Consider the following 71,854-nt stretch of genomic DNA (forward strand, 5'->3'; position numbering starts at 1 on the left):
TATCTTTATATTTTCTTATCACAAGATTTTTTATTTTTTATTTTTTTTTCAGGAAAAAAAAAACAGGCTGTTTGTTCGCTTTGGCTTCTCTTGGTCCATTAATCTCTGAAACAGTAGTTTTCCCTGTGTTTTATTTCACAGTCTTGCATAGCCTTGGAATTTCTGGTGATAAAACCTGCGATACTTGTTCTTCTGGTGCTAAACCCACACTTCCTGACTTGTAACTAACGGCTGTAAAACCTGTAGCAGGGGAGTTTAAGAACAGAAATTATCAAGCAAATTCCCACTGAAGTTCTCATTAAATTAGAGATGGGTTTTGCCCAGACTGAAATTGGATCTCAAGGACCATGGCCAATCCTGGGATTATAACCCATGGTTATACCTGCTTGAAAAGAGTTGTGATATTGAATTAATAACACAGCCTACAAACTGCTTTTCCACATCACCTTTGTCGAGCAGAGAAGAGGGGGCATCAGAGCATATGGCATCACATCCACTGAAATGCTGTTTGGACTAGCTGGCAAAGCACCCCTCAAAATCACCCTGAGTCAGCAGGTTTGATAGTCACAAAGGCAGAGAAAGAAAGGGGAATTTAGAACAGATCACAAAGCACACCACAATCCTACTCATCGCGCAACTTTTGGAGTGTTCTCAAGGAAGATGAGGATTAGATGGGCAAAGGCTTTTAAATATTCTCTCATGCAAAGGAATGGAATTAGGCCCACAAAAGTAATTTGCTTGGAATATTAACCTGGGAAATGGGAGATATGTTTGAACTCCCTTGTGGCAGAAGAGAACTGAACTTGGGTCATTTACAACCTGATTACCCTCACCATGAGTAATTTTAAATAAAAAGAGGGAACTGGGATTTCTTCTCCAGCTGGGCTCGTCACAGGGCTTGGTCTTATAATTGTGCTCTTAGGATATCTGCAGGATGAGACAAGTAGGAATTAGGCCTATGAATAAAAAAGACAGGTGAACAACTTCAGTTTTAAATATAGAATTTAATTTCTAATGTATATAAAGTAAGAAATTAACATGTATTTATCTAAAGCTAAGAATGGCTTATGTAATGTAGAAAAACATGTAAATATATATCAAAATAACCTTACCTAAGGACTAGCTTATGTGGCCTAGGTACTCAGGTGCTCAACTCTGTATCTGGTCAGACGCAGTGTTAATTAACCCACCACAGCCAGGTTGGTCTTTGCAGCCAGGTATCTCCTTTATTGCTTTCTCAGGCACCAGCACATTGTGTTGCAAGATACATACTGGATATACTTTTGGACGGCCCTGCTCATTCCTCACTGGCTTTACCAGCAATATCCTCCCTGCCTAAAGACCTTGGCAAGCTACAGGCGTGTGCAAGCAACAGGTGAGTCCTCCAAACCCAGTGGTAAATAGAATGTAGTGTTCAAGGCCAGGCTGGACAGAGCCTTGGGCGATAGGGTCTTGTGTAAGGTGTCCCTGCCCGTGGTAGGGAGGGTTGAACTAGATGATCTTAAGGTCCTTTCCAACCCTAACTATTCTATGATTCTGTGATAATCAAGGAAATTGGTAGAAAGGCTGTAACATTTATAAATACAGATTTTCATTAAAGGCTGTTTGGAGTTTCTAAAGCTGCCCAAACCTGAACTGATGGAAAACATTAGGAAGGAGGAAAGATAAAACAAGAATGTGAGCAATGTCCTCTCCTGCTTTATCAAAGCAACAGGCTTTTTGTGCCTGCCCCTTCTATAGGTTTGGGTATTTTTTTGGTGGGGACTTTTTCATTAGAAGATTGTGCCACATGACAGTGGCCGTCAGTGACACGAAGGGAACGCACATCTGGGTTGTTGTGAATGTTGAGCTGTAACAGATGCCCACCATAGCCAACATCTGGCTGGCTCCCCCCTCCCTCCACTCAGCCTGTGATAAGTGTCACCCGAAGTTCAGTTAGAATCACAGAATCAACTCTGTTGGAAAAGACCATTAAGATCATCAAGTCCAACCGTTATCAGGACTGCCAGGTCCAGCACTAAACTATGTCACTGAGGGCCTCATCTACATGGTTTCTGAACTCTTCCAGGGACGGTGATACCACCACTGCCCTGGGCAGCCTGTTCCAATACCTGAGCACCCTCTTGGTGAAGAATTTTTTCCTAATATCTAATCTAAACCTCCCCTGGTGCAGCTTGAGGCCATTACCTCTTGCCCTATCACTTGTTACCTGGGAGAAGAGACTAACCCCCACCTCACTACAATCTCCTTTCAGGTAGTTACAGACAGCGATAAAATCCCCCCCGAGCCTGCTCTTCTCCAGACTAAACAACCCCAGTTCCCTCGGCCATTCCCCATCACACTTGTGCTCCAGACCCTTCACCAGCTCCACTGTCCTTCTCTGGACCCACGCCAGCACCTCAATGTCTCTCTTGCAGTGAGGGGCCCAGAACAGAACACAGGATTTGAGGTGCAGCCTCATCAGTGCCAAGCACAGGGGGATGATCACTGCCCCGAACATGAAAACCGTGGGAGTTCTTCACAGCAAAAAACCTTGAGAATAAAAAAAAAAAAAATTAAAAAAAAGCAAAATGCTTTTTTTTTTCAAAAATGTATTTTTAATAAGAGCAAGGACCGCTGCATAACCGGGAAGGCAGCGTGGCCTGACCAGGCCCAGCCGGAGGAGTCCCACACGGCGGGTGGACGCCCGTGGACAGGTCCCCGCCGCTCCTGAGTGGCCGGGGCGGCCCCTCGCCCTCCTTGGGAGTGCCGGGGCTGGTGGGGAAGGGACAGAGAAGAGAGGAGGGAAGGGGAAGGCCGGGGCAGCGGCTGTGGCTCCCGCACCGCCGCCCAGCCGCTCCCAGCGGAGGGCGCCGCGCTGCCATGGCAACGGGGACAGGCGGGTGGCTGCCCCGGAAGCGAAGGGGCTGGGCTGGGCTGGGCTGGGCTGGGCTGGTGCGCCGGCCCCGCCCCGTCTCGCGTGTCGTCAGGCGGTCCGCGCGGGGTGACGTGTCGCGCGCGCGAGAAGCCGGAAGTGGTGGCCGTCGAGGGCGGGGGGAGAGACGAAACCGCGATTGCTGCCGCCGCGGGCGCCCAGGGACCCTCCCCCCGCCTCGGCTCCCCTCCCTCCCTCCTTCCCTCCCTCCCTCCCGCAGGCCGCCGCCGCCGTTCCGCCGCCCCGACATGGCTCTGCGGAGACTCCTCTGCATCGCCGCGGCGCTGGCGGCGGCCGCGCCCCCCGTCACTGTCGCCTTCTACCTGCCGGGCCTGGCGCCCGTCAACTTCTGCGAGGCTGGCAAGGAGAAGCCGGAGTGCAAGGTGAGGAGGGCCCGCACCGCTGAGGGGAGGGGAGGTGCCCGGGCTGCGGTGCCGTCCGGCTTTGCGGTGAGCAGGGCTCGTGTTTGGGCCTGCGGGTGTTTGTTTCCCTGGAGGGTTTCTAGCTGTCTGGCTGTAGCGTCCCCCGCGGCCCAGGGGCTCTGTGGCTGCAGGGACTCGGAGCGTGTCCCCACTGTCATCGGGAAAGGTAGAGAGCCCGCGGCCCCTCGCAAGCTGTCAGCTTATCTCGTGAGTATTGGTCACCCTGGGGAAATAGGAAGCCCTGGCCGCTTATCTCTCGTGCCCTTTTAAATACTTGTTGGAAACGTGAAGAAGTAATAATCGCAGGGACAGGTTGTGTTGGGGGTGTCTGTGGTTCTTGGCAGGAGCGAGCAGCCGAGGGCTGCAAGCAGATACAAATCGAGGCAAGCAGGCAGTGACTCTTCCGTTGCTGTGGTGTCCTGGTTCTTAGAACCTTGAAGTGTAGGGATTTCTGGGGCCCAGAGTCTCGAGTGAAACTGAAACTTATTTTCATGCCTAGATAAGTGACAAGCGAAGTTTGCATAACCAGATTGCTTATTTGTAAGGATGTTCCCCAGAGAAGCTGTGGCTGCCCCATCCCTGGCGATGTTCAAAGCCAGGTTGGATGGGGCTTTGAACAGCCTGGTCTAGTGGAAGGTGTCTCTGCCTGTGGCATGGGGGTTGGAACTTAAAGGTCCCTTCCAGCTCAAACCATGCTGTAATTCTATGTTAGCATGCTGAGGGTACATGCTTAAAATAGTCTTTGCTCCTTTGGGTGAGCCTTAGAAGTTTGCTGCTGCTGTAATGGCAGTTACACCAGACCATGCTTTAAGACTTGAATGAGGAAGTTCAAGACCAATTACGCTTATGATCCATTATCTTACTGCTGTTGGAAATGGCTATCTCACACTCTCTGAGCTCTCTTCTTCTGTACTACATGGAACTGGTCCATGATTCTTCTTCAGAAGAGTCTGTTTAAACCATATGTTTTTCATAAATACATTGCACTGAGTTTATTAATTTCCTGTCATGAATCAGTAAAGCAAGTAATAAGCCAAATGAGTAGTGAAAATGCAGTTGCTATAAATGTAATTTCCTTTCAAGTGTATTGTTCTATTCAAATTGGCCAAATCTTGCACCTAACACATCACTGTGGATTTTTTCACTCTTGTTTCTGTGCTGCTTCTGTTGTAGTAGTAAAACATTCTGTGGATGTTCTTTTATAAGGTCGTAGAAACTGAAATGACCTCAGGAGATCACATAGTCCAGCCTCATGATTAAAACACAACTGTTGTTACTAGATCAGCTCAGTTCTACCTCACTACCCTCATAAAGGAGGTTTTTTTTCCTTCAAATACAGGATAGGACTTTCAATCTGCAGTCTGTAATTTTCACAACATCCCTGAAAAACATAGCTGTGTTTGAATTATTCCTGGTTTTAAACTAGGGTTGTGGAAGAAAGTTTTTTGATGTTTTGTTTTTTGTAAGTCAAGTAAACTAGGTTGCCTGCTCTCTTTTGTAACCAGCCACGTTTGTGGGCTGATAAAGAGACATTTATGGGGTGATCTTTCCTCCTATAATGTGTACAATATATTTGTCTCCTCATCCATGGGGATTTATAATGTTTTAAATGTGAAATGAGGTACTTAGGTAATGGAAATCTTCTACCAGTGGCCAGCTGAACATTTTAGGATACCATTAACAAGTGTATTATTGCAAAAAATTGCTGAAATTAACCTCCTTTTCTATTACTCTACCTCATGCCAGCCACTTTACATACTAAGTGAAGCATATAGAGAAGTCTAAATCACTCTCCAGATCTAATTCCCTCCACATAACCTGTAATTGAATGTAGTCTGGTCCCTGGTGAGGAGGACCAATATGTGATCAGATCATTTCTTTATCTATCATAAGATTTACCTCAGTGGGTAAAACTAAGCTTCCCCGAAGAACCTTAATTTTTTACATGTTCTTAAGGAGGTCTTACAACTGTCACTGTTGATTATGATGTTGGTAATAATATTGAATTCTCGTCTGCACTGCGGATTTAGATGCACAGAGCAGATCTCTGAATTCTGTGTGTTACAAATATTTGTCTCTAAATATTTCTGTGTTATAATCTCTGTGGATCTCCTGTCTTATGTTGGCGAGATGGGGTGGAATGTTGGTGGTGGGGCACATAGCTAGCAGCACAAGAATGATGAGACTCATAAATTTCCCCCTTCCTCCAAGTGAGCAAACTCAGTTTGGCTGGTTTTCCCATTTCTGGTTGAAATATCATCAGAAATTTAAATGCGATCTGTGCAGACATGGTAACTCTTGGCCAAACATTAAGAGTCCTTACTCAGTCTAAAACAATACTGATGGCTCCAAGAAGACTTGCTGTTGAATGGAAATTGTTTATCAGAGATGCTGATCTGCAGTAACACATATACTTACAGAAAATTGGGGCATTCAGGTAAATCTCCTCCAATGAAAAATAGGTAATCTAATAGGCTGTGGTTCTGTGACCAGCTGAGGCAGTCTAACCCATTGCTGCTGGAAGCAAGAGATTTCACGCCTGTCTTTCTCCGGGCAGTGTGGCCCTGTCCTCTGTATTGTCCCAGCTGTGTTACCTGTTAATCCTTTTCAAAGCTTATTGACATGAGAAGAAACTACCCAACTTTTTGCCAGGCTAGTTTTTTGCTGTGCCGGTGAATTGAAGTGGCTTTAAGAATTATGGCAAGCGTACACTACCCAGAGGTAAGCAGCAGGTCTGCATGGCTTAGGGCAGAGGAAAGAGGAACAGTAAGGTGTGTCCTCACTTGGTGAGTCAGCCTTGCAGCTCACAGCTCCCGCCTCTCACGGAACTATGCCTAACTTGCCCATGGACAACTATAGTGTATCAATAAAATATGATACTGAGGTACCTGAGCTACACATGCATATGAACAATTCATTTTATTTTCTTTTTTTCCCTCCAGAATTTCTTTGTTTGGTTAAACTTGAGTCAGTTTGCATGGGGAGGCAAAGCTCTGCTGTTGGTGAGAAAAGAGATGGCTTGCTCTTGAGAGAGGTCTTGTTCCTGAAAACGCTAGCCTTCCTTTGGCTGTCTCCAGCTCTTGCCTGATTGCCCAGTAAGACAGTTCAACTTGCTGAGTTGCTAAGACTGCTCTTTAAATTTTTTGAGGGGTAACTCTTCTGCTATTTCAGCCAATTGAATTGGTTTACTATGCAAGCAGATAACTGCCAAAACCAGTGTAAGGCAGACAGTTGAAATGGATTGGGACTGTGGGACTAGAATAAGAGAAGGGATTTTGAGACTAAGAGGGAAGAGTGAGAGACCTCTTCCTTTCTGTAGCAGCAGGCCACCCCATCTGTAATTAACATGTACAGACCAAACTAATGTGAAACCACAGCAGACTGAACTTGGGAGTTTTTACAAGAAGGTAAATGTGAATATCCTTGCCTTCTCTTTGGCAAGAGCTGCTGTTCAAACTAAAAATAATGTATCAGTCTGAATACATTGTTTATATTCTCATAGTTGAATTTTCAGTTGTTACACAGGTAAAATTGTTGAGCAGTTTAATTACAGGGATACGTACTGATTTCATCTGTACTTTTATTCGTGTTCTTTTAAGACTTTTATTACAGATAAGTTGCAGTGATGACTAATATAGCTCTAACTTGGTACATTAAACCACTGGCAACTGTGGTAACTATTATTATTGTGCATGATTTCTTGCTATCTCATAGTTTAAATATTATGTTAGCCTGAAAGTGTTTTTTGCTTATTTGGTTTATTTTGTTGGTTTTTGGGACTTGGCGCTTTTTTTTCGTATTGTCACTGTTTCTGTGATGGTTAAATAGTGTTTTACTTATGCTATTTGCCGGTAAAGCTCATTGCACGTAATTCTGCATTTGAAGACATATAATTGCACAAATCTTACGTTTTTAGCTTTTCTTTACCTTATTCAAACAAATTATATATATATCTGTCAGAATTGAAGAAGTGCTTTCATGTAATTGCTGATTATCTCTATTCTTTCAGTCTGGAATCGAACTGTTTGTGAACAGGCTTGACTCTGTAGAGTCTGTCCTTCCCTATGAATATACAGCGTAAGTATATTAAAGTGTGTGTGTCATTTTAGTTGTTACTTCTTCCAAAAATACGAATTCAATTTATCTTTTAAATATTATCTACTTTCGCTACAGAAGTTTACCATTGAGGAATGTCTATTTATTTTGCTAATATAAGTTTACAAATACATAATTTTCAACTGAGCAGATGGATGCAGACATACACTGCTTCCTTCTCCTTAGTTGTCTTTGTTCATACATTAGACGTAGTGCATGGATTCATAGGCCCTCATGTAGGTCTGATCATTGCTTTGGAATAACTTAAGGTTAAAATGTGTGTATATGTATATATACACATATATATATATAATATTTACTCTTCTGCATTAGTTGTCATTTTATAGACCAAAGTATTACTGCAGTCTTCAGTAGCCTGTAGCCAGATGAGTGGAAGTGGTAATGAGATGTGAATTCCTGATCAGTTATCTTAATGAGGTGTTAATTTTTTTTCCCTGGTACACATCATAGGAGTGTACAAAATGTGTCAGTGTCAGGTGCAACTATGGAAAGTTGTTGCTTCAAAGAATGTTTTTATTGTTACTGTTGAAGAGGTTAAGCACTAGTTATGTCTACACTTTATTGAACGCAACTGTAATACACTTGAAATTAGACTGGAAAACTTGGAGGATGTGCTATTAAATGTGTTGGGGAATAAAACTGCAATATCCTCTTTATTTAATAGCACTTGTAAAGGAGCTGTATGTGTGTGTGTGTGTGTGTGTATGTACATATTTTGTTTTTTATTATTACCCTCCCTCCTTTATCCCCTGCCCAAGAATCTGGCTTGTATGCTTTTTTCTCGGATCTGCAATGAAACTCTATGTGAAGGTTAATTCATGGCTAAAATCCCCATTAAAATAGGAAACTTCTAATTACTTAAGGACACTTAATATAAACTGAGTTCCAAAATAGCTGACTAAGAGATTTGGTAGTTGGTTTTGTTTCTTCTTTTGTTGTTGGTTGGTTGGTTATTGTTTTCAAAATGGGACTGTGATTTTTCACACTTTGCCTTGTAGGCTCAAAGAAAAAACTTTTTTGGAAGTAAAGCTGTATAGTTCCTTCACTTGTGATGAGGTGTTGATTTGAAAGCACTATTTGAGGTCTAATATTTTCAGCTAAGAATAATTTGGTAACTTTTGTATCTTTAATGACAGGTTTGATTTTTGTCAAGCAGAAGGAAAGAAGCGTCCATCTGAAAACCTTGGCCAAGTATTGTTTGGAGAGAGGATAGAACCATCTCCTTACAGGGTTCGTTCTCTGACAAGGGGTGTTTGGTAATATATATGTTCAAATGTAGCCAAAGGAGATCAAAATCTTAAAGATCCTCTTCACAAGGGCTTTATCTCAAAGAGCTGCAGAATCTGATGTTCTACATAAGAGAAATCTGTCAATTTAACATAATGTAACTATGCAGTTCGCACCGTGAAGTGCTGTGGAGGTTGTCTTCTCTTTGGAACCTGTCAAAACCTGATTCTTGCTCCTCAGTTGTCCCCTTGTTAGGGTGAATTGAGTACTCTTATTTCTTGGAACCAGATCTAAGAATACCAACAGCTGTAAGTTTGAAGTATTAGAAGTGGTGTTAGCTGGCTTTTCTGATGATTAGAGCTCCTGCCCTTCTCTATTACATGTAGTAGGAGAGAAAGTTATCAGTTGAATCTGCCTGGGACAGCATTGCTGCTGTGAGGTCAAATGATTTGTCTGGTAAATCATTGCAGAAAACAGGTTTTAATCAGTAACAAGGAGCTCTTAGTGTAGAGCTCCTACACTGAACACAGGAGGGTTTTATAGCACACACCAATATAAAAGCATCCTCTGGTGGGGTTAATATACATAGCCTTGGTAATTTGTTAGGTGCTTTTATTATAATAATACAGGCAATTATAAATGCGTAGGGGAAACTTGTTAAATACTGAAATGACAGAAAGGTCGTGACAACCTTTTTGCTTATGTGTCTTTCATTCTTCTTAGTTCACGTTCAACAAGAAGGAGACATGTAAATCTGTTTGTACAAAAACGTATGATACCACAAAGCCAGAAGATAAACAGAAATTAGACTTTTTGAAAAAAAGTATGCTGCTGAATTATCAACATCACTGGTAAGTTGGAATCAGAATTCACAGGTGAGTTAGTCTATTATGTTGGTGATAATTTAATTTAGTTTATCGTTTTGTTATTGCAACAATACAGATTGAGCAGTAGGTATTGGCACTTCTGCAAATGCCCCTTCTGTTCCCTTCTGTTCTGCAAAAGATGTTACATTGTTGTTGTCATGAAAAATTTCCTTCCCTGAAGGATAAGCACCAGGTATAATGGAGACAAGTCTGTTTCCAGATGCAGAGCTTTGTGTGTTTTTTGTGCTGCCTCTGTGTTTACTGTAAAACACTGCTATTTCTTTGCATCTGTAAATGTAGGAGTTAATCCTGCCCTATCTTGAGAAAAGGCTTAAGGGACCTTCATTCTGTTGTCTGTGTTGTTTTTGTTTTTCTTGAGAGCCTTTGCACTTCCCTTCAGATGTGTGGCCAGGAGATAGGATCTATGGTTCTGAAAGTGTTTTATGCAGTTTGTTTCTCTTATAGGATATGGAAGTGAAAGGTGGCCAGTGAAAATGAAATAATTTAGAAAAACTCATAAACACTTGGTCCTTTTCTGTTCTCTGAGTCCCTCTGTAACTGTCTGAGTCATCTTGAAGCACACTGGGGCTCTGGTCCTGCTTGGCCATTGAGGTCCTCTTCCATTGGGCAATAAGAGTGGGGCAAGGCTGAATGCCTAGGCTGAATTCTGTGCTGATGTTCAGTTAGGATGTAGCCCTGCTCTCACCCACATCCAAGAGCTGGGAAATGTCTGTCAGCAGGCTCCATCTTGATACTGGAAATACCCAGCCTTGCTCTCAGTGTTTATATAGTGCTTGTTGGTACATTGTGCTAACAGCAGCCTTTGGGTGCAAGGGTAGAAGGAGTGACTTGGGCATGCAGTTGTCAGAATTCCTGTAGCATGTCTTTGCAAGTAATACATGAGCAAAATTAACTAATGTGGCACATATGGTTCCAAATATGTGTTCCCCACTTCACAGAAAGAAACATTTTGGTCTTCATCTAGTTATATTCAGACTTTCTGGATATATTAGTAAAAATGCAGGTGAAGTGTTGAATGTTGCCAATATTATCAAATGCTTTTCTGTAATGCCACATTACATTTCTTCATTTTTGAAACAGCCACCCATGCTGGAAAGGCAATGAGTGTGTTTTCTACTGCTCTTTTGAGCTGATCAGAATATCCCTTTTCAGGGATAAGCTATGGCTGACTGATGTAAATATTCCAGGAACATCTTGAACATTAGTGTAGTTGGAAGTTGATAGATGAGGTCAGAAGGGTTCACAGGCAGTAGCCATATGTTCATGTAGGTGAACAAGGAAGCAGTAAAGAAATCCTGAAAGGTACAGCTACTTTTGCAGGGATTTGAAGTGCATATGCCTAATGCTGGAATAAGTACAGCTTCAAACAAAATGCTGGATTGGGTTATATTCCTATTAAATACTGCATATATTTATGAGATTTACACCACTTTGAATTTACATGGTGCATGTTGGTTTGGTGTAAAGCTTCAGCTTTAAAAGTTAGCGTGTGTTTTGGTGTATAAATGAAAATTAGTTCCCTAAGGCTGTGATCCTGTCCCTCTCTGAAATACAGACACTTAATCTGACAGAAACTAAAACAGATCTGTGTAAAACTAATCACACAAAAAAGTACTTTAGACTGTTTTTCCCCTTAGATTAAATTGTTTTACAAATATACTTATTTTTTAGCCTGTACAGGTAGCTTGATAGGACTGATGAGATTTTAGTAAGATTTAGTTCTGTTTTTCAGGGTGAAAACTACCTTTTAAATGTAGAGTACTTTTTATATTCTTAGTTCTTTTAATAGCTCTTCTACTGTTTGGTTGTTTTTTTTTTTTTTGCTAGGCCCACTGCCCTAAAACTGTAGAACCAGTGACATGAAGAATCCCTGTTTGTATCTGTTTGGTAATAAATAGTCCTTCTCAGCCAAGGCTTCACAGAGTGGAAGCGGCTGGATTTTGTGATGAATGATGCATGCTGGAGGAGTATGGTACAGGGGTGTATTTGTACAGGGATCAGCCAAGGTAGTGTAAGTCAGGATTTAATAGAGGTTTATTATCCAGCTTCAATTTATCATAAAATTCCTGGGGAACACAGATGGTGCAAAGTACTTTTAAGGTTTTAAAAGCCACTTAATAAGATTAGGAATTGACATACTGAATTGGACTCAGCAGCTATACTGATATCTTGGCTGACAATGTTCGTCACCAGATGTTCTTGAGAGACATGTAAGAACACTGTTGTATAGCCCATTTACCCCATATGTATAATCTCTTCAAGTCATTTTAAATTTGAAGATTAACTGTGAAACATGATTTGCTTCTTAAACTATCAATTTGTTCGAGCATTGCTGCCTGAAGTCGGCTCCATATTCTTTGCTGCAGAAGATGCAAGGGAAAGCCTTTACCCCATCCAAAATCATTTGTAATAGGTTAATGCTTCACCTGGTTTTGATTATGAAATTAAAATACTAACAAAAGCAAGAGGTATCTCTAACGTATATTATGGCTGCAGGGGGACAGTCTGCCTCACCTATGTCGACACCACAGGCGTGCAGGGGAACCTCTGCTCCAGCACCTGGGGCACTTCCTGCCCTCCTTCTGCACTAACCTTGTTGATTGCAGGGCTGTTTCTCTCACATCTTCTGGTGCAACTTGAGGCCATTTCCTCTTGTCCTATCACTTGTTACTTGGGAGAAGAGGCCAACACCCACCTCACTACAACCTCCTTTCAGGTAGTTGTAGAGGGTGATGAGGTCCCCCATGAGCCTCCTTTTCTCCAGACTAAACAGCCCCAGCTCCTATAGCCGTTCCTCATTAGACTTGTGTTCCAGGCCCTTCAGCAGCTTTGTTGCCCTTCTCTGGACTGACTCCAGCAACTCAATGCCTCTCTTGTAGTGAGGGGCCCAGAACTGAACACAGTATTCAAGGTGCATGAATATAAATCCTGTGAGGCAGTAATTCAGAAGCAGCAGGTAGACAGTGGAGGGAAGTTTGAACGTGATTACTTTCCCAAGTGTGTGGTGGCTTACAATTTTTTGCTTGTGTGAACAATCTAGTTACAATATTCCATACTCTGAGGGAACTACAACTGAGGTCACAGTTGCACGAAAATATAGCAAATAAATAGCAAAAAAACCCAAACAAATAAGCAAAAACTTGCTCTTCAAAATAAAAGATTACAGAGTGCTGTGAAAAATGTATCATGCAACAGAAGAGCCAAGAGGAAGCTGAAGAATTAATACTATGTGTGTGTAGGCAAAATTCTTATTGCTTTGTATTTTGTCTGAAGCTTGAAATTATCCAGCTCAATTTAGCTGTTTTAGTGGATGGTTTTAAAAGACAAAATAATGAAATGTTAAATTGTTACCACTTCAGAGTGGGAGAGTTTTGTGTGTTGGGCTGTGTTTATAAGAGGACTTCAGAAACCAGTCCAGTGAATAGAATGTTTTGGTGGACACAGAGTAAGCCTCCTGCTTCCAAGCCACCTTCTGAAGAAATAGTATTTTTAATTTATTTTTTTCTAAAAAAAGATGAAGTTTCAGTTGAATAGCTACGTGCTTAGATTTCATTTGGAAATTGGATTGGCAGTCGGTGCAGTTCCATGGGTTAAGACCTGAAAGAGGTATTATTCTTGTAGTTAATCTTCCAGTAAAGAGTGCAGCCAAGTTAGGTTAGTATCAATGTGGTTTTGTTTCCACTGCACTCTGTATTTTGCAATGTTGTGAAATGTCACTGTGCCATTTACAGGATTGTGGACAACATGCCTGTGACCTGGTGTTACGATGTTGAAGATGGCCAGAGGTTCTGCAATCCTGGTTTTCCCATTGGCTGTTACATTACAGAAGATGGCCGTCCTAAAGATGCCTGTGTTATTAATGTATGTTTATGCAATTAGTTTTTTTTCTGATATCCCCTTTTCACTAATGTAAAGACTTACTTCTTCAATGTCATATTTCTATGGTGAGTCCTCACTATCTTAAGAACCTTGTTGCCTAAAACTAGGTGTTCTGATATCTCTGCAGGTACCACAATTTGTAAGCCTCTTCTAATACAGAAGGGCTCTAAAAGATAGAAAGAAGAGGTTTAGTACATGTAAAAAAAGGATAAGAACATGTCATCCTTCATTGCCTAAGAAGTCTAAACATGTTAAAGCTTGGACTTTACATTTTTGTGGGATAGAAGTGTTTTCATGGAGCAGGTTTTTATAGATGTTTTTGTACCTCTGCGTGTAAATTAATGCTTCTTGAAGGATTGCTTTCCCCGGGACTGTGTGGGCTACTGGAAGAAGGCAGAATGTAACATTTCTGAGTGAACAAAGCTTCTCCTGTGAGAGACCAATCTGTTGGATTAACTGGTGGAGGTCCAGATAAATGCACTGTAAGCATTATGGAGATAAGAATGCAATAAAAATTTGTGGATGTCTTCAGACTTCTTCCATGGAGAGGTCTCTGAGAACCTCAAATAAGCTTTTGGTTTTATCAAAATAGGTGGTTTTATTTAAGAGATCTTACCAAAGATAACAGTTTCTGCAGTTTCTAATTTTGTTTCCTTGCCTCTGTAATGGATTGGTTTCAGAGGCTCCGTGTGAATGCATGTATTTGGGATCAGATCTGTAATCTGGCAACATTATTTTTGTCTTGTTTAAATATTTGTTTTTAATATAACATTTGAGGGCCTAACTGAAGGACTGTAGAACACTTTGTTTGTCACTGTTCTTATCATTAGGATACTTTGTAAAATGGATGGGGGTAGAACTCTGAAGAATTACTAATTGACATAATGCTTGTGATTTAACAACCTCTTTAACTGACTAAATTCCAAGTTGAAGTTTCCCTTCACCCAAGATTTGTATTCAGCATTCCTGGCTGCTGCTTGCAGCTCATACCTGTGCATCTTTGGTTCTGAATGTCATGGTGATTCTGTCACAGGAAGCAATTATTTGCATTGTTTGCCTTGGAAGGTTCTGTTGAATCTATGAAAAAAATACGCATTGTTTTGAAATAGCTGATATTTACAAAATACTACTGTTAGGAAAGTTGTCACATACTTACCTGTTCAGTTTGCTACTTCAGTTAAATAGGACGTCTTCAGTTACTGATACATTTTAATATCTTTATAAATACATTTTATATTTATTTTTTCTACTATTTTTTTATTTTTAAATTGTAGTAGACAGGTCTTAGCATTAACTTTCCTGATTTGTCTTCTTAATGCAAGGAAACACTTTACTGTGTTTGTATTCCCAGAATCCTGAATTAATCTTGTAGGAGAACTTTTTGACAGAAAAACTGTATGCAGTCTAAAATTCTGTTACGTAAGCTTCTGCCTAAGGCTTTTAGATGCTTTTATCTTTTTGATGTTGTGGTTTAACGCCAGCTGGCAAAAGTGCCATGCTGCCACTCTCACCCCCCTGCCCCAGTGGGATAGGGAGTAGAACCGGAAAAAGTTAAAGCCTGCCAGTTGAAGTAAGAACAGTTTAATAATTGAAATAAGTATACATAATAATATATAATAACATAACATGTCATATTATAATATCATAGAATCACAGAACAGTTAGGGTTGGAAAGGCCCTTAAGATCATCTAGTTCCAACCCCTCTGCCATGGCCTCACCCTAGACCATGTTGGCCAAGGCCCTGACAAACCTGGCCTTGAGCACTGCCAGGGATGGATTATTTACCACTTTGGGCAACCTGTTCCAGTGCCTCACTACCCTCACAGTAAAGACCTTCTTCCTTATACCCAACCTGAATTCTCCTGTTTAAGTTTGAACCCATTACCCATTGGCTACTTTCCTCTATATATGATACTATATTAATAAGTATCATCATAATAATAATAATAATAATAGGGAATGAGAGAGACAAATAAAACCCAAGAGAGACAAGTGATGCACACTGCAATTGCTCACCACCTGCTGACTGATGCCCAGCCCATCCCTGAGCAGTGGGGTGGTTCCTAGCCAGCTTCCCCCCAGTTTATATACTGGGCATGATGTGCTGTGGTATGGAATGCCCCTTTGGCTAGTTTGGGTCAGGTGTCCTGACTCTGCTTCCTCCGAGCTTCTTGTGCCCCTCCTCACTGGCAGAGAATGAGAGACTGAAAAGTCTTTGATCAGAGTAAGCATTACTTGGTAACAACTAAAACATTGGTGTGTTATCATCATTATTCTCAGACTAAAGCCAAAACACAGCATTGCACCAGCTACTAAGAAAAACATTCACTATCCCAGCTGACAAGGACAATTGTTTAACAACATCTTTTATCGTTGCAGTCAGAATTTCATGAAAAAGATACTTTTTATATCTTCAACCACGTTGACATAAAAATATATTACCATGTTGTGGAAAATGAAGCTCTGGGGGCAAGACTAGTTGCTGCTAAACTTGAACCAAAAAGGTCAGTACTCAAAAGTAACTTGTCATCAAACAGTGGCCCATTCCAAGATACCTGCTTTGGTCCAGGGATCTGTTGCTAGTCAGAAATGTTTTCAGATACGTGACCCGTAGATTAGCTTTCCTATTGATTGATGTAGTGCAATGTAGAACAGTAACATAATTTTGTTTGAATTCATTAGATCTTTGTTCGCTATTTCCTATTCGGGGAAAAAAAAAAAAGATAAAATCTGGAAGTGGTGTGTGTTCAGTGAAGCAGCCCTCACTTCCTCCTTAGGAAGCATTTTGTGTTGTGATGGAACAGGCTGCCAGTGCCTGATGCAGGAATAATCAAAGTGCAAGATCTGATGTCTTCAGCAGTCAGGATTTGAATGGAATGAGTTCACAAATAAACTCGGCAATTTTTCTGGTATCTGTGTGGCTTTTGCACAACTGATGTCTCTGTTATTATTTCTTAGCATCTTGTCTTTCCTCCTATTGTACTCTTGGTATAACTGCGCTTGTTAAATGTTGGTCCAGCATTATGATGAAGCTAGTTAGTTAGTAATTCTGTTGTAACGTTTTGAATGTTTTGGAGGTTTTTCGCAATACTCAGACTTCTAAACTTTAGTGCTCTGCTTTAGAGACTGTGCTCTAAAAAGTTTTTTTTTTTTAGAAGAGACAACTTAAGTTCAGGTATCAAAAAGTCCTGTGCTTATTATATGTTCCTTATGAGCTCTGAAATTTGAGGCATTAAGAACAATTGTTATATGTAAGGGAAGAATCTTGGATGAAATGGATGCTTTCGTAAGATAAATTAATTATTTTTTTAGAGTGTTGTCAGTGATCGGCTTTCATTCTATGTTTTTTCTTCCCACAGTTACAAGCATACTCATCCAGACAACCCTGATTGCTCAGGAGTACCTATGGATATAAGTAACAAGGCTAACGGAGAAGTCAAAATTGCTTATACATACTCAGTTTCTTTTCAAGTGAGTACTAAGCTTTCTGTGGTAGTTATGTCTTAAAATCATACCTTAATACTTTGAATTATAAAGGTGACATCTAAAATTATTTCAGAATAGTAAATTTGTGGGTTTAAAACTGTATTTAAACTGGTATATCAGAGATGGCTTGGGATTTACCCCACGCTTTACAGTTTTGTGTATCACACACACTGAATGTGAAATGCGTATGTGCTTTTAAAAGAGCTCCACTTCCCGTGTTTACCTTGGTTGTCTGGTAGATTGTTCTTAAATCTAAGGAATTGTGTATCTTGACAAATCGCTGCTGTATGTAGGTTGAAGCTGATAATTTTCTGTTCTGCTCCAAAAGCTTTCTTATGTCCAGTGTCTTTCTCCCATGAAATCCTCTGTCCTCTTTAAAAGCAGAGGAGCAGTATAGTGGCCAACTGCATGCAGCAGTGATACTTGAAAGTATCTTATTCTGGTCACAAGCAAGAGAGTTTTTCTAGTTTTGGTTGGGGTTTTTTGTTGTGGGTGTTTCTTTGTTTGGTTGGTTTTGTTTGTTTGTTTGTTTTTAAATGGAGTTTGCTGGACGAACTGTTTCCCAGAGTTTCTAACCTGTTGTGGTTTTTGTACTTTCAAAACTAGCTTTACTTTCTGGAAAGCACTCTTGTTATAAATTACTGAAATAGCATCCTGTCAGAAAGTTACCTTGCCATTTTTATTAATTGATCCTGATGTTTATGGTTTGTTTAATAGCAGTCTTCAGATTGATCAGCACTGTTTATTCATTTTTTTCATGTGTACTCTGCAAAGTAAGACAAAGAAATGCTCTTTTTGAAATGTTTCTGATGAAGTCATGGTCTGTGTAAGTTCTGCAATATTGTCTCCCCATCTGTCTTGCAGTCTAAGCTGAATGTAACTGTATTTGGTACTGAAAGCAGGTTGTATGAAAGCAAAGGATAATTTGGACAGGGCACTATCTAGAAAGCTGAATATTATCCTGGAGACTGTATAGCAGAGCTTAAGTTTCTCAGTGTCTGTAGTGTTGAGTTACATGTTTTTTTTTATTATTCTGCAAGTCACTTGAATTCCAGATGAATTAATGTAATTTCTGAAGTCAGGAAGCTCAAATAATTAAATTTGATAGGCCTTTATGTCTTGAGAAGACATGAGTGGTCAGTGCTATTCAGAAAATATTTTGGGTTAGATTCTGTGTTCAAATCTTAGATTTTTATGTTGAACTATTTCTTTAAGGCATGCAACATGAAATTTCAATTTGTCCTGAGATTTCAGGTTGCTTTGCATGAATGTCAACTTATAAATTTACAAGCTGGATACTGACTGTATGTATTTATTTTTTCAGGAGGAAAAAAGTATAAGGTGGGCATCAAGATGGGATTATATTTTGGAATCCATGCCTCACACTCACATTCAGTGGTTTAGGTGAGAAGAAAGTTTCTCTTCAAATGTACTGTACTGAAATGTTTACACTGCAGTTTGAATGATCATTTGTTTGGTTTTCTTTTTTAATTCAGTATTATGAATTCGTTGGTGATTGTCCTCTTTCTGTCTGGAATGGTAGCCATGATTATGTTGAGGACGCTGCATAAAGACATTGCAAGATACAATCAGATGGATTCCACTGTAAGTCTAAAATGTACTTCTTGAAGTTTATTTGGAATGTATTTTTTCAAGCTTAATGTATTTCTGTAGCAGGCGATTTAAATGGCAATTGGCTGTATTAAAGCAGGTTTATGTCCTTCACAGGAAGATGCTCAAGAGGAATTTGGCTGGAAACTGGTTCATGGCGATATTTTCAGGCCTCCAAGAAAAGGAATGCTGTTGTCTGTGTTTCTAGGCTCTGGCACACAGATCTTAATAATGACTTTTGTTACCCTGTGTAAGTAATGAAATGGGGAGGAGTTAGTTGAGTACATGATGTTTCACTGCTAATTGAATAGTACTAGTAAAAATAGCAGTATATATTTTTGTCTAGAAATTTCTTAGAGTCTTAAGGCTGAGTGAGCTGATATAGTAGACAGGCAGCTTAGTATACACAGAGATTAAGATAGCTGGTATACTGGCTTTAAGTCAAATGTGTAGTTATTTCTAAAATTGTGCATCTCTGCTTCACAGTTTTTGCTTGCCTGGGATTTTTGTCACCTGCTAACCGGGGAGCTCTAATGACCTGTGCTGTAGTTTTGTGGGTACTGCTTGGAACTCCAGCCGGTTATGTTGCTGCCAGATTCTACAAATGTGAGTAAAAGTTATTTAAACTGACAAGGCTTAAGTTCATTAAGGTAAATTATCATCACAGAACTGATTTGTATTTTGAAGTACAGTTTGTAGTTTCCCTCAGGGCAAGCTGGTGAAATGTACTTAACAGCAGAAAACACATATAGAACACTGACATGGTTACATTGATTGTGATGTGATCATGCCTACAGACCCTGAATTGCTCTTGCTACTACATATTTATGGAATAGGGAAGCAAATTCGATTTTACCACTACTAAGCTCATTACATCAGACAGTTTTGTACTTCTGTTTCCTACAGTTGGAGGCAGGAGCGGTGTTAACTTGAATTTGGTTTTAGCCATCAATGTTGCTTGGTAGCATTTTTAATTCTCCCCACTTCCCCAGTCATGAACTTCTGTTCTTGCATGCCTGAGACTTGTCACCTCTTTTCAGCTAGTTCCTTGGTCTTCGGGAGAACGGTTCTTATCGGCCTATGACAGGGGTGCAGGGACAAGGATTATTAGGCGTGGTCTAGTGTGAGGTGTCCCTGCCCATGGTGGGAGGGTTAGAACTAGATGATCTTAAGGTCCTTTCCAGCCCAAACCATTCTGTGATTGATTCTGTGACTGATTCTGTGATTCTGTGTTCTGTAGTTGCAGAAATCAACCCAGTGATGTTTGTGCACCTCTCAGTAGCTAGTTGGTACTGTTTTCCTTCACTGATCCCAGCTACAGCCTGCTTACCAAGCTCAAATGGTTTGCCCTGTACCCTCTAGTTTGTTTTAAGGTGAAGCATGCCATTCCACATACAGCTTGTTTTAATTCCCTTAATCAAGGGAAAAGGCTCTTTATGACTGAGCAAGCTGGATCATTTGGACTAGTTTATTTCTGAACATACAGTGCTAGAGAAGGAGTTTATTTCTCAACTTCAGCTTTGCAGTAGATGTTGGAGTTCTTCTAACTGTTTTGTAATTTTCACGTGGGGAGAACCACTGTGGAAAGAGGGTTTGTATTTTGTAAGTTTTTCTGCAGTTGTAGTGATACGATAGTGAACTATACATTTTTCTAATCTTCAAGCCAATTAAGATTAAATGGAAGGAGACTTTAGAGCTAAGAGCATAATTGAGGACAGACTTATTTTTTATATCATGCTGTACGGTATGTGTTTTGAAGGATATTTTGAAGTGTACTGGTGGTAAATTGAATCCTGTACCTTTGGTGCAAACGCAGCTAATAATAGTTACATTTCATATTACACCTAATAAGAATCATTTAGTTGATACTTGAATATTGTGTTTAAATATTAAGATAGTGACAGAACAGTGATATTATAACATGAGGTGGTCCATACACTGTACACAGCATGTAAACGTAAATATTTCTCTTTATAGTGTGCAGATAGTATGAGACATAAACCAAAATGCAGCTGAAATGGATATCTAGATTTAAAAGTGGGGTTTTTTTAACATTGCATTTAAAAAGTGAAATCTGAGTTGAAATAAAATGGTTAATTTTAATAACTGGTGCCATGTTCTGCCAAGATATTATGAAGAAATAGAAACTTAATTAAAATCACTCTAACCATAATCACTTCTGACTCTTGAAGTAAAGAAGCATGTCATTATGGAGTGCTCAGATGAAATTGTCAGCTTCATTGAATTCCAGCAGGATATTTCCATTTGAAAATATGTGCCTAGAATTTTTATCAGCATAGTGCAAATTCATAAAGCTTTTCTTAATAAAGCAATCTTTGGTCTTTTGGTATCACTACTTATTAATGCTGTTAAGACTCAAGAGAACATCACTGCTTCCTGTAAGTGTGTTAGTTCTGACTTGTAAGATTTGTAGACAAGAATTATTTCAAGGAAACTATTAAGCTTGCTTTTCTCATACTTACATATTCCTAGTGAAACCTGCAGTCAAATGCTAGAAAGCTAAAACTTCTTAATGACTCCAGCTTTAAACTGTTGGGTTCTTTTCTTTTTGAAGACTTCAAAGTACTGCAAGTCTGCTTCCACCTTCTAGCAGATAAAGTGGTCAGAGACCCAGTTTATTTAGTTGGATACTTTTTCTAGCCTGGGTCCAATGTTCTTTGCTTTGAAGCTCTATGATTAAGCAATATGAGAAGGGAATTCAGTTTTATTACTGAAGATTTATTTTACTCTTTTAAACTTGAGCGTGATATTTGAGCGTTTGCAAGCTAACTATAACAGGTAGATGGACTGGAAAATTAATAGTTGTGAGGAGCTTAATGCATGTTTTGATAACTGTCAAATGTTTTAATACAGCATTTGGAGGCGAGAAATGGAAAACAAATGTCCTGCTGACATCATTCCTTTGTCCTGGGTAAGCTGAGAATATTGTCATGATTAAAAAAATTAAACTCCTTCTCTGACATGCAAATCTAATTTTGAAGTTTCAGTTATATGAGTAAATCCTGTTTCATCACCCCTTTATTCCAGAAGCTATAAGAATATCATGTCACTTTTGACTAAGATGAATATGTTAATGGCATAGCATCCTTGGATATTTTTTTTTAGTCAGCATTTGTTTACTCTCACCACTTGAAAAGGTTGATTAAGAAAGAGCATTATGATAGTAGGAAGTTTTGGACAGGCGCACTTTTTCATTGCTTTCTTTTACTGTCTCGGCTGTTTCCCTGACCACACTGTAGTTGGTCTTACATAGTGTCATATATTGTAGAAGCATTGTGATAAATCTTTCTTACATAATCACAGCAAGCAGTCTTACCCTGAAGTGTAGTTAAGACAAGCATATATTTGAAATTGCTTAGTTGGAACGTCAGCTCCTGCTGGAGTACAGTCCCACTAGATTAACAAAGAATTGCTTGTTTGACCTCTTGATTTTGATATTCTGTGTCTCATCTGATTGTAACAGATTTACCCCAAAATCTTAATACAGTGCTATTGTTTTGTTAAATATTAAGGAATATTTCTGTGCTTTAAGTGTGTTCTGTATTTTTCAGAATCGTGTTTGCAGATTTTTTCATCATGAACCTCATTCTGTGGGGAGAAGGCTCTTCAGCAGCTATTCCGTTTGGTACTTTGGTTGCCATTTTGGCACTCTGGTTTTGCATATCTGTACCGCTGACATTTATTGGTGCCTATTTTGGTTTTAAGAAAAACGTAAGTGATTTTGAGGAATTGATTTGTAGGTGTATGTCTACACACACACACACACACACATACATATATGTATATATAAAAAATGCATGTATATTTTTTCACTGTATAGACTATGACTGAGGTAGCACCTAAGCTACTTGCATTGTCCAGTCCAGTTCTGTTCAGTTGCTTTAGAGCTGCGTTCAATACTTGATGTGGGGGTTCCAAGATTTTGATACTCGGTTGGTGGTGGCAATATTTCTCTGCAATGATTAGGGTTGTTACTGTATTTAATTGAGGGACTGCTCCAGATAAAGAAATGATTTGGGCATTTTTATTTTCATCAGCGTCCTTTTCATTACTAAAAAATCAGTTAACTCAGCCAAGCATAACAAAGCAGCTTAAGCATTTCTGGTTTTCCCCCATGGTTTTAATTCTTGTCCACCTTCTACACTGAGGATATTTTCTGGTCAAATTGCTAGAGCTCTTGTAAAATTTCTTTGCATAAGTGTTCTGCAAATGATTATCACTGCTTGGCAGACATTAATTGGGATTTACTCCCAAACTAATAATTTTACTTATATATGAGGCTCTTTGTGACACTGATGACCAAACCATCTTAAATAATGAGATTGATTTCTCTTTTTGCTTAAAAAGTGGTTGTCTCTGCCCCACGAACATAAAGATTTATAAGTTCAGATATTTTTTTTTTTTCCTGTATAGGAAGCCAGAGTTGTAGCTCTCTCTAGCTCTCTTGGAATACCTTCAGAGAATATTTAAGTATCTGACAAGTTAGTAGTTATCCTATTTTTCTTAACCTGAGTTCAGGGTGTTTTCTGATAACAGTATTGAAATTTCAGCGCGCACACACACAGCCCCCCCGCACTGTACAGAGGCAGTTCCTTTAAGAAAGGAGGATTTGATAACCTGTAAGGCAACTTGACAGATGTCACAAATTCATTAAAATCCAATCAGAAAGCAGGTACCTTGCAAGTGTCTGTTGATGCTCTTAATGTAATCTTTACGAAAGTGAAAAGATATCAAAAGTGTGCATTTACCTGCCTTATTTTTTTCTCCCACCATGCTGATTTATGCATGCATCTTAAATTAGGACTTAATTGCCACGTTGAATCTTCTCAGTTTGTAAGTTTATCCTAATGTGATTCTTGGAGTATGTCCTGAAAAACAAGATAGAGGGATATTTAGAAGGGGAAAGGAACAGTCTGCACCACCAATACCCCCCAGCTGACAAGCGGGAAATTGGGCTCTGTAACAGATCATGGATAGGTAATCATAAAAAGGGAAGTCCAAAATCTCTGTTCCTGTTTTCAGTAAGAGCTCCCTTCTAGCTTGTTTGACTAGCAGATGTTTGTACCCAGGCTGGTAGCAAAAGCAGCTCTAGTGGTAGCTAGAGAAAGCAAAATGAGAGTGCTGATGTTTGACATGTTATTTATTTAGCAGTTTATTTTAACAGTTAATTACTGTAACAATTTCTTTATTTTAAAGGCTATTGAACACCCTGTTCGCACAAACCAAATCCCTCGTCAGATTCCTGAGCAATCCTTCTATACAAAGCCGTTACCTGGCATTATCATGGGAGGGATTCTACCTTTTGGATGTATCTTTATACAGTTGTTCTTCATTCTCAATAGTATTTGGTAAGTTAACCACCATCTGTTTGAATTTTTCTCTGTCATAAAAGGCAGTAAGTCCTTTGTGTAAGTTTTTATTCAGGATGCTTTGATTCTTGGTGATTCAGGGTTACCAGAATACTGGTTCAATAAAAATTTAAATGTTAACGTCTTTTTAGTATTTCATGGTTTGGATGATACCCAGTGCCTGTATGGCTTGTTGAGTGTGTAGAGCAGTGGCACTGCTATGCTTAGCACTTTACAGCTCTCCTATGATACTGAAATAGCAAGTTTTCTCATGCTACTCCTCTGACTTCATGTAGAAGTGGCTCTGAAGCTGAAAGTAGTAAGTATATTAAAATTGACTTGAGTGGGTTTTTGTAGTTGTTGTTGGGCTAGAAAAGTGTCACTACTCTTGGGAGAGAAAAGAATCAAGAACAGATTTTGTGAAATCTTTATAAAGGCACCAGAGAGTAATTATTTTCAAAACTAAAGCACCAAAGACTAGTCCAGCATACGTGAACTCTGATGCGAGCTCACAGCACACTGACAAACTAATCTACTGTGAGGGATTTGTCTTCCTTCTGGCACAGTTTAGTTATTGGATCTTGTTAAACTGTTTCTGAACCTTGAATAGGTGCCTTTACCCAGCGCAGACGGCTACAGCATTTGACATTTCATGTTATTTTGCAGCTCTGCCCCTTTGATTGAAATGTGAGGTAAAATCCAAGTTCTGCTGAAGTCAGTGGAAGAGGTCACACTGACTTCACTGGAGCTGTAATTACTCTCATTATGTCTAGTCAGTTCTTTCCCCGAATCCCCACAGGGGCTTGCTTTGGGCTTTGCTTTCTCACTGTTTCCAGACTGAGCTGCCGAGGCTCCTGTTCAGTTAGAAAATAAATCAGTCATTCGTATGGCCACGCAACTGACAGTGTTTCAGTAGGAAGGGGATACTTAAGGTGAAGGTGATATTACTGCATGTGAAGGAATAATATTAGCACAGTGTCCATTTTATTTATTTTTTTTTTTTTCAACTCCCTTTTACAGGTCTCACCAGATGTATTACATGTTTGGCTTTCTGTTTCTGGTATTCATTATTTTGGTTATTACATGTTCTGAGGCTACAATATTGCTCTGCTACTTCCATCTATGTGCAGAGGTGAGACATTCTTTAGTATTCATACTTGATGTTGTTTTAAGAATGCTTCCAAAATTTTTAAGGCTTTTGTAATTGAAAATAATAACATAAACACCATTAGTAGATGTACTTAAACCATGTCCTTAGAAAGTGAAGCAGACTGGTTTTGGCAGGACTTGTAACAAACAAGAGAACAACTGCATGGGGCTTTGAAGCAACCTGGTCTACTGGGAGGTGTCCTTGCCCATGGCAGGGGGTTGGAACTAAAAGATACTTATTCTTCTAACCCAAACCATTCTATGATTTTATATACTGCTAAGTCAGATATCACATCTTTAGATTGTAAATCCCTGTTTTCTGAAGATGCTAAACTTCATGATCAACACTGTGGGGGGGGGGGAGAAGGTCTCTGTGGCTGGCAGTAGTAGGTCTGGCTTACTTGGGTTTTTAGGTTTTGATCTTCAGGTGTCTCATTTCTAATTGTGAATGGTATAGCTAAAGCAATTATTATATATAGTTCTTTTTCCTGTAGATAAAAACTAAAAAAACCTCACTTTTAGATAAAGTGATAGTAGAAAAAGTAGCTCTGCAGTCAGGAATAGGGTCAGAGTGCTAGAGGTACATGGAATATTACTCATATATATTTTTTTTCTCCACCCCTTCTAGGACTATCACTGGCAGTGGCGTTCTTTCCTCACTAGTGGCTTCACTGCAGTTTATTTCCTAATATATGCAATACATTATTTTTTTTCTAAGCTGCAAATCACAGGAACAGCTAGCACCATTTTATATTTCGGTTATACCATGATTATGGTTTTGATCTTCTTCCTTTTCACGGGTAAGCATGCTCAACCTGAGCTTTAAGTTTTGACTTTACCATTAGTACCTTTTCACCACAGGCAATATTCGTGGGAAAACTTATCTTGACACAGGTTTATAGATTCACGTGTCTTTGATTTTTTTCCATATGTATTTGATTTTTGCGTATCATTTTGCACCTCTGTAACCACAAATTTTAGTGAAGGAGATTAAGTGGGGATGAGGGAAAAGTCTGCTAATCTGGGGAGTGGCCTATGATGAGGTCTTCAAATACGACACCTTTAAACATGATAAATGCTTCTCCAGATTTCATTCCTAGATTAATCATGTGACAGACTTACCTTTTTTAATTAGTTGTTGTCATGGTTTAAGCCCAGTCAGCGATTCAGCTATGCATCCTGTTTGCTCACTTCCCCCCCCCCCCCTTCCTCCCTCAGCTCCCAGAGGGATGGGGAGGAGAATCAAAAGAATGTAACTCCCACGGGTTGAGATAAGGACAGCCCAGTAACTAAGGTATAACACAAACCACTGCTGCTACTATCACCAATAATAATAATGATAAGGGAAATAACAAGGGAAGAGAATGCAACTGTTCACCAGCCGCTGACCGATACCCAGCCTGACCCGAGCAGTGATCTAGCCCTTCCGGGTAACTGCCCCCAGTTTGTATACTGGGCATGACGTGCTGTGGTATGGAATACCTCTTTGGCTAGTTTGGGTCAGGTGTCCTGTCTTTGCTTCCTCCTGGCTTCCCCTCCTCTCTGGCAGAACATGAGACTCAGTCCTTGGTCAAAGTAAACATCCTGACCAGCAACTAAAACCATTGGTGTTATCAGCACTGTTCCCAGGCCGAAAGTCAAAACACAACGCTGCACCAGCTACTAAGAAGGAGAAGAATGACTGCTACTGCTGAACCCAGGACAGTTGTCTTTGGAAAAAGACACTTCAAATCACACACAATCAAGTGTAAAATTACTGTGTCAATTAAGGGAAAAATGCAGCTTTTGTGGAATAGGAGGAAGGGAGAGAGGAGGACATGTTGACATGTTCCTTCCCCCCCGCCATTTGCTGTCTTCCAAGATTTCTTTACCTTCTTTCCCAGTTGCATTGAAGTGGCACAGGAAGCAGATAGAATTTCATAATCATTTTTTTAATGTAGTCCTATCAGAATCTCTTCATCTTTACTATGAGCTTTTGGAAAAGCACCTGTCTTGGGTGCTACATTTTAATTACCTCTTAAATAAGCAAGATGAAGTTGTCATCTTCAGTACTAAGAAGGAATCTTCAGAAACACATATCCCTTATTTAGGGGTGGTAGAATGGCAGTGAAAATACAAGAAGTCCCCTTTGAAACTCTCATGCAAGATGGCAGCAACCCCCAACTCCTCAAAAACCTTTAAAAGTCTGAATTCTGATCCAGCAGGATGTGATGTGTCTGTGTGGACTTTATTGTTCAGGGCAGTATTTTTGAAACTATTTTGAACTGATTGGTGCTTTAAATAATTTCAAGCTCCATGTTTATGGTGAAGTTTAATGATTCCTAAGGCTTTGATACGTGTGCAGTTACGTGTGCAGCTATACAGGCTGCGTTTTAAGGCCTCTTACCACACAAGTGGCTTGTAATCGGAGCTTTTAATATTGATCTCAGTGTAACGATAAGTAGAATTTTCATTTCCACTTAACATAGGAGAAAAAAAGAAACCTGATGGGAAGAGAACTGACACTTGAGAATGGTGGTTCATTTTCTATGGTTCATTTTAAGTGCAACCGCATATTCATTTCAAAAACATTGCCGCTTCAGCTTAGGAAACATTGAAGCTGTTTGTGCACCACAACTGAATGCAGATGGTGATGGGCAGAAGTAAGAGTCTGCAAGGAGTTTCTTGGGTCATTGCCTGTTAAAAGGAGGAATGGGAATTTAGGTACATTATATAATCTCTTTGCAAAGTGATCCAGCTGTGTTCCAAAAGTGGTTAGTTTTATCTTTCATCCTTTTTGAGTCAGTCTAATGTGTTTTGGCATTGCTTGTGAATAGTTTGCAATTTACACATCATCTCTACTTCTGTTTATATTTTGTGTACTGGTAACCAGGTCATTCTGAATTAGTAGGTCAGAGATTCTGCCTCCCTTTCTCAGTCCCTTTTATTTCTCACCCTGCCTTTCTCTTAACCTTTATCCCTGTTCTGAGTTTACTGATTATCTTATTGCACTAAAGAATTTAGGAATGCATGGTGGTTCATCTAGAAACGAATGGGTACTGCTGTATGCAGATCCATTTTAAATAGGTGCAAACTCACAAAGCAGCATGCAGAAATAATTAGGCTTTACCTAAGTGTAACGTCAATTAATTTAGTTTCTCTAGCTTTTCCAGCTGATACTCAGCATGTCTGCCTTTAAGAGTAAGCAGTTTTGGCCAGAACCAGAATGGTGTTTACTCTGTCTCCTTTGTTCAGTCTCTTTACTCTGGACATGTGCAGTAATTCTGGAGTGCACGCATTCACTATAAAGGAGATTTACAGTAAATTTTCTATACTGAGGCTTGCTTAGCTGCCTTTCTGTACCTCAGGTGCCCATATAATTTCCATCTTTTGCCCTTATTCTTTTAAGTTAGTGTCACATGTCATTGTTTAGAGGCATTAGGACATGTCCAGTGTATCCCCATTTTCCTTTGCTCACACATCCACTTTCAATTGACCAGTTGGGTGTGCAGCATCTGCCAGCAAATTTGGGGAGTCCTTTCCAGGGTACGTTCACAAGCATGCAGTAAAGAGGTGGTTTACTCCTGGACTGCTTCAGATGCTTTCTGTGGTAGTCATTTGTATGTAATTGGAACTGTGAAATGTGAGTTACACTGTGCAACTTGAACTATGCTTTCAGAGTTTGTACACTTTCAGGTTTTGAAATCTTCAGTCTCTCTATTGAAATTACGTTGAAATTAGAGCTTAATACATGTTAAGCTAGCCACATGGTTAGAACTTTGAAACATCATATGCTTAATGATTTATTTTTAATCTGCTTTCTACAAGCTGAAGTGCAAATTATCCTTTAGTTAGAGAAAATTGTCCTATTTCTAAAGACTTAAGAATAATTTTGGCCGTTTAGGTTGATACACATTCAAAGGTGGATATGTTGAGTTCTCTGAGATTCACTGAAGTGATTTGATAAAAGGTTTTACAGAAAAAGAGGCAGGGCAAAGGGACAGGCAGTTCTGTTCCAGTTTCTTAAATGAAAAAGCGTATTAGCAATTTAGCAAAAACTGCTCCTAAAGGTAGCTGACTTCTGTGTCAGGGTGATAAAGAAGCTAAAAAGAAGAAAATCGTATTTGTTGTATCAAAACTCTGCTGCTGCTGCTTACTCATCTGTTAAAAGCAGTTAGTATCAGGAAGGGTTTTGACGGTACCCTGCTGCTATGTCAGTGTAACACATGCTTCAGGCACTTGCATCCGCGCTGCATTCCAGGTCATTGATCAGACTCAGCGGGCAAAATACTGGGAGCTACATGACAAATCTTTGATTCACAGCTGGGCCCACAGCTATGTATCATAGTAAATGAGTCAGTTAAACATCACTAGTTTAGCAAGCGTGAAGGGGGAAAAAAAATTACCATGATATCATTCGTGGTTCCTCCCAAGCTTGCCTAGTGAATGAGTGAGCACACAGTGTTTGTTGTACTTCTTATCAGATCTAACATAAAGGCAGGGTTTTTTTCTTTAAAGAGCATGCTTGGCTTTTGCATAGGAGAAAGCTGTGATTTGTGAAGAGGTAATCAGGCAAAAATCAGATAATCTGCAGGGCTTTTTTCCTGCCCTACTTTTTGCAGAAAATGACAGTTCTTGTATGAGGTGTTCTGTGTCAGTTGTATTAGCATGTAACTGTTTGTTTGTTTGTTTGTTTTTAGGAACAATCGGGTTCTTTGCATGCTTCTGGTTTGTAACCAAAATATACAGCGTGGTGAAAGTTGACTGAAGAAACCAATGTCAAGAATTACACAGAAGAGATTTAATCTTCATTAACGTAACTTAAAGACCTGGTCTGGTTGATGAACTTGAGCTTTATCAGAAGTATTGGCTTCCTGTTCTTTGAGAATGATACTGAATATGCACCTACTTTTCCCACTAACACGTTTGTATTGTGAATTAACAACCTGTTTTCAGTCAGATCATAATGAGGATCAGAGTTACGATATTTATGCATTTGTAAATACAACCGTCCTTCAAAAGAAATGTTAAATTCTAATGGCAGAGTAGAAGTGGCTGCATTACACAACTTAATGATACTTCTGATCAAAGTTCACTTGTAAATAGGTTTTTCTAGCTTGGTAGGTGGGATGAATTATTTTTCTTTGAGGGAAATGAGAACTTTTTATTATGCTGACTTTGAAGGATGACTCTTAAGAAGTGTTGCTTTTAGTTTGGATGTGATTTTTTTTTTTTTTTTTTATTTTTTATTGGTGTTACGTCCATAAATATTCTGATTTCTGTGACTTCATTAGTTTCGTTGTTCTTGGCCTTTTAAACTATGTGCCTCTGAGTCCTTGAATTTCTAAATTCATAATCTAATAAATATTGTAAAAATGTCTTCAGTGGCTTAGTACATATTACGAGTTCATAAAAATATGCAAATACAACTACATTGAAGACAGTTGCTTAAAGATTGCCTAGAGTATTTTATGGCATTTTCTATGGTTTAATGTATATTGACACCCCCTTAGATGTGCCAGAAATGTTATTTGTGCTACATGGCTCTGACACAGCAATGTGATTGTGGCGCATGAGTGGCACTATACCCACGTGTAACAGAGCCACTCCGCAGCGCTAACACAGTCCTTCGCACAGGTACTTTTTCAGAGATTGCTGTGGAGCTGTCAGTATGTTGAGAAGGTCTTACAGTGCATGAGTCAGCATTCTCTGCTGATCCTGCTTTCAGATCTCGATGATGCATATTCTACATGGCAACTATTGCTGATTGTACTTAATGTAGGTTAAAAAAATAAAAGAAGATGACTATTTTTGCCTTATACTAAGAGACTAAAGTCAATTTTGGATGACTAGCGTTAAACCTATATTTGCTTTTTCTGAAGATGGAGTATTCTGTTCATACCTTGTTTGGTAATTTTAGACTTGTGACACAATTTGGCTTTTGGCATGTTTTCACAAGCCTGATACAACTTTGCTTCAATTAAACTTCATGTACCAATTGCCATTCATAACGTTGCAAGGTTTACGTTTAGAAAAGACTTTAACCTAACGATGCTTGAATACGGAACCCAATAAAAATATCTTTGGTTAAGGTAACTTGTCATTATTAACCTGCTAAAAGCTGGCATGTAAAAAAGGCTTCAGGTGACACTTCCTGAATTGCTGTGCTCCACAACCCTTCCCAGGTGAACCACACTGCTCTTGTGCTCTGCCTGTCCCCAGCCACAGCTGTGTTCAGATGTTGTGGACAGGTTGGTGCAGGTGCCCCTCCCTGTGTGCAGTCACTAGGAAATGCTGATTTCAGATAAATCTTCCATGGTTTAGGTTCAAAACAGGAAAAGGGTGAGTGTGGTGTTTCTTCTTTGTTGTTTGTTTGCTCACTAATGCAGTGAGCTGAAGTGTTGACTCTTGGTTTAAGTTTTCTGAAGTATGAAATTGAATATTCTTAATAACCCTGGGTTTGTGATCACCTACTGTATGTATAGTTGCTGCTCAAAATCATCAGTTGCTATTACACAAATGGGAATGCTTACTTTGAGAGACATGCACCAGTTGTCTGTTACTGAAATACGAATATAATAGGTGCTCAAGAATTTCAGTGTAGTGATATGAAAATGGATTTTTGTGATGTATTTACAACTGGTGTTTAGAAGTTGGATTAAAAGAAGAGATATGTAGCCGCTGTGGTTATGTGTATGGGTTTGAAACTCTTTTTTCCTACAGGCTATTTAACAAGTCATGGCAGCTTCTCAAGAGCCTTATTTTCACCTTTAAAGGGAGTTTGTGAAGTGTATTGTTATCTTCTGGAATCTAAACGTCCTGCATACACAATTCTTCAGATAGCTTTGTAACAATTGCAGCTGTTTTGGAATAGAGATGGTTAGGTTGCAGTGCACAGTACTTGAGACAATACAGGAAATTTCATACATCACAGAGCTGTTCCAGAGTTGTCCCCTCCCTTGGAACCCATTGCTGTCTCAGATAATTTTACAATTTTTCTAGCATTGAGGCTTCTGGTGTGTGTGTTACAGTGTCCAAATGTGCTGCTGTGTACTATATTGTTCTTCAGATCTCCTTTGGAGGCCTGGGGTTTTTTTCTAAACTTGGAAACACAGGCCTCTTCCAAAATCCTTCTACCTGATCTCTATGGAGATACATAAGTAGACATATTATCTTTAATTACATATGTATGTAAAATTATAAATAGACATATAAATAAGTAGACATATCATCACCATGTTTTTAAATACCAACAGTATTTAAAGGGTGGCTACAAAGAAGACAGAGACTCCCTTTTTACAAGGCATCACATGGAAAAGACATGGGGTGATGGGTCCAAGTTACTCCTGGAGAGAGTCCAGCTGCACAGAGGAGGACAAGTTTTCACAATGAGAACAATCAGCAATTGGAATAATCTCCCCAGGGGAGTGGTGGACTCCCTGGTGCTGGACACTTGTAAGATTTGGCTGAACTGGGTGCCAGGACATCTTGCCTAGGTCATGCTTTTGCCTATAAAGGTTGGACCAGATGATCCTTGAGGTCCCTTCCAGCCTGGTATTCTGTGACTGTGGCAGAATCACAGAATTGTAGAACAGTCCCAACATTTTTTTTTTTTTTTTTTTTAAATTGAACATTACTGCAATGTTGGGTTTCATTTTGCTGCTCCAGGAATGTATGAGCTAGAACTTTGATAAGCTTAGCTGGTGTAGGGTACATGTGACCACAACTTTATGCTATGAAGTTACATGCCATCCTCTTTCCGTGCTTCACCAGTCTTTGACAACACCAGTCATTTCTGGGGCAGCTGTATCTCCACTTCAAGAGCACATCACAACAAAGTATTTCCTGAAAGGAAAGAAGATTACTTGTGTCTTCTCCCAGACTGTTGCCTACAATTCAGCTCTAATTTCATTTCTTTCTCAGTATCCTGCTGTTTCTCCTTATGTCAGACAGTTAATAGCAATCTACTTATTTATGCATCTCCATAAATCTGACTCTCCTATTGCCTCCTATATTGACTTTGGGTAGATGTGCATATACAAGTGCATGATGCTTCAGGCTAAAGCACAAATCTTCAGGGACTACTGAGAGACTTAATTTATCAGTTGATTATTATATAGCTACCATCACGCACTTTCTTACTTGAAACATCTGGATCTCGCTGCTGATGAGAGTAATTAACTGCTTGTAAACCAGATATGCCCCAAGATTACAAATGAAACCTGTCACATTTGGGCGATGGCACATTCCTCTCCAGTCACAGGATTCCAGCAGTTTCAATGGAAATGCAGTTTAAGTTCTTCCTTCCCTCAGAGGTATTTTAGCAGCACCTGCTGGCCACAGCACGTATGAACTGTAAAGTGCTGGAACAGTTAAGGGGATGATAGGACAGTTTTACCCAAGTAGTCTACTGGAGGGGTTAATCCTTGACGCTGCATCTTTAAATATATATGCTCATTTTAAAGTCCCTGGAGGTTGGCAGCCAAAAGCCAAGGCAAAGAACAACAACAGTAATTATACAAATCGTCTGGGGGCACTTTGGGGATTTTTTTGATTGGTTGTTGGTTTTGTTGGATTTTTTCATTATATCAAGAATGCAGTAGCCTTGATTTTCTTCTCTATTTCAGGGAAATTGTTAAGGTAGGGGAAACATTCTTTCTGTTGTTTTTCCCAGCTTCCCATAACTATCTTTTGAGTTGTTCACAGTTACCTATTCAGTTGAGGTATGGAAAATCATAGAATAAACTGACTTAGCTACGACTATGTGTGTGGTGACCTCCCATCAGGGCAGGCACCTGCATGTACACACTCCGGCCTCTGCTTCCCCTCAGCATTGCTGGAGATGGATGAGCTTCTCCGTTGCTGGAGGTAAGTAAAGGCAGGTGGATCGTGTTCTGCTGCCTGTGGCATGCACGAGGAATGAGCTGATCTGGGATACCACCAAGGAAGTCGCCAGGCTGGCAGGGAGACCTGTTCTCTCCTTTAGTGGCCCAAAAAGCTGTAGGATTGTGAGATTTCTTCTTCCACCTTAAGAGTACAAAATGGAGCAGTTGGAAGGTGAGGTCTGCTTCCTACTGTTTTCTGCAGGTTCCCACAAGATGTTTCTGGAAACTTCTTGTCTCTGCCTGCTGTAGCAAGGCTAGTGAGAGAGCTGAGAAGAAGTGGGTGTTTTGTTCTGTCACCCTTTTCTTGCTGTTTACAGGCCATAGTGACAGCAATAGAGCCAAATCACACAGCCATGCGTGTTCTCTGCAGTAACTGGACAAAAATTGCAGAAGGGAAAGAGGCTTCTTTCCCTTCACACAAGGACAGCATCCAGACCCAGGGGGGGGACAGCCCAAACAAAGAACTGATTAATGTACCATGAAAATGCTGGTTTATTAAACCCAGTTTGAAGCTGGTTTTGTTGGAAGAGACATCTTGGATCCAGAAGAGAATTTCTGAAGACAGCAAGACAAGCAGACAAATTCAGACAGTTTAGGATTGTGACTCTAAATCCCCAAAGATTTTCCTGACCCATGGATTATTTAGTGTTAAAATGTCTATCTTTGACTTTAGAAGCAGCTTTGCCGACAGGTTTGTGACGATTCTTGCTGCACAAAATGGGCAGAACTTCTTGCAGTCTTGATGTTCTGTTGGACAGGACACTCTCTCCTGTCGCACTCTGCTGACGCTTCAGAGTACTGCAGGTAAAGTAATCTGAGCAAGCCATATGCTGTGCAACTTGATGCAGAAATGGAATTCTGTGTGCTGTTAAGAGGAGTCCCAGTGCAGTGTCCAAACAAGTTCCCAGCAGCAGCCCCTACAGAGAGACAGTCTGGATTGGGAAGGGAAAATTGTAGCCTTGGCGTCTGCAATGAAAGCGCTGCCAAAGAAAAGGGGGATAAACAGGAAATAGAACTTGCATGAAAAATGTAAAAGTTCTAGGGCTGCATGTAGATTACAACAAAGACGAATGCCCCCTCTTTGAATCAACTTTGAATCTCACAGCCTAAGCAAATACAGAGAAAGCTGCAACACTACTTGTTCATATACAGTATAAAGTAGAAATCCAAGTAAGTCAGGGCTAGTCACACCAAAAGAAGTTCACAGAAGAACAAGTAAATGTGCTCTTTAAAAGTTTACAGGAGTCAATGAAAAGGCTCTGCTTACCACAGTTAAGCTCCAAAGAGAAATCTCAGTTGACAGGAGCAAAAGGGAAAAGGAACTGGGATAATCTCAGAATTTAATATAAATTGTATTAAGATAATTGTTGGTGCATAGAATTTACTGACTTTGTTGTTGTTGCATTTTGATAAATTTATTGTGCATATCAAGAAATTGGGCAGTTTCAGAAAGTCATGATGCAGAAGTTGGTGTTGAAGAATTTTGTTCTTGCAAATAGGACAGGGTATTTGAAGAAAGGTGCTGTCATACCCAGCTCGAGCAAGACCACTGTTTGGTCTCAGACATGCTCTCACACAGCTCTTACTTCCTTGTGTTACAGATCCCTGACGACAGTAAAAACCCAGAGAGCATCCTCTCAGCCCATCCAAGCTCTGCTCTTCTGTGAGGCTGTGATCTGGTAAGGTTTCACAGTTTTGGGACCCTTCTCTCTCTGTCAAGTCTCCCCCTGGGTACAGTGGCAGCACTTCCCAGTCCCAACATCCCCACCAGCGCAGAGAAGGCCTCCTGTACTTTGTGGCGCCCTAAAGCTCACAAACTTTGCCACTCCAGGCTTGATGCTCCTACTGTGTGTTATGTCTCAAAACATCCTTTTCAATTCAGGAGCTGAACTAATACTTTGCAAAGCAGCCAGGGCCAGCAGATCCCAAACTAGTCCTGTGGCAGGCAGGTGCTGGCTATAGCTCTTAGGTAACAAGGGCTGGCGTGAGCACAGCAGCTCAGCCTGTCTTAGGAGAGGCCAGGCTTCCCAGATGTAGCACAAGCTGGAGGGTGTGGTATAGAAATTTTCTAGCCCTTCACATTGATCTGTGGGGGTGCAAACACGTATTTCTTCTCTTTGTTTTTCTAACACAGCTTCAAGGCAGTCACTGTGTATTGCTGGGTGGAGGCACAGGAAGAAGCAGATGTCTGCTGCCACATCTTGCCAGCAGTGGCAACGTTCACAGGAGGGTAAAAAGAGATCAGATAGGCTAACAAATTAGAGAGTAATAATTATCACAGTCATAGAATGGTTTGGGTTGGAAGGGACCTTAAAGATCATCTGGTTCCGACCCTGCTACACATGGGCAGGGACACCTTCCACTAGAGCAGCTTGCTTCAACCTGGCCTTGAAAACTGCTGGGGTTGGGGCAGCCACAGCTTCTCTGGGCAACCTGTGCCAGTGCCTCACCACCCTCACAGTGAAGAATTTCTTCCTAATAGCTAGTCTGAACCTACCATCTCTTACCTTAAAGCCACTACTCCTTGTTCTGTCACTACTTGCCCTTGTAAAAAGCCCTTCTCCAGATTTCTTGTAGGCCCCCATTAGGTACAGGAAGGCTGCTGTAAGGTCTCCCAAGAGCCTTCTTTTCTCCAGGCTGAACAAGCCCAACTCCCTCAGTCTGTCTCCATAGAAGTGCTCCAGCCTTCTGATCATTGGATCAGATTGAGCAGGTCCATGTCCCTCTTGTGTTGGGGACCCAAGAGCTGAACACAGCACTGCAGGTGGGGTCTCGTGAGAATGGGACAGAGGGAGAAAATCACCCCATTTGACCTGCTGATCATGCTTCTTTTGATGCAGCCCAACACAGCTGGAGACTATCCCTTCCATTATAACTTTGGGCATCATTCCAAAATTTGATAGCATGATGTTCCATCATCTCACTACCTGCCCTGAGAGCACTCTGGGGGTTGTTTTGTTCCCCCCTCCCCCTTTTAGCTGTCGCTCATTGTCACAGAAACTCCCAGAGCTGCCTGCCAAAATTCTGGTTAAAATCTGCAGGTTGGTGACCTAGTGGTACTGGGGAAGCAGTGTGAAGTTTTTGGTAGAGGACCATGGATTGGTGTCTTCCAGTTGGTAACATTACCAAATAGGTTTCAAAAACGTGGCATTTTTGAGAGGCCAGGCTTATTCCTGTAGATGATCATTGACAAGATTTCTACATGTGGAAGAGATTGAATTCTTACTATGGCCACTAAGTATAGCAGTCTCATTTCCAACTATTCTGTTAAAGACTGAGCAACTGAAGGCTACTCCTAAATATCCTAATGCCACGATGGTTAAATCAGGCCACGCATTGTTGTCTGGGAGGTACATGGGTGTCTGCCACAGTAGCTGTCACTCACAGCAGCACTAAGTATAAATTACTAAAGCATTAAAGTAACAAACAGAAGAGGAAAGCCAGGCTGTGGAAGGATTATCCTGTCCCATCCATACTGAAAGCACCACATGACCTTCTTCACAAAATGCTAGTCAAAGAAGATCACTTGGTTGTGTAGCAGTGCACGTTGCCCTGGTGAAACTCTGGAAGGCACCGTTGTCCCAGAATCGTTCCTGCTAGGGGTTGTTCTTGCACTTTAGTGCACAGATTTCTTTTGGAAGTTTATTTTGGTATTCCTGCAGATGATGATCTTTTTCTGAACTCTGTGCTTCCACCATGGATGACAGTGGCTTTCTGTGTGGTATATGGTATACATTATGGCCAAAATTATTTGCCATTTTTACTTTCAGTTTAACTTCAGTTTGTCTTGATTTAAGCCTCTTGCACTAACACTAAGCTGCTTTTGTTTTTACTTTGGATCCAATAATTTTAATGTTTCCTCCATATGGCAGTGGGTTTTCAAAGGAAAAAACAAGGTATGAGATGAAGTTATTTGAATGGATTGAAACTTATAAATAGGAAATAGCAGGCTAATGGGATATATATGTAAGGAATTCCTGTGTGATATAAACATCTTCCAAAATTTGACAAAATTTCTCACTTCTTATGTTCAGCCCTTCTCTGTACAGGATTTGCTACGCCTTCAGCAGCAGCTGGGGAAGCAACACAGCTACTCCTCTGGGGTGAATGCCAGGGAATAACAGTTATAAAACACATTTCAGTGATTCTAAACAATGAATTACACCTCCTTGTCAAAAGTAGTTTTGTCAAGTGTAACTGGCCTGTAGGGTTATTCTGCGAGTGTGATGTACTTTGTTAGCTGAGTTTCCTTTATAGGCAGTTGGATTATTAGCACAGGGAGAAATACAGGTCTGACAATGCAGATTTTTAGTCCCGTAGGTATGTTGGTAAATATTCTCCCTTTAGGAATATTCAATCACTTGTTAAATTGCTAAAACCTGTGTTGCTTTACCTGGAGTCTGAAATCTGTGTCCTCTTCGGTTGTGGCCATGTTCTGTGAGGCCAGGCTGGGAGCTTCACTCCCAGGTGTACAAGGTGGTACATCAGAGTGTATCAGGTGTACAAAAGGTGATGCATCAGAGACAATATTCCTGTTAGATCTGCAGGCTGAAATGTTCACCAGGCCGCTCCAAACTCATTTAATTTCAGACACAGTCAAGATCTACTTGATTTTGCTGTGGCACATGGCAATGAGATTCAGATGACACTAGAATATGGAGGTTTTCTAGTCCCCACTGCACTACTCTGGACACGAGCATCATCAAGTACTGTAGTCTTCCCTACATGCAACTCAAGCTTGCTCTTAAAAGCGATGACTCTGTGGATGCCTTGTGCCACCTCCATTTGCTATGCCCTTCTGCATGGGGTTTCATAAGCTTCTTGCAAACCACAGCATCTTATGTCCAGGGGCTGTACAGATGTAGGAAGTGGACCTGAAAACACACACATGATCAGCTGATGGATAGTCTGTGGAAGACAAATAGCCAGCACAGACATGCTTGCAGATAGTTTAGTTTGCTTCATATGGAAGCATCTGAACCTCCATTCAGAAATACCAGATTCTTCAGGGACCTGGACTAGCAATGACAGGATTTAAAAGCAAACAAATAAACAAATAAAAAAAGCAAAAAGAAAATCCCAACAAAACACTAAAATAGGGATTAGAAACAATTTTTTAAATATAATTTGCAGTATAACTGAAATTTGGCACAAACATGTTCCACCTTGGGAAAAAAATGGCTCTGTTCTACTTGCCTTTTAGTAAATACTAATTTTTATACAGTTTTTCTCTTTTCACGTTGGTACTTTGCTACTGAAATTTTACTTTGCTTACTAGTTTGCTTGAAAACAAGCATCAACCAGAGTTCAGTTCCCTCTTATACAGAGCCAGCTTTAGAGACAGGGATCTGCGGCAGGCACGCAAACAAACCCAAGGGTCTCTGCCTCTTAAACAAACCCATTTCCCTCCCCCTTCCAGCCAGTAAACAGCTTCTGGCTGCAGATTTGGTCCTTTATAGAAGAGATTTTTAAGATGCCAGCTGACCTGTCCAGCAAGCAGCCTGGTAATCCTCAAATCATCTGTTCGCTGTGCTCACAGAGAGATGTCACCAAAAAGGCTTGTTGACAACCTTCTGTTGCATTAGAGTCTGCAAAACTGCCACTGTCTTACTCGCTTCAACTTTACCACACGGCTGAATAAAACTTCCCCTTCTGACAAATCTGTTGGCAGAAGAAAACTGTATGAAAAGAAGACTTCTAGTTTCCAGTTTGCTCTGGGCTAAATTGACCCTGATCTGCATAGCAGTTTGTGAGCTCTTTTAAAAACTAATATTTGACAAGTTATTATTTCAGAAGTCTGAATGTGCTTTCCATGCGCATTCTCATACAATGCATTTGTACCAGCTAAATACCGTATTTTATATTAGTACCAAATGAAAATATTTAAATTAATAACAGGTTTATGTCAGTTATTCAATCTTTTCATACACAGTGATAATTTATTTGCAGGTCTTCACAAGAACTCATATGGCAAAAAGGCGGTAATTCAGTGATCAAATAAGAGTGATATTAGATACATCTATGAATCCTTCAATCAACTGTGCATTGACTTGAGTAATACTAATCTCAGCTAAACTGTTTTGTTACATATACAGCATGCTCTGATCCCAAACAATGCCTTAATCCACTATTTTAATAATAGTCTATGGATTAAGGGATCTATACAGTATACTGACACAATGTACTGAGTTCGGGTTCTATAGATGAACATTGCTGTGATCCATTTTAATGGCATACAAGCCATCATAGTATTATGGTGTCAACAGCCTGCAGATTATGTACCGGCTTTCAAAGCATTCTGCAGCAAAGTGAGTTTAATGAACCTCCACAAAGGTGTAAACACTATCATATGTACGGGGAGAGGACTTCAACATAAACGAGCAGGGTATATAAATACCAAAAAGCATTTATAGATAATCAGCTGTAAGATACACAGACTGTTTCAGGTTTTGAAATCTGTCAAAATAACAACCTTAAGAAGGACAGTCTGCTTTCTTGGCCTCCTTCTCATCTACATGTGCATCACACTTTTCTCCTAGCATCCTCATTTCCCTCTCCCAGCTTGACAGTATTTCATGTAGGAAACCCGTCATGATGGATTTACTTCTTTTAAAAGAAATATACTCCAAATAGCTCCATGTCTGTTACATTCCTGCTTCTGAACTGTAATCACCTCCCTCTCACTAAGTAAAATCGCAGGTGCACTGGTAGCAGAGGCTCTCCAGCACCATGTGAGGTAGGGAAATGTACCCACCACCCACCTTCATCTGGCACTCATGCTAAATGTTTAAGGTTAATTTTCCTGACCTCTGCCTGTAGGAAAGGACGTGGTCCTGTAGATGGCAGTTCAGGTACGAGTTGTTGTCTCTCTGAAGTGCCCTTTCTCTTTGAACATGGAAGGTGTCGAGCAGGATGAGCCCCGGCTGGAGTCAGTGCCCATACACAGCACCGCATCCCCCAGGAGCAGCATTGGCCCTGCTCACAGGCTCTGCTCTGGGACAGAGCACCGAGACTCCCTCTCCTCAGCAGCAGAGCAGGAAGCAAGCCCAAGGTAACACATGTAGGGAAGAACATCTTGAACCATCTCATGTGTTGTTCATCGCTAAATTGCTGTCTAATGCTCAGGGAACAGCCCCACTCCAGTCCAGTGAAAACATTTCAGGGGAGACCTTATCACCATGTTCCAGTATTTAAAGGGTGAACACAATGTAGACTCCCTTTTTACAAGGAGTCACATGGAAAAGACATGGAGTAATGGATGCAAGTTATTCTGGGGGAGATTCTGACTGGACACAAGAGGACAGTCTTTCACAGTGACAACAATCTCCCCAGGGAAGTGGTGGATCTCCCACCACTGGACACTTTCAAGTTTCAGATGGACAGGGTGGTGGGCCATCTTGTCTAGGTCACGCTTTGCCAAGAAAGGTTGGACCAGATGATCCTTGAGGTCCCTTCCAACCTGGTATTCCATGATGCTATGATTCTATGATCTGCACAATTTACAGAACCAAATGAAATGTGGTGATTTGTAAGGAATCAAGAAGAAAACCAGTACTGAAACCACATCACGTTCTAATAGATCAATTGCTCCCACCTGGAGGACTGGCAAGCACATCCCTCTGATGCAAACCCTCTTACAAACTCTGTTTTACAGTTGCCTCCCCTTTTTTTCCTCTAATTTCTCTCAGACAGCATATAGAGCACATGGGGTGCGTGCGGCTTGCCAGCCTGAAAATATTTTGACTTTTCTGAATTCCAGTGATTTCATGCAGCCACTTTTCAGTAATCCTCTCCCAAAGTTGCACAGTACTTAATAGCATCTGAATTGGATGGCAACAAATTCACTGTTATTTCCTCCTGATGCCTGAAAACAGGCCTCCTATTCTTGATATCACTTATTGAGCACTTCTCTTTGATTTCTGGATGAACCTGTTCTCGTATTTTCTGCTCCCTGCAGCTTCACCTCAGCTACTGGCCCTGCAGTTTTTCCAGATGTGTCTCACTTTTTTGACTTTCTTGTTCCATCTGTTGATGTTGCTTGCTAACAGTTTACCTGGGGAAGGGAAGGGTTTGATTTCAAATGTGGAGAACCAGACTTGGAAAAGCAACCCTTATAGAGCATCACTGGTGAGGAGCTTGAGATAGACAAAGGGTATTTGCCTTTCCTAAGGAGCTTTCTGTGATCTGTGGAGGATATACATGGGTAAGGCTGTAGATTTCCCCTAGTTCAGTAGGACATTGGTAACAGGCACTCTGCCCTCCACAGGAGGAGGAAGCAGGTGACTGAGCAGTGCTTTTGAGATGGTTGAAAAAGGGAAGGTGGGGTCCTTCAAGCCCTTCAAGACTGCAGAGAGAGCTTTTCTTGACAAAATGACCCCGTCTTTATGTACCAGGACTATTCAATCCACTTTCCATCATGCTAAATGGAGAGGCTCCAGATGATTGGATTTATGGTGGATTAAACATGCACCCCATAACTGTGATTCTGTTAAACATAATGAATAGACATTGGAAAATTCATTTTTCACCCATGAAAGCTATTCAGTGTTTCCTGATTTTTTTCCAGTTTTACATCAATAGTTTTGAGGGAGATTCCCTGAGATTTTCTTGTTGCTGAAAAGCAGGCTCTTCTCGGGGCTCTCCGCCTCCTATAGGAGGAGCCAAACAGCCTCAGCAGCTCCCTGGGCACGGCTATGTTCCTTACCCATGGGCATGATGTTGGCTCTGTGTGGCACAGGAGCACTGCAGGAGAAGACTCCCACCAGGTGATGAGTGCTCTGGAAGCTAGGAGGCATTCGAGGTACACGGCTACTCCCGCAAGCACTTAGCCAGGTAGGAGACCAGGCCCGAAGTAGTATGTTCACCACAGAGGCACTATATAACACTGCTGGCCAGCAAAAATAGGTGTCAGAAAGAGGCGCAGAAGTATCAGCAAGATTGGTGCCAATAGTTACTTATTTCCCATTTTCACCTAACAAGGACATGCATTTGTGTTCACAGTATCAAAAGGAAGGCACGTCATACCTTGGCTGTTTCAATGTTCACTCCCCTTGTTAAAAATCAAAGCAAACGAGTGTCAAGAGGATGCTGATATGAAATAGCTTCAGGCAGCACCAAAGGTCTTTTTTCTACTCAGATCCAATAAAAGATTATTTATTTTTATCAGTATGGCTTATTAGTGGTTCCACAATATTTCTGTTCTACACTGCTTCTTTTTCCCTTTCTTGTGCAAAAATACCTGTTAGTCATTAGTCATACCATTAAGAGATCATTAAAGAGTTAGAAAATGAGTGTAGAACAATGACAACCATATTATCTTCCAGAATATTTGGTTTGCTTTTTCATAGCAACCTTATGCTTTCAACATCCCAGCAGATACTACACCACCGTTACAAAAAAAAAAAAAAAAAAAAAGTGTTTGAAATGCAACAGTTATAAAAAATAGTGTACTTTAAATGTACATTGTAGCACCGGGCTGGCTCTGGTGCTTTGTTGATATAACCGGAGGAACACGGGTAGGCAGTTACCTTTTTTTTAGGCTATTTTGCCCAGCCTGTTACAATTGCTAAATGATTTTCAACAGCACAGTTGATGAGTCATTTAATCTTCATAATTTGATTTCTGTCTGAGAAGTTGCAGGATCCCTCTCTCTGATCTGTTTCTGTGTGTAGGTGTCATATGTGCAGCTGGAACATTTGTGCCCCTGAGGTGTTGCAAGAAGACACAAACACCAAAAACACCAACAAAATCAACACTGAACACCAGCCCCAGCTGAGCTCAGAGACATTTTTCTCCACATACTCTTCATGTACATGCACCTCCAAGTGTCTTAGCCCTGAAGATCCTGCTGCTGCAAGACTCGCATCCTCAGAAGCACCTGGGTGCCTAACTCCTGACTGTCAGTGGGAGTTAAGCTCATAAATACCTTCTGTGCATCCTGGAAAATGTTACATTGGCCTAATCCAATTAATGGAAAACACAACATCTTTAAAAGGCTTCCAATTTTAAAAGGGCAAGACAGACAAACAGTGTTTTTCCCAGAATACAGAAGGGAAAAGACAGTAATGAGACTTACTCGAGATCCCTGTGTTCCTATGATCATTTATGAGTCAAAGAGGCATATGTCATTTGGAAATGAACAGGCTACCTCAGGCTTTCTGACATTCAGACACAACCTATACTCTGCTATCAGCGCTGGAAAAGGGTGCCTGCACTTTTGACGAGTCGAAACTTGAAAGTCTGACAAAACTTGAAAGCTGCTCAGTGCTGATCCATTGTCACCACGGTGTCCTGCCTCCCCATCTGATGTTGCAGCACTAAATGCTGTTGCTGCAAAGAAGATCCACATTTTGGGCGGAGGGGGAGGGATTGTTGCTCCTAGCTGACTGTACCACTGCTTTCATCCTCTCCAGGCTGCCATGTGGAACCATAGAGAGATAACAGCCAAGAGGGTCTGCCAGGGCCCATGCATCTCCCTTTTTTTTTTTCCCCACTGCTGGCCAGCCTCACCAACAAAGTGGGGAAGGAGAACATTTTGTACACATGGGAGTCTTGCAGTCATAAAGGGACAAGACAAGAGAGGTCCAGGAAAGAAATACCCCGTCCCTGCAGAGGTAAGAGAGGGGCAGGAGACAAGTTCCAGACACTCCTCCACCACCAGTTCTCCACACACAGTTCTCTGGACCTAGTCAGAAAAGGGTTAACCCTACTGTGCTGCTAGTGATACCAGGAATTGTTTCTTTGTTATCAAGTCATGTCAGATTTAAGCAAGCAAGATTACTAAGGTGGGGAAGTTGAGTGCAGGTCACTTTCATGCTTGAGCACAGCTCTTCAAAACAGCATATTTCATTTTGCTAGGAGGGGAAACTCACACTTGCTGACACCGCTTCCCAGTAAAGTGATGCTAAGCCAGATTGGAAAATTCCTACACAGCCCTATGAGAAAGAAAAGTAAATTTTGTGTCAGGGGAAGAACAAAATTATACAGCAAAACTCAGCAACACTAGAAAATTAAAAAGCTCTTCCATGAGGACTTGAGCTTGACCTACATTGACATGAGCCCAGGCCTTTCAAGGAGCAGGAGCACCGTTTTGGGGTGTTGTTTAATTATCCTTCTCCTGATTTTATAAAACCCATTGAATACAAGTGTCTTTGGGATCTCTCATAGAATCATACAATAGTTAGGGTTGGAAAGGACCTTAAGATCATCAAATTCCAACCCCCTGCTGTAGGCAGGGACACCTCACACTGAACCACGTCACCCGAGGCTCTGTCCAACCTGGCCTTGAACACCGCCAGGGATGGAGCATGCACAACTTCCCTGGGCAACCCATTCCAGTGCCTCACCACCTTCTTACAGTAAAGAATTTCCTCCTTATATCCAATCTAAACTTCCCCTGTTTAAGTTTGAACCCATTACCCCTTGTCCTGTCACTACAGTCCCTAATGAAGAGTCCCTCCCTGGCACCCCTATAGGCCCCCTTCAGATACTGGAAGGCTGCTATGAGGTCTCCACGCAGCCTTCTCTTCTCCAGGCTGAACAGCCCCAACTTTCTCAGCCTATGGCCAAGCTTGGTCCAAAATGGGCAATGTGTTCAGCAGCTGTGGAAGGGAAGGGATGGAAGATGACGGGACAGACAGCTGGCACAATCCAAGCTCCTGCCCTTAGGAAACCTGGGTGAAATATCACCACTGCTGGAGGAGCTTGCTGGGATTATGCTTTGTGCCCACTCCAGCACATCAAAGCAACATGGCAAGAACAAAACATCCTCAAGTCTAGCTTTGTACTGGTGGGAAAAAGCAAATCAGCAGAATCTCTGCTACACTTTCAGGTCCCTTTCCTTCTAAATTTCATTTTCTTCCTGCCCCCTCCCTTGATACTTCATAGAATAACAGAATCAACCAGGTTGAAAAAGACATTTAAGGTCATCAAGTCCAACCATTACCTCAGCACTGCCAAGTCCAGCACTAAACCATGTCACTGAGGGCCTCATCTACACGGTTTTTGAACTCTTCCAGGGACGGTGATTCCACCACTGCCCTGGGCAGCCTGTTCCAATGCCTGAGCACGCTCCTTGTGAAGAAATTTTTCCCAATATCCAATCTAAACCTCCCCTGGTGCAGCTTGAGGCCATTTCCTGTTGTCATATCACTTGTTACTCGGGAGAAGAGACCGACCTCTGCATCACTACAACCTCCTTTCAGGTAGTTGTAGAGAGCAAATGTTACCTTTAGTCTTGGCTCTTTATCCTCTGCAAGAATGAACTATTTCCACTTGTTGCCGTTATTCCCACATTGAGACATGCAGAGCTGGTGCATCCCAGCCAGAACTGACCTGCTGCGGCCGCGGCCCGGGCCGGGAGGAGCCGCGGGACCCTGGCTCTGCCGCTGGCGTGGCCGGCGGCAGCCCGGGAGCCTCTGGCGGGCGAGCCTGTGCTTCCCAGGCTCGGGAGGTCGCCTGCCGCCGGTCGGTGCCCCCCCATGAGGGCGCCGGTAAGGCACGTCCCTCGGGCACAAGCAGTGTGAAAGCAGAACTAAGTTTCTTCCAGTTACCACGAAACTGGGCTGGTTCGGGAGCCTGGTTTGGTGCAGCTCGGGCTGGATCGGTACCGTTGGGTTCCCTCCTTCCAAGGGAACACCGTGTTGTTTCCTCATTGATAAATCATCCTTGATAGAGCTGAGCATAGGTCGTGATCTAAGCAGAGTGGGGTTGTCGGCAGCCTCATCAGCACCCTTCGTCCCAGGTTTGGGGGGGTGGCCTTGTTGGTCCAGGGGGTGACGTTCCTTTTTCTCTGCCACAGCAGTGGCTGGACGAGGGAGGGTTACAGGTGGTTTATGTGCACTTGTAAAGGGACCAAGGTCACCAGGTGCTTTCCCACAGCTGCTCAGATAGCTGTCAGGGCATGGACTTCGGGCAGGGTGCTCAGAAAAGCTCCACTGTAAATACATGGTCCCTATGCAGGTCAGTTTGCAGAATCAGGCCATACGTGACATAGACTGTGTAAAGATGAGAGCTCCACCCCACCTTTCTTCTGGAGATCTGTGTGGTTTTAATGTCCAGGTTTCTGCTTGCAGGTGTGTGCCTGCGTATTACCTGCAGGCAGAGGATGCCTTCTGCCCAAGGGACTGATTGTTGGGTCTGTGCTGATTTAAGGGAGGTTTCCGACAGCAGTTCTAGAGGGAGAATAGATATTTTAATATTGCTGTTAGGCAGGAAACCAAGTGTTATTTTGGTTTAATCTTTAAAGCTTTAAATTCTTGTAGTCTCTGCTGAGACCATGATACTATAAATATTTTATAGTTGAGTAATAAAACAGTAGCAGTCTGTAATAACTGTAACATAGATGTTACTGTGAACATGCAATATTGATGCTGGTGTTCTTGGGGAGCCTTGGGGACAGCTGGACTGCTTTGTCCTGTGCTAGAGGCGCTGTGAACAGCCCATAAAATCCATGTCAGCCTTTCTTGCCCACAGTAACGCTGTCCTGCGTAGCACCCAGGGTTGTTTTTCCAGCCCACCCCTGTCAGCTTGCTTTCACAGTCTGTTTCTGGAGAAGATGCATGTGTGTACAAGCCTTTTTCTTTCTTTCCTTCTCCTGCCCCATTATTGCAGAAGAATCATCAATGCTGTGCCTTGCTGTTTCCGGTCATGAGGAATTTTGAGTACTAATACTGTGGGGAGGAGCCTGCACAGTGTGAGGGCAATCAGATGATCATGTTGTATCTGCATAGCACCCTTCAGGGCTGGGAGAAGAGGCTGACCACATGCCCATGGTGAGGCTGCTCTACTCCAGCCGCGGTCAGAAAGGACTTCCTTGGCTGGTGCTGCTATGGGATGGGATGTAGGTACCAAGAACCAGCGCCCTCTCACATGACTCCCAGGAGATGCGACAGCCTCCCTGCAGTGGGAACTGCCTGCCCCTGCTCCTCAGTGCTGCTGTGGAGCCTGAGAAGCCACCACTCAGGTGGAGACCAGAGAATTTGGGGCATCTAACCAGTCAGAGACCTGGGCGGGATGAGGCATGAGGAGCCCTTGCTCACCTTTGAGCTGGGCAACTGTGTGCCGTGGAGAGAGAAAATACAGGGATGACTTCAAATGCCAACAGTCAATGCACACGGTTGGATTTTATTAGCAGCTCCGTGGTCTTCAGCAGGAGTCCACTGGATCCGAACCATAGTGCCTGAGTCCCACAGTGTTCATTGACACGCTGCCGGGCTGGGACCTGAATTACAGCAGGTACCACTGATGCAGTGTGGCCACCTTCCCAGCTGCCCCCACCCTCTCTTCGTGTGGATTTTGCTGCCCCCACAAAGCCATTGGGCAGTGCTGCCATGAGAATGTGGATGGAGCATTTGCATCATTAGCAGGCAGGTGAAACCTACTGCACCCAGCACTGGTTTTGCTTATTTGTGATGTTCCAGAGCTTTTGGGCTCTCCCTGCCTCCCATGCACGAGAGGGTTTTTATGTGTATTTATTTGCATGGCATATTCCAGCCAGATCTGTACCTACGTACCCATGCTAAGTCAATCAGAAGTTGCACCATTAAGCTCACATCTTGGTGGAGCACTGCTGAGTATGGAGTACACCATGTGGGCATGTGGAGGACGGTGTGCCCAAAGATGCAGACATCAGAACAGCTGCTGGGAAAAAAGGAGTCTGAGAAGAGTAATGACCCTGTGTCAGGTCTTGTTCAGGGACTGCATCTATGTCACCTAAAATTTCTAGCATTGGGAGTTTTTCCTCTCCTCTCCGGTCGCCATCTTCCCTCCCAGGAATCCATCACTTCTCTTGTGTTTCACGCTCCCAAATCTGTGTCTACTTGGCAAATTAGTGACAGTGTTGTTTTTCACGGATTGGACACTGGAGGGTGCTAATGCAATGAGAGCTGAAACTGTTCTAGCGAACTAAAGGTTCCCCCTTTGTTAGTTGGGAAATAGTTTTATTCTTTGTTGCAGCGTTTAAATGGAAGGACATGAATCATGGCTTTTACCAGCAGCTGATCCTGCTCGGCATGTGTGGAGCTGTAACCAAGAATATCAATAAAGTGTTAAGTCTGTGAGGGATTTCTTTCCTGAACCTCTATCGAAAAAAATCACTCATTCTATGTTCTACACATTTTTAAGTGTGTCTTTTGAGATTATGGCCTCGGGGTGGAAGTGTGACTTTCTAGTGATAAAAACACTCTATCTGGCAGAACTGTTGAGCCATATCTGCAGAATCTGCTTTTCTACAAGGTCACTTTGTTTCACCTAAATTAATGTTGTGTTGCTGGAAAGCTGAGAACCTGATAGAGGCTCACTTCGGGGAGTGAGGTGACATCTTGAACACCCCTGCTCCAGTCACTGGTGTTGCAGTCCTTCCTCTGGGGGTGGACCTGGTGGAGCCCCAGTTTACCTCGTAACCACATCACCAGGCCACGTGTGAGGGAATGTGCAGGATGGGGCCTTTCATCAGCCATCGCTATTGGGTCAGGCGAAGCACATTGCAAAGCTGGGCCTTAGCTCTGGTGTTCACTCATGCATTTTTGGCAGGTTGGAGTTACATTGGGAGGCTTTGTGCCAAAGGAAATGTTATCTGTCCACGCTGCTTCAGCTTTCTGCTGAACTGGGTCTCTGCTCTCCTCTGCCCTTGGCAGAAAGATGCGGGGCCTGACATCAGCTCCCTGCTGCACGCTCTGGCAGCTCCATACTCGGCATTAAGCACTGTGAAACTACTGCCTGAGCCAGTTCTGATCCTGGCGGCAGCAGACGTATGAAGCTGGCTAATTAATGCTAATGAGGAGCAGGGTGCAAATCTTAAGTGTGTCCAGCTAATCAGCACTGGCACCCTAACTTGTCTGCTTAAAGCTAATGCAGTTCTGTGACCAGCAGGTCGAGGGAGGTCGTTCTCCCCCTTTACACCCGTTCTCGTGAGACCCCACCTCCACTGCTGCGTTCAGCTCTGGGGCCCCAACACAAGAGCGACGTGGACCTGTTGGATTGAGTACAGAGGAGGGCCACAAAGATTCTCTGAGGGCTAGAGCACCTCTCCTATGAAGGCAGGTTTGAGAAAGCTGGGCTTGTTCACCATAGAGCTAAGAAAGCTCAGGAGAAACCTTGCAGCAGCCTTCCAGTACGTAAAGGAGGCTTACAAGAAATCTAGAGAGGGACTTCTTTGGAAGAGCAAGTAGTAACAGGACAAGGAGTAATGGCTTTTAAGCTTAAAGAGGGAAGATTTAGGTTAGATATGAGGAAGAAATTCTTCCTTGTGAGGGTGATGAGACACTGGAACAAGTTGCCCAGGGAGGTTGTGGCTGCCCCATCCCTGGCCGTGTTCAAGGCCAGGTTGGATGGTGCTTTGGGCAACCTGGTCTAGTGGAAGGTGTCCCTGCCCATGGGGTTGGAACTGGATGATCTTTGAGATCCCTTCTAACCCAAACCATTCTGTGGACAGTCCTGCCCAGTCCTGTACCTGTCTTTGCAGACCTGTTAGCTAAATGAAAGCCAGTATTCAAAAAATGTGTAAGTAAAATGGAATTGGGTGCAAATACACTTTCCTTAGAAGGCTTTCTTATTCAGTACATGTGGTTATTGAATTGCTCCTCTCTCTCATTCCCCTTTATAATTTAATTGGGCAGTCCTCCTCAGTGTTACCTCACTGTATTGTATTGGTCAGTTTTTGTTCTTTTCCAGGTGTTGCAGTTTAATAACATGGCTGGTTTGATTTTTCTTTCTATTAAAAATGCCCATCATTTTTCTCCAAATTCTGCCTTGAACTGAAGATGTATATGAACATGGAGGAAGCGCCCATGGATAAGGAAACCAGAATCCCCTGCTATCCTGTTCTGGCACTAGCTGAGACCTGCTGTTCATCCTGCAAATAGATGCACAGCCATTTTCACAGCAAAGTTACTTGGCTGTTTATCAGAAGCAGCAGAAATGTATCCAGCTGAAAGTTTACACTTCTTTCACAAAAAGAGTTCTAGTAGCTCACAGGAATAGGTTTATGAGGGGATGTGAGCAGAAAAGCTTTTTAAAATCATTAAAATAAGTAGCAGTACTGAAGAGAGTCTGCTTAAGAGGCGATAATGTAGTCTAAGCACAGAAAAAAGAAGTGGTTGACAGTGTATTTGTCTTGTTAAGCAGCTTTTCAGAGAACTATCTTCCATTGCACCTCTGTGCTTATGAGCAGGGAGCCAGGGTACACCCCTAGCATCTAACCAAGAACCAGCATGCTGTGGTGTCTAAAGGATTTGTGGTTGTGCATTTTCTGTGGGTGGTGTCCTGACTTATCCCAGGAGACCTTTCTCTGGGGGAAAGGAGTTTCATGGACCTTCCACCAAACCTCCTTGATAGCACTGAGTTTAAATGATACCAGCTGCAGGATGCTGCTCTCTTGAGGCCCGAGGCTACCCCTGCTCTGTGGCCCTGCATGGGGAAGGAGGGTGCTGCTTCTCTTTGGGGATGCTCTGCTTTCCAGCGTTGAGACTTCAAGTGCTTGTGCAGTATTTCTTGGCTACTCGTACACGTTGGGTGAGTGGGGTCTCTGGGATTTTCACGCCTCCTGGGGAGAACAGGCTGCTGTACTTGAAGTCTTTTCTCTTAAGAGCCTTTCTGAGAGGTAAAAGCCCCTTGATGCTAAGAGCTTTGTAGAACTTCTGCTGATGAACCCCAGTGTGGTATGTCTTCATGTCTTCTGCACATCAGGTGGGCTCCTGGTGGTGGTCTCTCCTGGACCCCTTTCTCACACCTCCCTGAGCTCTGAGCCCCCTCATTTGGAAAGGGGAAATACTTGGATTGCCCTTATTCTGTCAGCCAGGCTGTGCATGAAGGTGTTTCTCCAGCTGCTGCCCTTTTCACGCTTCCCTCTCCCATCCCATGAGGCCGTGGAGCACAGCAGGTCTGCAGAACTTTGACTATGAGTGGATCTGGAGGTCAGCCGTGTGGTTACTGAGCCCCTGGGTGTTCAACAAGTCCCCTTCATAACTTTTCCCTTGTTTTCTCATTGGTGCTGTGTTTACTTCTCAAGCCTCCCTGTGCTTTTTAAATCTCCTGGGCATCAGTGGTGTAAAGAGGATTTCCCTGTCCCTGTAAATGGGCATCACTGTGGCTGCCTGCCTTGTCTTCTCCAGCCCTTTGTGGGCCAAGATTGACCAGTTGTCACGGGCTGAGTGGCCAAACCCTCTTTCTTCTCTGCCATTTTAATTAAAAATGGTTGGCATCAGGGACTCTGCAGCGATGAAAGGGAAATGATGAAACTTTGAAGAATTTGGGGCATAAAGTTGATCTCTAAATTTTAATGTACTCATTGCACTTAAACAGTTGATACATTTTATGATTGAGCTTTCAGGTGACCTAATTTCCCTTAGTACTGTACATTTAGCTTTATACATCTGCACCTAATTTGTAAAAAAGGACTTAATGAGAAACTTCAAACAGTTTAAATGTCAATTACAAAGAAAGCGAGGTTTTAAAGTTCCAGTAATCTGTCCATATTGGTCATCGAAACATGATCCCAGGTGGATGTTAATTCAAGACAGATGGCATTCCAAAGGCACAATTACAAAGAGCTTATATATTTTCAACACTAACAAGCTGTCACGCTATGTTGTAGCTACACTTCCAATACTGTATAAGCACAATTGCTGCTTTATCTGCTGTGGACTCAGTCATAAAGGGGTTTGATTCCCCACTCTTGATATTGTCCGTGGGATTCTGGGGGGGCAGAACTGGAGAGTGGGGTTAGTTAGTTAGTGTGAATATCTTTCATTCGCTCAATCTGTGAGGTGGGGGAGTTGTGTTGGTTTTATGTTTGTTTTTTTTTAAGTTGATGAAATGATCTTCAAAGAAAGGAGGGGAAATACTGAGTATGGGCATAACAAGTCTAGCTCATTGCAGATATATTTCTATTTCCTGGCAGCATTAATTAACTCTAATTTTATCAGCTGCTGATTTATCAGCTATGATGATTTGTTAAAATCCCCAACATCCTGGATGTTTTCAGTTAAAAAGTCATCTGAAAGCTTTTGGAGTAACACACATGTTGCTTGGAAGACTGAAGTCCAAGGAACTGATAGTGACTCGACTTGCAGTGGTGCAAATGGGCTTCAGCGTAGCTGCAGCCCGGCAGCAGCTGTTCACAGGCAGTTTGAATTGTTTGTAGGTTTCTGAAAGTATTGTTAGGCCCAGAGCTGGAGGGGCTGGACAAAGCAGGGTCAAGGCAGGACTTCCATCACCATGTGATCTAGTTGATCTAGTTGAAAATGTCCCTCCTTTTTGCAGGGGGTTTGGAGTAGATGATCTTTAAAGGTCCCTTCCAATCCAAACCATCCTGTGATTGTTTGTTAGATGGCCAGTTTTGTTGTAGGACTATGTCTGGTATCTAGTCAGTAGTTGAGGTGGGCGATGATCTGCATAACTAAATGATGAAAGATAATTGGGCATAATTGCCCCTGATTATTTGTTTGTTTCTTAAAATCACAGAAATTCAAGACTCGCTTGGCTGTGACTAGACAGTCATACATAGGCTTTAAAAAATTCTTTGCTGCTAGGAGCAAGATTAATGATGCTCTCCAGGAAGGTTTTTCAGCTCCTATGGGCATGTGTATCCTCTAAAGAGGTACTAAGAATGAAGGGCTTATATTTCTGCTGATTTATTTACCTTTCACTGGAAAGTGAAGAAGAAAGCTGAAAGGCTAAGATGCTTCATTCTTGGAAGGTGGGAATTAAACAGTGAGGTTATACTCTTTAATTTTTGTTTTTCGTTAATGAGTGTTGTAAATGTCGGGTTTTGAAACCGTCTTACCCAGCTTCCTCTTTGGAGGAGATGCGAGTGCTATTTGAAATATGCAGCTTGCCAACAAGTGAATTGGACTCCTGAGCCACGCTTGAAACAAAATGCCAATTTTACCTACAGTTTTACTAGGTTTCCTGGTTTACGCAGTGGCATTTGAATGGCCTCTAGTAATTGTTTTTAGCAGGGAAAGAAAAGATTTCAAACAAAAATGAGAAACACAACACAAAGCTCATTAGCACTGTATTTGGCATGCCATGAATCACTAAAACTGTATATAAATGCAGAAGTAATTTGTAACAAACAAATTCCTTTCTTTTTTTTAAATACTTTATCTTGAATCTCTGTTTGGATTGCTGTACAGTATGGTTTTCAATCAGTGGTGGTTATTACCAGAATAGGGGAGAAACCAATTTATGGTTTAAATAAACATTGTGTATAATCCTTTAGTGTCAAATATACTTAGTGGTGACAAGTGAATAAAATTAAGTGGAAACCAAAAGACAATAAAAAAATGCTTAGATAAGAGGTTTTTAACCTAGGGGTTTTTTTTCAACCTAAATTTGATGCTATTGTATGTTGCTCTCAAGTGGTTTCCCCTTGGATTTTCCCAGTGCTTATCGCAGTAACATACTGCGGTCTTTTTATTTAGATCAGGCTTCACTTTGAGAGTTAACTAATTGTTCAAGTCCAAGTGGGAAACTTTCTTGCACCTGGAAAATTAGGGGAGCAAAAGATGTCCGCATCCTTTCCCTGGTGGTTCTTCACCTGCAAATTCGAACTGCAGTGGTAATAAAAGTTTTGTGGACCTCATTTTATGTGAGATCATTAAGCGACAGGAGAATTCAGGACTAGCTGCCCTTCATAATTCAGGACACTGAAAGGTGCCATTTATAAGCTCAAAGTGCCTGCAGGAAGGCAAAACAGGCTTGTAAAACCCGCACTCCAAACCCTGAAAGGGAACTGGTTTGTACTGCTGGTTGCAGCCTTGGAGTGGCAAAATTGGAAAGGTGGTAGGGATTTGGTTTAAGAAAATGAAAAAACACCTGCCTCTAGCAGTTAATGTAATAACTGGGTTTCACACTTCTTGTGTTGATGTCTCTTTTGTCTAAAAAAACCCTAAAACATCCCAGGCAATGATCCCAGTAAAAACCTGATCAGTTGTAGTGCCCAGCTGTTGGGCTTATTATCTTCCCTACGATAGCCCACTGTTTTGCTGAGCTGCTAATTCGGCTATAAAATAAGTTCCTCCTGACTTTTTAATAATATTTTGCAAACAGTGACCTTTGCCCTTTATGTGGGCCAGGCATTTTGTAGGGAGAGCTCTTGCTTTCTTATTGCTTGAGAAGGAGTAGCAGCATGTGCAACACTTGAAATGATGAGAGGTCTTCAATAAAGTGGGTGATATGCAAGCATACCCAGTCTTTGTAAAACTGATTGTTACAGCTCTAAACCAGCAATGTAATCTGCTAAATTCATGATATGCTGCAGCTTTATGGACCTAGAAAGCCTGAAAAGCACTAGAGTGGCAGCCCAAGGAAATGTTGAGTCCAGTGTTCATTCTTAAAACAGGTACTGCTGTCCTTGAGTGCTTCAGCGCTACTCCTCAAATGAGAGTTGGAGCAATCCTTTTTAAGCTTGTTACCAAAATGCAGCCATTGCTACCTGGAAATGAGGCATCCGTATCTGTAAACTTAAATGGCAGGGCCTGATCTCTTCTAGTCCAGCCAGCGTAAGTCATTGCCTCTTTAACATGCCATGACTGAAGTTACTTGGGTGCCGATTTGCAACAGCAGAGCCTAAATTCCAGTGAAGACAAGAGCCAACTGTGTGCCAAGTCTTCTTGCAGCATCTTTGCTTCGTTAATCTGTGTTAGTTCAATACCTGTGTCTTTATGCACACCGATTTCAGCCGCAATTGGCTATATGGTGTGGTATCCAAACTGTTGTCCCTCTGTATGTCAATCACATAGAAGCCAGAGAAATGTCTGTGCTTCAGAAGTGTATTGATATTATTCAAGTTTCTGACGCCGCTTTTGTGGACTCGATTGACGTGCTGAGGGCCCCAGACGCTGTGCTGAGTTTAGTATGACTCCAGGGCCTTTGCAGAGTGGACTGCAGGACTCAAACCTTTAAATCCACTATTAAAAGGCAGTTATGTGACTGTTTATGTTAGAGCCAGGTGCTTTTTGCCTGTGGACATGCTGTTACTTGACAGTTTTTGGTTTTTTTTTTCTTTATGGTCAAAATGTGATAAACATACTCACACGAGTACCTTGCACTTTGCAAATGGTCTGGCTGCCTTCAGCAACCACTCAGGTTTCTGTGGGAGGATGGAAGCTGGGACTTCTTAACTCTCTGTAGGGGTATGTCTGTGGCAGCATTCCTGTTGCTTCAAGGACATATAATTTCTAGATGTCATGTTGTCAATGTATTTTTAATTACTTTTTCTTTTTTGTAGTTTTTACGAATTAGAGAACTTAAATGAAGTGCATTTCTAGTTCTGGAGGGTTCATTTATTTGGATTTTGTGTATGAATGCATGCTTTGCAGGCTTATTGCGTCAATCATTTGCTTGTTTTTTGTTAAATCAATAGCAATACTAAAGCACTGATGGTGCTTTGGGTTGGTTCAGTACCAAATAGCGACTTCAGCATACTGGAAGTGTAAAATCTGTTTTCTTACTGACTATTTCTTTGAGAAGTTGATAGATGTGAAAACCATTTAACAGTTGAGTTGGGTTTTTTTTCCCCCTTTCCTGTTAAACTAAGCTACTGAGGAAACCTTCCTACTGCTACATGCTGCAATATGTCAGAAACACCGTTATGTTATAGTTGCATCATTATCTAAAGGAAAAATTGAGTGTGGGTTTGAAGTCGACAAGTGATGAAAGTAGCCCTGAGGTTGTCAATTAGAAAGCCAAGGCCTGGAATTGATAAGTTAATGGCCAGTTCCCTTCACACCGCCTCGCTTTGCTGCCTGCTCCCACCTCACCCCGCAGCAGCTTTACTGCTCCAAACATAAAGAAAAGGCTCCTGTTGGTTTGTGTCCCATAATTTATCTCACTGATATGATTCACCTACATTCTTGGCCGCTTGCAATGTTCTTAGTGTGGATAAGTAGTTAAGGAGAAATAAGATGCAGCAGATAGAAAACTCGATCTTAAATGATGCCCTCCTTTTGTTTGTTTCTAATTTGTTTATTTTTTGTTTCAATGTTGAACCGTTAACATGGTTTTCAGCCCATCCTCCTGCAGCACACATAGCAAATGTAGCAGCAGTGCATAATTTAACTTCTACCGTATGTTTGTTTGCAGGTTTTAAAACCTGAAACTTAATGGCAGCCAGTTGGAACCCATGTGTTCCTGTTAAAGGTGGAGGCCAACATGTGCGGTTTTTCCTGAAGGGAGATACTGGTTACCAAAGTTTATGATATAATGTAATATAATACATAGTGCTTCTATTTTGCTTGGGCAGCAGGGAACTAAATTTCTCTGAAGAAACACATGCATTTAGATAAATAGCTAAATAATGGAAAATAATAAACAGGATTTATTCAGATTTTAATCACTCTTGGTGTTCTGCATTGTGAGAACAACAGTAGCCTTTTGAAAACAGCTTTAAAGTAATATCAGCAGTAGGATGTAATTCAAACAGGCATCGTGCAAAGCAGAGCTCATAATTAATCTTAAGGTTTTGAAAACTTTATGTACAGTGTGAGTTTTTTAGGGCTTGTAAAATCTTGCAGATGGGCCCCCCCCTCTGCAGCTTAAGGCTTTCTGCTCGTGGCACAGCTGCTTCAGTGACAATGGAAATGCAAGATTTTCTTTCTACGTTGCCCTGTCTCAACCTAGAGCAGATGAACTGTGATCATGAGTGTAAGATGCCAGTTTAATTTCTAAGCACATTTGGGTTTTTGACCTTTCTGGTGATTCCATCGTAACCAGCAAACATCTGTTGAATAGTTAAAAAATGGCACACTAAAATGAAACAGGGAGCTCGGAGCATGAGCTGCTGCTCTAGAGTCCCTCTCTCCTCCTACCAGACTTCAAAACATGAAGTAAATCTGATTCTAGCTTAATTCACTGGAAAAGAGATGTGACATTGTATGAAGCAATACAGAGTTGGATGGTGCTCTCTCCTCCTGCTGTGCTAGCTTTGCCCAAGACCCATGCAGCAGGGCTTTTCTAGTGCTTCACCAGAGGTTCAGTGTAGAACTAGTACATGATTTTCCAAAAGCATGTTTTCCTTCTGTGTCATACTTTAACTTACTTGTTGAAAGCAATGTCTCATAGTACCCATAAATAATGAAACTATACAATGATGTTTTTAATGAGAGGTTGTTTCTTTCCTCACACATTTATGACTCTGGTGTTTCTAGTGCTACAGGATAACCTCCTGTGATGGCCTGTTGCAAGAGAGTTTATCTCAAGATGAATAAGAGCGTTGTATCTAGTTTAGTCTGACCTGCTCAGGTATCACACCTACCAGAAATCGTAATTCTGGGGTTTCCTCCTAAGCTGGTCCTTTCCTTGACCTGTTTCTGTCTTCTGTAGTTATTTTTGTGAATCAGGCTCTGGAAGTTAATGGTGTTGGCTTAGCAAAGCTTGTCTTCCAAGGGAATAGTCATCTCGACTCTTTTCATATACTTTTATATACCTGTCAGCCAGTAGGGCTGTTGTGCAGGGTGCATTCACATACCATATGGAAGCCAGTCATAGAAATTTTGGTGGAGCCACTTGCTGCTGTGCAAGAGGAAGACAAATGCCAAAATTCTCCACCTCTTTCAGCGAGTTGCTGCAGGATGACGGTCTCTGATCTTCTGGGTTTGGGCAGGTTTTATCCCTACCCTTTTGTTTTTGTTACTGGCTCACTGCATTTTCTCACCCATGTCCTCTTTCAGTCTGACAGTCCCTCTCTTGCCTTGTGTTTCATTTGTCATGCCTTATGTACATCCACATCTTTCAATGTGGATGAACATTTGACTTACATGCTGTCTGCTCACTGGTTTATGCTAGTTAGCTCCACAGCACATGAAGCACAGTGGTGCCAAACAGTGCCCATTTTAGGGTGAAGGCTATGATGCTCTATAGACAAGGTTACAGGTTGAATTGGTCTTTTTACCCTTTCCCTACCTAAGGAGGAAGGGTCTTATTTTAGGAGGAAAGGTTTCTTTCTTTCCAGCAAGGCTGGTTCCACATAAACCCTTCAGCTCTCTAGCAATTTGGTTGCACTGGATTTCTTCTGTCTGAAGGTACAAAACCTCAGACCTGATGTCAGAGCTTTTGGTGTTATAGAGCTTTCTAAGGTGAAAAATCAAAGGGGCTCCTTTCTCCACGTGATTTACTTTTTCTGACAAATACAGCCTGAGCAGTGCTTCTTACTTACCACATGAGCATTCTCAAGCCTGAATCTCCTGCTCCACTTCACATTTATCTGTACTTAGAGGCATGCTGGAAAGATAAGGAAATTACTTACCAAAAAGTGTTATGGCATTTCTTATTTTCTTTTTTTTTTATTCCAATATGGAATCTTAAAATAGGGAAAACAATTGTATAGCTTCAGTGATTTGAAACATTTGGTATGGATAAAAACCTGTCTTATGCCCAAGGGCATGTTCAGAGTGAGAAAGTTGACTTGGCATTTCCAGGTTTTTAATTTCTAAACCAAATTTGAAGTCTACTGTTGTCTTTATGCAGTTAAGATGGATTTCCTTTGAGTATATCAGAAATCATACAGAGTTCATTTAAGTCAACTTTGTCTTTAAGGTCAGTATCATTATCTAAGACACATGCTATTAGCAGGTTGTTGTCCCACAGGAACTCAGCACTGATGTTCCTTAACAAGATAAACCAGAAAATGAATATGCTGTCAAAGGGCTGCAGTTCTTTCAGCAGCTGTAGGGTTTTTTTATTAGCTTATTTGACCACTTATGCCTGGAAAATGATCTATTAACCTTAAACCACAACCAACAAATGGCAGAATCAAAAAAGGAATAATGAAGACATGACGGTTTAGGGGTTTTATTGTAATCTGTGACTGTAGAAAATCACATGTTCATTATGCAATGGGAATGGCAACATTAAACGTTTTTGAACCAAATATAAACTTGCTGCAGGAAAACAGTGATAGCTTGGGCCTTTCTGGTACTGTAGACCTCAAACCTGTCTGGAGGCCTTGACTTCAGAGACTGAAATATGCACCCCATCCCTGATGCATTTGTTTCAGTGGATGCATCTGTGTGGAGAGAGATGGCTGCAGGATGTCGTCGCTCCACAACCATGAAGGGAGTCAGTTTAGAAGAGAAAGAGACTGAAGTTTTTTAACGCTTTAGACACTTCCAGTTTCTTTTTCAGGACACTGTCTAGTTGGCCTGAAAACTGTCTTTGACAGGCCTGTCCTACAACTGATAAAAGTATTTGTTTATTTATATCAAGTATTTGAGAAGTGGGACTTGCTGATTTCTGCCGCTAGTAATGGTGACGCTGGCACATTCTTCCACTAAAAAAAATAATTCTGAAACTAAATGATAAGCAAAGAGCTGAACCCTGAGTCAGTGAGATGGTAAAAACCTAGTGAGGAAGAAATAAATAACAAAAACAGTTTTCAAAATGTATGTTGAGTGTATTTCTTCTTTAAAATGCATCCATTAAAATTATGCTAAGGCCTAAGCTTACTGCAATCTGCTTGAATCATAAAAATTAACAAACAAAGTAGAAACAATACTTTGAGGTTGTTGGTCAGACCATTCAACTGATGAAAGTCACTGCCTAAATTCTCTAAACCCAAAGCCTTTGAAGTACTGAGTTGGCTTTTGAGATCAGTAGTCTCTTCTGCAAGTGCCAAGAGAATATTTTCTTCAATATATTCAATTAGCTCAGTTAAATGACTAATTTATTCAAACTTGACCAATTGGATGTTGAAAGAAGCAGAAAAGCTTCTCCTTCGCTACCAATCTGTGAACAAAAGCTAATTATCAGAGGATTAGGTTTGCAAATACTACACTATTGAAGGATATTATGACCAAATACTAGATCAGTGCTAATTTTAGGTAATACCACGTTGTTTTAATAGATAAATTTTTAATCAAATCCCAATTTTTCTGTAGAAGTCTAGCCTCTTTAAGACAGCGCTGTGCAAGTGATGAACTGTTTTGCTGCATTTTAAATTGCATTCCAGTTTCCATTCAAAGAAACATAAACCATAAGTAAACACAAAGGAATCAGCTAGTAAATAAGAATTGTGCCATACATGATTTTGTAACAAAACCAGTAAAATTAATCTGAAAAATATGCATAATGAGGTATAGAAAAGCTTAAATATATATATAAGCAGAGCTACTCTATCCTTCTGGCTAGCAATAAGAAGTGCCAAATTTAGTGTAAAAGCTATATTTAGTTACAAAGCAGCATACTTTAGTGGTTACAAACTGAGAATTAACCTTTCTCCAAGAAAATAACTGAAACGTTTAAATGGGAAAACAAGATTCAAATTAATTATTTAACTCAAGGTTTCCTGTTTGGTAGTTTAACTCGTTATTTTTAAATAAGCAGCTTAAAAGATTTCATCCTGCTGAAAGTCATTGATAACCGAGATGCCTACGCATGAACATAAACATAAGTGCAAACGTGGCATAACGATTCAGAAATTCAGCCAAGAATGTGAAATGTGAAGATAAAATTTTCAGTCCTGCCCATAAACATTTGGTCAATGGGACACCCCACAATGAAATTTAATTACCTCTTCTGCTGATAGGATCACGAGAAAAACGTTGCTTCGGGCACCAGCACAATGAGATTGGGAGGACAGGATGGAGAGCATCTCGGTCATGGTGCCTTTGCTACAAAGACACTGAGTCCTGCTGCCATTGGTCCTTGGTATTTCAGACTCGGACACCATCATGGTTCCCCTTCATCTGCTGGTCACATCAGAAGGTGTTCCTGTAAATGCCAATTCATTAACTTTCATCAAATTTCTTTGAAAAAAAAACACTATTTCTGCTGCTGACTATTTAAAAGATCAATTTTGCAGTGGTTAGGCTGCCCATTTTCTGTATCTGTTCCCCACAAGTAGAGTCCATGAATGGTGCTGATTTTCTGAGAGGTGGTCCTTCTCCTACATCTGATTTGCCAGCATGGCCGGCTGGCTCTTCCTCACCTCCTAGCTGGGATGAAGGGATGAATGACCAGGGCAATAGAGAGAAGTGCTTGGTGCAGTGCTGCCAGACCAAGAAGGAGATCTTGGGGTGCTCCAGCACTGTGCTGTTTGTGCACCTGCTGCTGAGTGCCTGGCTTGACCCTGCTGGGGAGCTCCTTTAGGTTTTAACCTGTCATGAACATGGGTGTCTCATCTTCAGCAGATCTGTAAGCCAGCTGCGTAACTTAGAAGTAGCCTATTAATAAGTAGAAAAGGAATTTATGGCTGGAAATTCCGCTGGGTTTAATGGCCCATTTCCCCTTTTCCCTATGATTATTTCCCAAGAAAGCCCTGTATGTTTTGACTATGCACCCAGGGCCTCCAGGAGCCTCCTGCTAGTCACTTCCCTTGTTGACGAGCCCAGAAGAGGATTTTCTTAACCAGACACCCAGCCTGCTGCTCACTGCTGGAGACAGCAGTGAGGGAGTGCATAATGGTGTTTGCCTCCCCAGAACCATTAACGTGAACAGGCCATGGGTACCCCCCAGCCTGCATTCTTCTCTGCATGATCTCCCATTTCCCTCGTCAGGCTCTGGAGTCTACAGCCCTGCTTGGGCATTCACCGCAAGAGCTTTACGTATGTATTGAACTATACCAGCCAGTGTAAAGGATGCTGAGGTAAAGGCTGTGTGTTACCTGCCCTGGGTGTCTGCCTGAGGTCCAGATTATTAAACGTCCTATTTCTTTGTAATCCTTTTAAAGCAAAAATCCAGATTTTGCCATATCTTCTTCCTGTGCATCCATCACGAAAGATTAGCACAATATATGTTTTGGTTTTTTTTCCAAACGAATTTTCAGGACAACTAGGACCTTTTTTATTATTCTTTTTTCTATGGTGTTTCTAAAACTGGCAGAAGAAGAACTTTTTTTTAAGCCTGCATATGCTGCAAAGAGTATTTTAAAATACAGATTTTTTTTTTTTTTTTTAAATCTTTAGGCATGTTTAATGCTTGTAGAGGGTGCCAGATTTTAATTACAGTTGGCATTTATAAGCATGGTGCTGGCAATGGCAACCATATTGCTGAAAAAAGGCATAAATTTTGACACTGGCAATATGGGAACCCAGCATATGAGACTGTAAACCTCATTGCTTTCTGTTTTAATATACTAGGGAAGAACTTTTAATGGTTAATATTTAACTAGAGCATTTAGGTTTTGATATAAAGTTGTTCTAATTTCAAGCTATTTAGTAATTCAGGTCCTATCAAAGATCGGCTTAGGTAATAACTTTCTATTAAACAGCCTTTAAATAAGCATGCTTAAAGTAGGGAAAATAAGATGCTTCATTACAAGAAATGAGGTTGGCATCTACCAGGTTTTCCATTAAGTTCCAGGTCACAGACAAATAAAGGAAGCATGTTAGGAAAAAAAACCTTTTTAAAAATAATTAGGGAGATGTCTGTTTTGTTCACCAGATGGAAAATCAGTAGTTGTGGGTGGTCTGTGCTGGATGGGGCATCTCACAATTGGCAGAACTATGCCTTTAACTTTTAAAGTCCTGGGACAAAATGTGAAAGTAATTGACTATTCCGAATGCTCTCTCTCTGGATACTTTGCATGGTTTTAAAACCAAGATTTGGTGAGTTTCTGGCTTTTTTTTTTCCCTAAGAATGCTCAAGCTGTTGTGTCTAGTATTAGGCCAATTGGGTATATTTTTGGTAGCTGTTTAGTGGGGCTGTTGTCTTTTGTCCTTACGCCTGTGTGTGCCTGGACTTGCACGCGCACAACAGCTTTACAATGCTCCATTAGCATGTTGTGCACATGATTTTCATATTATTGTCAGTGTTTTCTGCATTCAGGGTATACATAAACTGTTGGTTAACATAATTTGTTTGTTTCCTCTAGTTCGTTAAGTTTTAAGGAATTAAAATCTACCCATTTGCCAACGTACTAAAGAAAACAAAGTTGCAGCCTTATTTTTGCAAACAAGAAGAAAATTCCTGTTTTAAAATAATTCATGCATTTGTAAAAGTGTTAAAAATCTTTAGTATTCTTTGGTTGTTTTTTTTTTTAAATCTGAATAAATAAATCCAAATGCGCACGTACAAATAGTATGTGTTCCCATAGGCATATGGTCATTTATGTATGTGTTAAAATCTTCTTGGTGCAGTTTGTAACTTTGCTTTCTGTTTCAGAACTGACACTTTCTAATTGCCAGGTTAATTTGAGAAAACAGTATTTTGAATGTGGAAGATGAGTTAGAAGATCTTTGTATTCACGTTAATAACAGATTTTATTATCTGAACTGTGATAAGAATGTGTGCTGTTCAGCAGTGACCTCTCAAAGAATGAGGCAGAACCCATTTATGGCACAGGAGGCAATTGCTTTATATTTACCTTAGTTTACAGACCATTTTTTGCAGTTATCTGTATGAATAGTCAAAGAGAACTGCATGCGTGTCTTATATCTATATTGTAGCTTGTGTTAAACCGATCCCCACACTTATTATGTAGAAGCATTCTTGAAGATAAGTGAGGCACTCAACTTAGTGCCTTCTTTGTAAAATCCCTTTTGCTATGCATGACATGTCCTCTGTATTTTTTTCCTTCCAGTAAATTATAAAGCTTTTTTCTTTCCATGAATCTCCTTCCAAGAAAACACATACAGCCTAATAACACTCGCCTTGAGAACTGTGCATTGCTTCCACTACAAAGCCGTGTTTTCATTGAAGAGATAATTATAATATGGTTTAATGTTCTTGTCAACCCTGAAACACTGTCCCTAAAGAGGGCTATTCTGGTGGATGTCTTTTTGAAGAGAGTTGAATGTAGCTAAGAAAACACACATATAGCCACACACTTTTCTGATAAACCAAGACAGATTTTTAATACAATACACACTCTCTGAAAAGAATTACATGTTTTCTAAGGCATTAATTCAGAGCTGCATCTTCCTTCAGGTTTCACTTTTAAAAATACAGAAAATTTGACTGGATTTATTTATTTTGCTTTCCTCTCCCCTCCCCCCAGTTATATTTATAGACTTCAAATGTATACGAGGACATAAACCCATAATAATCATTAAAACGCTTTTAATGTGCTTTGAGGCACAGACTTCAAATGAGTAAAAAAGCCCAAACTGGAACACAAATGGTTCTTCCCAGGCAACAAACATGCTTGGCTGTTGATATGCTGTAATTTTCTGCTTTACTTAGTAAAAACAGCAATTACTTATTTGTTCCATATCCCCCCCCCCCCAGATGCTACTCAGTCTGTCCATTTTCCCAGCGCTGAGCAGGCTGCATGCGCGCGCGGGTGCACGTGCATGTGTTTTAATGTGATGCAAGTCAAGTTTTCCCCTTGCATGCTGTACTGTTAACAGCATTTATTTTGCCACGGCTGCTGGTTTACCACCAGCCCAAGACAATGGTGTGCTGGAAAGTGGCTGGGGCTGTGAAAGTCTCACTTTGTAGACTCTCCTGCCGATGGAAAGCTTTTCCAGGTGCAGCTTTGCAAAGCATCGAGCTGACCTTACAGACCAGCACAAGGACAGATAAAAGCTGGACACACACTGGTTAAGATTGCAGCCCAGTTCAACATCGTTTCTCTGTATTGTCTTCTGTGGCGGTCTGGTGGTTGTGAACAGAGTCTGGTGCTGCTAAAAGCCACGTAGGCTGAAGTAAAAAAGCCTTTGAGGGAGATGAAACCACAGGCAATGCAAAATTCCCCTCGGCTTCAGGCGCCCAGGATTTCCCACTTGGGTTTTGAAGCCCAGTTAAAGGCTGATAAGTAAGAAAAATGCAATTATCTGCCACACCACAAAAAGTACCCATGACCAAAAAACCCCTGGACACCTAAGGACAACACAACTCTTTCACTGCTCATACAGAAAGCGTGAGACTGTTAGAATGCACAAGGAATTGCGTGGCTGAGCACAGTGTAACCTTAGTGCTGAATCAGGTGCTTGGGATCTTGAATTTCATATTGACTTACTTTTAAGAGCTACGGTTAAATGAAGAATATGAGCAAATATGTTAATTAATTGAAATTTTAGTAAGTATTTGATTAGTATAATTCTGGAGACGTAGTATAAAAGATGCATAATAACTGACAGAAGTGAAGATGTGAACCGTTGTTGCAGTCATCATTAACAATCCACTTGCTTGCTCTGAAATCGATGGGATTTTTTTTCCCTCCTTCTTTGAGGAGGAATTACAAAGTAAAGCCTTAAATTAGTATTGTAAATAATCTCTCTAGGGAAACTCTTCACTGCAAAAACTTCCTCAACAGGCAAGTGTTAAAACGTTTCTGGTGCTGCAGAGTTTAAAAACATCTTGGAGGTTTTTCCCCTCAGGTTTATCTATTCAAGCTAGATAGCCACCGTTCAAAGAATAAGCAAGTGTTTCTGGCAGAATTACCATTTTATAGTCAAGTATGTTTTGGTTCCCTCACCATTTTCCTTTTGTTTTGTAGTGGCAGGAAAAAATAGCCTAAAAATGCAAAATCTATGTTAATGTAGATGCAAAGCAGCATGAAAAGAAATGAAAAATGCCAGTTTCCCATTGCCCCTTCCTGTCATGGTTTTGCATTTGTTACTACAAATATTATTTTAGAGTTTGTTTTCTTTTGACAAGATAGGCTAATAATCTTTTTAATGTAACTCAGCACCTAACATTTTGATGGATATTTCTTAACTTAGGTCTTGGATTTATTTGTGTTTTTTTTTCCCTAAAATACCCCCTTTTTTTTTTTTAATGAATAACTGATTGTCAGATTAAACATCTGACAAAAAAACCAGACAAGCATATAGGACTTTCCCAGTACGTAAATATCCATTAGGTCTGTCCATTAGTTCTGTAATGAAATTTCCTCATTTTTAGGCTATATATTTGATTTATTAAAAGAAAAATATTTTTTATTTTAGCTGTGATGATGTCACATAGAAATGCATTGGCACATTAGATGCTCCTGCAAGGACAGCTAAGGCTCAGTGATTTCTGTCGGACAGACAGGTATCTTTGAGGTTATATATCCTCACAAATTTTCCTCTCTGAGGAACACCACGTGGAGGGGTATGTCCAGACAGCCCATTTTGTGCAGTCCTCCTCCTGCTGCCCAGAGACAGGTTTGCCAAGGCTCTGCTCTTAACACATCCTTATTATTCCACTCTCCCTTTCCATGTAATTTTGCAGATAAGGAATTGTTAAGCTCTAAATACTGTCAGAGTTTGCTCAAAACCAACTTGATTTTTAACACCTGGTGCTTTTGAAGGCACTTGATTTCCAGCTTTCACATCCAAATGCTGAGATGGAGAGACCAACTGCATGGAAGGCTGCATTTTTGCCTCTTGACGACAAAATCTTATTTAAGTAAGTGGGTAAATATTCTCTCTGACCCCATTTTTTCTAGAAACTCCCATCGGTTGCATATAATTGCCATGAGATGTGAACTGATTCATTATTATTTTCTTGCCTTTTAAAAGACTGGAGCAAAACTTTGATGAAGTTCTCTTTTGATAATTTGTTGTTGTTATTATTAACCTTCGTTTACGATACTGGCATTCATTCAGCCTCTGTCTCTCCCTGCACACTGCATTCTCATAAGCCTTTTCTCATAAAGGGAGACTGCAAAGACATGCAACAGCTCAAGAACAGCCTCATTAAGGCTGGGAAGTAAAATATTCACGAGTTAGGAAATGTCAGAATTAAGAAAGCTGATGCAATAGAAGTTCAGCCCCCTTGTATGTTTGCATGATGGCGTAGTCTTTTAATTTCAGGATTGTACATGGGTTTTTCCTCAGGACCCCTGCCTCAGTGAACAGGATGGACGATGCTGAGTTAATGAGCAGTTATTCAATATTTTGTTTTCTCCTAATTTTTCAATGTGTAGCCCTAGGCCTTATTTACTGCACACTATTGAAACCCTGCTGTGAAGACAGAATTGTTAATTTCCTCATGAGCTTTTCTATGGCACTTATTGCTATAAATATCTGAATGCTTAACAAACATTAATTAATTTATCTTCAGAAAACCCTCATGATGAAAAGGGCTGGTATTACTACTGGTTTACAAATAGGGAGCTGAGGCATAGGGAGCTGAGAGTCATGAATGTCCCGTAAATTTGGGTGCTCAGTTGTCAGCTTGCAGTTACGGAGGTAGAAATTTGTATTTTAGCGTTCAATTTTGAGGCACTTTCCCATGAGAGCTGAAAAGTAGCACTAGGTTAGATAAATAGGCTTTCTTTACTGTTGTTAGAAGAGCTAGCGAGATGAGCTGTGCGGGGAGCACTAATACCATTTATTGTACTAATAGCTTTTATGTGGGGGAAAAATCAGAAGCCGTGGGCATGCAAATCCTCTTCACCTGCACTCTTTTCCTTTTGGATGTCCAGATAATTTTAATTCCAAGACCCGCAGAGCATCATGGCTGTGACTTCACTGCACTTGAGAAGAGCTGGAAATAGTGAGCAGGGAATCACCTAGACCTAGACAAGGGGAAATACTTCAGAAAACCATTCCTTAAATCATAGCCTTTTCATAGATTTAGTATCCTTACTGTGGGTTTCAGGAAAGTGCTTTCTTCCACTGAAGATTCAGAGCTCTTAGCCCTTTATTTGAGTCACTAAGCTCTTGTTTCCAAAAACATTTGGGAACTTCATTAATTAGGTGGAACCCTTCCAGACAGTGTAGAAACAAAAATGTTGACAGGATTGTCCTCTTGCTTTAGAAATTGCTCTGTGATGAGGGGCAATGGCATGTTTATTCTTATTTTTGAGGTGAATCAAGCCTACATTTCCAAAATACTGCTTTAACTAGTAATGGGTTAAACTATTACTTTATAGATGAATAGGTAAAGGCATTCACTTGGTAGAGGGCAGACCCTGTCCTTGTTTCAGTTACTTATCCAAGTAATTCATATTAATCAAGTATTGGTTAAAGTAAGAAAGTAGTTTTTAGATGAGTCTTCATAGACTGGCCTCCAAGGTCATGCTTAGGCTTGTTTATATTGTCTCGCTCTGATCCAGCTGTATGCCAGATAGCACTGCTTCTGCAGTGTGTCCCCAGGTAAGGGCAAGACCTTTAAAAATTTTAAAATGAACACAAATAAACAAACAAAACCTCTCAGGTTCCTACAGACAATAATCTTCCTTATCCAGTCATGCATGATTCAGGTCTGTCCCATAAAACATCTCTGTGGGAATGTATTATTGAAGACAGTTTCATAAGCTGTGTGCCCTGAAGGGTGAATTTGGATTACACAGAATCATCAACTTGGCTATTTCCTTCCTGTCAGTTTGTCTCACAGTCTTAGCAGTAGTGTTCTAACATGGTTTTCAGAGGTTGCTAAAAGGATCTTTTAGCTTGAAGTGATACTGGACCCCATGTGGTTTGTCAGCATGGCTTGTGAGCCGGAGAGCACCAAGCTGCAGTGGGCAACATGCATATAGTACTGCAGTACTGCACTTAACAATGTGTGCATGGCACCAAGGTGTTAGGTGCTGATATGGCATCAGTGTCCTCTGCACATACGTTACTCCTGCTCAGTGTGGCCTGGTGTCACTGAGCCTCTGCCCTTGCCGCCTTTGTCCCCAGAGCACAGTTGGTGCCCAGCACCATACGTGGGGAGGGAAGTGCCCATGCTGCTTCCTTAGCATGGAGCCAGTCCAGGCAGACAGGAGCCTTGGCCTTGTAAGTGTGGGAAGGGGGGTGTCAGAAAACAGGACTGTGGGGAGTGAAAGGAAAATGGGACTGTAGTGCCCCTAGGGCCTCTTTCTGCCACAGCCTTTCATCAGAACATGAATATGAGCAGATCATAGGAGCCGCAGCCTGCCAAAGCCCCACTGACTTACTCTCTGAGAACTGAATTATAGCTGGTGGTATTTTTTCTGGGGTTTGGGGGGTATTTTGGGGGGGGGGGGGGGGAAAAACTGCAACTAAAAACACCGATGTGCATCAGGGACCATTTTGCTTTCTCCAGCAGCTCCATCTTGTCCTCTGTTCCTCAGTGTGTTGTTTCAGTCCCATTCCCCTCCCCTTCCGAGGGTTCTCATTCACTTCAGCTCTCTTGCCAGGCCAGGCCTAGCTTTCCTCTTAAGGCTCAGCATTTGCAGGAAGGTTTTGGGGAATGCAGAAGCAAAGCACCTTCTTCCCGTGTTTTCTCAGACCTGCTGGTAGCCACCATCATGGGCCAGGAGTCTGGGGTCTGTACCTGAGCCATGGCTGTGGAGCTCCCTTGAGGGGACGGGTGCTGCACAGTCTGGTCCGACCAAGGGCTGCAAGTGGAAGAGGCATAACAGAACATTTACATTATTACCATCTGCCTGTGTTAAATTGCAGTTTTTCAATGGGCTTTAACTCTGCCAAATTTGGATGTTTTCTAATGAGCATGACAAAGACATATGTAAGATATAAAGGACTCCCAGTCCTCCTTACTGAGTTGGAAGTAATTTGGAAAGGAACTTTATACAAGGTCTTAGTAATGCAAATATACAGAAGAACCCACGCTTTGCAATCACCTGTTTCTACTGTGAAGTTCCCAGAACTTCAGCTGGTAGTGGACACACAGTATAGACAATTCTGGTCCCTGCTGTTGATAGAATTGTGTGCAACTGAAAATGAGTTTCTGGCAACTTAGTGCCAGAATGTACCACAATATGATTCTGCTGTAGTTCGTCTACTTCCACGAGGGAAGCTGAATGTGGAGAATGATGTTGCTGTGTTTATGGAGAAACAAAACTTTCTGCAGGGTTCATGGGGAAAAATGGGTACTTTTCCAGTCTGCTTAGGCTGCAAATTCCAGAAATTAGAAGGAAGAATGAATCTAAGCTGTAGACAAGGCGACATCCCTCTCCAGCGCTCAGGTGCAGAGCTAACTAAATGTGGAGGTTTGAGGTTTTTGTTAACAAAAAGACCAACGTTGCTAACGCAGACCCCCTGCTATTGGAACACCAGAAGTGTTGGACTAGCAAATTAGCACAGAGGAAATCTGCAATTGCGGAAAAACTCGGGTCCTGTGATTGTAGCAATTGTTTACATCTTTCTACAGCAAAAAGGCTGTTTAATCGTGTTAAATTACAACCTTGTGTTCAGATAGTGGGCGCTCGCATTATTGTCTTTGTGAAGATGAGTTGTCACTTCTCTGATCTAGGTTGCTCTCACAACAAAGAGGCAGTAAAGCTTTCTGTTTGAAATAGAAGAAATAGAAGGATTTTTTTGGTGCTGGGCTGTGCAACAGTTTCCCTTGTGCGAGCCCTAAAGTTTAGCCTTTACTAATTGGTACTGAAATGAAAATTAATCAGTGTGAGGGAAGGAAATTCACAGCTGAATTCTAATTATTGCAGAGAAAATAAGCAAAACTGTACTTGGGCTATGTGAAATCATGGCACTGGAGTGAACTGCTTAGCTTGAACATGTTAACTGGAACTGATGTCCCAAAGCAGCTCTGTGTGTTTGCTCTTACCAGCAGCTGGTAGCTAGGTCATAGCTGTGCATTTTGGAGCCAGCCATGCTGGTTGAGAATGGCACCACTCCTGTCTCACTGCCACTGTGGGAGAGGCCATTGCTCCCATAGGTCTGCCTCAGAGAAGTTCGATACGCACTAATGTGGCTTGTTGTGCCTCGAGCAGGGTCGGGGGCATTTATGTAACCCCTTCCCACCAGCATGGCTGCAAGGTAATCTTGGTGATCCCAGGCACCCCAGGTTGATGCCATCTCAGGTTAGGTTCAGAAGAGGGCATCTACCTGCAGCCTTCAATCACCAAAAGCAGTAGGTGTCCTGTTGGTAGAGGGCTCATGGCTGCTGCTTAGCACAGCGCTCCCTGGAAAGCATTTCATGTTCCTCTTTTCCCTCTCCCTAGCTGAACCAAACACGCTTTCTTCCCACGTGGTACTCAGTCAATAAGAATAGATATCTAATCAATTTAATAAAAGTGGGGGGTTTCTGTATTCTCCTTGGAGAGTAAACTCATCCACTGGCTGATGTGCTACATCTCTACTAAGCTCCTGTTCAGATAACATTGGAGCTGGC

At 41.4% G+C, this 71,854-nt stretch overlaps 1 protein-coding gene and 1 long non-coding RNA gene across 2 annotated transcripts; one reads left to right on the plus strand and one right to left on the minus strand.

The window, feature by feature from the left end:
- The first annotated feature begins 2,945 nt into the window (after positions 1 to 2,945).
- Positions 2,946 to 30,420, plus strand: TM9SF2 (transmembrane 9 superfamily member 2). Its single transcript, XM_057402097.1, has 17 exons — positions 2,946 to 3,297; positions 7,346 to 7,413; positions 8,589 to 8,682; positions 9,403 to 9,530; positions 13,298 to 13,427; positions 15,826 to 15,950; positions 16,806 to 16,917; positions 18,257 to 18,336; positions 18,429 to 18,537; positions 18,661 to 18,793; positions 19,030 to 19,149; positions 21,418 to 21,475; positions 22,116 to 22,275; positions 23,761 to 23,912; positions 24,933 to 25,044; positions 25,690 to 25,861; positions 29,741 to 30,420. Exons 1-17 carry the CDS (start codon positions 3,163 to 3,165, stop codon positions 29,806 to 29,808), a joined length of 1,956 nt encoding a protein of 651 aa, XP_057258080.1. The 5' UTR covers positions 2,946 to 3,162; the 3' UTR covers positions 29,809 to 30,420.
- An 11,081-nt stretch (positions 30,421 to 41,501) lies between these two features.
- On the minus strand, positions 41,502 to 46,254 carry LOC130595400 (uncharacterized). The gene is made up of 3 exons (XR_008971311.1): positions 46,153 to 46,254; positions 44,797 to 44,859; positions 41,502 to 41,978 (listed from the first exon to the last, which is right to left on the minus strand). It is a non-coding gene; the product is annotated as an uncharacterized LOC130595400 (long non-coding RNA).
- Between the last annotated feature and the right edge of the window lie 25,600 nt (positions 46,255 to 71,854).

This window comes from Pezoporus wallicus, unplaced genomic scaffold, assembly GCF_028554395.1.
Source record: "Pezoporus wallicus isolate ANWC-B61680 ecotype Strahan unplaced genomic scaffold, APGP_CSIRO_Pwel_v1 contig_6520, whole genome shotgun sequence".
NCBI classification, from domain to species: domain Eukaryota; kingdom Metazoa; phylum Chordata; class Aves; order Psittaciformes; family Psittacidae; genus Pezoporus; species Pezoporus wallicus.

Excerpts from the sequence above, each read along its gene's own strand:
- TM9SF2 (XM_057402097.1), top strand. The coding sequence starts at position 3,163 with ATGGCTCTGCGGAGACTCCTCTGCATCGCCGCGGCGCTGGCGGCGGCC. Across the intron at positions 23,913-24,932 it reads TTCATTCTCAATAGTATTTG|GTCTCACCAGATGTATTACA; the intron begins GTAAGTTAACCA and ends TCCCTTTTACAG. Across the intron at positions 25,862-29,740 it reads GATCTTCTTCCTTTTCACGG|GAACAATCGGGTTCTTTGCA; the intron begins GTAAGCATGCTC and ends GTTTGTTTTTAG.